The sequence below is a fragment of the Populus alba genome, chromosome 14 (genome assembly GCF_005239225.2).
Source record: "Populus alba chromosome 14, ASM523922v2, whole genome shotgun sequence".
Lineage (NCBI taxonomy): Eukaryota > Viridiplantae > Streptophyta > Magnoliopsida > Malpighiales > Salicaceae > Populus > Populus alba.
In genome coordinates this window covers 2,788,874-2,860,385 of record NC_133297.1, presented here as the reverse complement: position 1 = coordinate 2,860,385, position 71,512 = coordinate 2,788,874, and the positions used below count along the sequence as shown (strand labels likewise).

Genomic DNA, 71,512 nt, shown 5'->3' with positions numbered 1-71,512 from the left:
GCCGAAGTCTTCGAAAGAATTTTAGGGTTGGTAATCTTTCTACGTATACAGCCGATTTCTACTTGAGCGTTGCATATATTGAACTGAAGTGCTTGTCCAAGCTTCGAACCTGTTATGTCCTGATATGAGAAGTATAATTTTTATGTTTTTTTTTTTTTAATTATTTTGAATGTGAATGGCTTGTGTTTTATTAGATTAAAAAGATATGTTTACAGAGGTTTTCCCAGCTTTTTTGCTAATAACTCCATATATGAGTTAATTTCATATGTTTTGAGTTAATTTCATTTTAATGAAAAACCAGGTTTGATTAATACAAAAATCTAATTAAAAACTTCAATTTTGTACAAAGACTATTGAGATTAAATAATTTATGTAAAACTATTTATATTATAACACTTTTTTATCAAATGTTTCTTGAATTGATTCCCCTTGAGCACATGCAGTGATTGGACAAAAGGTGTACATATTTCTGCAATCACACTTCGCGTGTAAGATCAACCAACAAAGTTGGTTTCCATATCTATAATAGAGAAAGGAAAGGGCAAATTCCATTGATGCAACATAAAGCTAAGATCACATCCCTAATCCAGTGATTGAGCCCAACGTTTCTGAGGACAGATCATTTATCAAGTTCACTTCAATACTATTAAAAACTAGGTAGCTGGTAACCTGAAAGGATGGATCTTGATAACCATGGCTTGGAAAAATCTTTTATGATGGATGCGTGTTTAATGTTGTAGTAATTTTTGGGATTGTGATTTAAAAAAAATAATTTAAAAAATATATAAATCATAACTTTTTCTTAACTAAGATTTTAAAAGAAAATTCTCAATAAGATTCATATGAAACTATTATATGTATTGATTAGATAAACAATAAAATCTAAATCGCAAAATATGGCATCATGGAAATAAACTTAGGCTTAGTCTAAGATTGTTTTTGAGATTAAAAACTAGTTCCATAGCAAACTTAAAGGATGGCTTGAAAAAAATATTTTATGATCAATTTCATAAATATTTAAATGCGTGTTTAGTATTATTGTACCTTTTATGATTGTAATTTGAAAAAATTAATTTAAAAAAATCTATAATTAAATTATAATTATTTAAACTAAGATCTCAAAAAGAATATCCAATGAAATTTACACATGTTGTTTAACTAAATGTTTTTAAATCTATAAGATAGACGTAGTCTAGGATTGTTTTTGTGCTGGCTTTAAGAGTCAATGACTTGAACATTGTATGACAAAATGCATTTTAGAGAGAGATCTTGGAGATGAATTAAAGAGATAATAAAATGATTCTACATTCTAAGCAGCGTTTGTCGTTGCCTCGTTGCCTTCCAATTATTGTGGCTGTGATAAGACATTGCGTGATTGATTTTCCATTTCTTATCTTCAGTAGTATGTGGCGTCGAACTGCTTTTGCGATTATAGCTTAATTCGAGAGCGAACTTGGCCCCTTCATGTAATCTTGTTGATTTTTAAGGTCATGATTGATGACCCAACGAGACAACTCGAAAATTCTTGTTTGTCTCATAATACAGGTGTAAGTGGTGATAAAATATTGCTTATCCGAAGTTCATTAATACTAATAATAATAAATAAAAAAAACCCTAATTAGTGCGTGCGTAATTCCAATCTACAGAAAGATAGGCTTAATTATACTTCGTTTACAAGACAGGGATTCTTCATTTAAAACTTCGGCCCCCACCCGGGGATCAGGGGAGAGTAGAAAAGGCGAAAGTGGTGATAAAATATTGCAAATAATTTCCGATGAAATGTTGTATCAACCCACCGGAAAACGAAAATTCACAAAAGAGATCCACTAATTGGCTATTGCTTTAGAAGCAGACTGTCTAATATAAAAATATAAAAAAAGCTGACTAAAAGGATGACCAATTTGCCAATTGGGTAGACAAGTTACGTGCTCTTCACCATCCATTAGATAAAAAGACGTGTTTTCTTTTCTATTTTATAAATAAAAAAATTTATTTAAATAAAAATTTTATTTTGTGTTTTCATGCCTATCTCTTAACATCGTTTTTCTCAACCTAATAATTTTTTTTATTCATCATCCCCATCTTTTTTTTTTTTTGTCATCAAATAAAAACCTAACATTGTATAATATATCCAACGAAACCTTGTATGCTCACCGTGATCTGGCATGGGCATGGAGGAATTAGGACCGCTATCTTCGATGATAAAATATCGATACCTCTTGACTTATAATATAAAATGCTGTGATACTGGCTCGCTTGAGATTCGAGAGTGGATACCGCACACCATAAATAAACGTCTTTTAAGGAAATTTCTGCACACTTTCTTTCGAGTTCATCATTGTTTATTGAAAGAGGTCCCATGCTGTACTTCATGGGAGAGTTATAATTTGTTCGAACAACACTATCCTCGAAAGGTAAGATTATGTTTTTCATGCTTGCCATTTGCCAGCAAAAAAGAAGCTCGCATATGTTGTAATACACCATACCGTCCCAAGTTTTTCTTTTCCTCTTCCCTTTTCATTTGTTTACTTATTTACTATTTCCATATCTCTTCTCTTCGCCACTTTGTTTTTCTTTTCCATTCGCTTGATTATTTATTTTCCTACATATCCAGCAAAGACACACCCGCCATTTTCTGTTCTTAATTTTACATAGCAATTATTTTTCTAGCACATTAATTAATTGCAGGTGTTTGTTCTCTTTAAGAGAAAAAATTAATAGTGACTTTCAAAATATTGATGGTAATTTGCGAACAAAAGGTGGATATCCATCTTTAAAGATTTTTTTTTTTTTTTTTTTTTGCCGAAGATAAAAATTTCGTTCAAGAGAAAGGCGTTTTCATCTAAATCTAAGCCAGTCAATATCTTGACTATGATGCTTTTGATATAATATCAGCATCATAATGTATCTCCAACACCAAGATGTAAGTTCCACCTCACCTATAATTAAAAATAAAATCAACATTGAAGAAATAGGTTAATTCCTTTTTTATTGTTTTCTATTTATTAATCACATAAATCCCTAAATAATATAGAATAAGCATCTTAAATCAGTCATATATAATAATACATGCAGTACATTACTAGCAATTTATTTTGCCTATAAAAACTCAATTTGTTTTTATAAATAAAATCCCAAAAATATTATAATACAAAAATAATAAAATTATATCTAATTTCATAAAAATATCAGATCAGATTTTATTATTTTATATAAATTTTCTTGTTATTGTTTTGTATTTGGTTTTCTTATTTGGAGAAAATTATCCATACAATTTATATTATTTTCTCTGATAATTTCATTGATTTGTAAGAAAAAATATTTATTAAAATAATTTCTACACATACTCACACTGTTTGTAAGTTCTATTTATAACAATTCATTCAAAAATCATATTATCGTACTAGAGATTAATGGGACTCTTAAGAAATATAGCTAGCTCTTCACATAATATACTGCACATACACATAAGGTATAAATATAATATTATAATAAATAACGATACTCCTTTTTTCTTCTTTTCTTCTTCTATTTTTCAAGGAATAGAACTGTCTTATAACAATATATGCTATAAAATATATATTTTTTCAATTTTTAACTATGATGGTAAATAACATAAGGATATGGAATGCAAAACTGTAGAGGCCGAGGGCTAAGTTGTTTTCCATTTGGGCCTTGCTTACAGTGACGGTAAAGGCATTTAACAATGGACTCTTCAACCCAATATTGCAATACTGTCTTGGATCTATAAAAACTTGAGAAGCCCTCTTCTTCGGCAATGAGTTTGGAACGGGGATCTATAAGGCGATGGTTCGATCGATTCATGATCTATTTCGATATTAAAATTTAGATTTAAGCAGTACTAAACCACTGCAGTGCTTTTGATTTCGTCATGTGATGATTGTACAGGATGCAGGAGTAGGTTTTGACGGGCTTCATCACTGATTCATAGCTTATATATCATTTGATTGCTGGAAGTAGTGGCGGTAATTATCAAATATCAATACAGCCACAGCAGAGGAAAGAAATAACCATCAGCAGCAGCACTGCACAGTTGACGTCTTCAGCAAGTAATTGCAGCAGTTAGAGTTAGTTCCAGAAGTTAGAAGTCAGTTATGACAGTTAGAATCAGTTATAACAGTTAGGAGATTCAGTTATATCAGTTAGAATATTCAATTCCTAATCTAGCCTATATAAGCAATGTAACAGTGAACAATTATAATTAATTCAAGAAGAAGAACACTGTCAAGTTCATCATTTTCTTCTTTCTGCAATTTTCTCTTCTTTCTGCTAAATTCAATATGGTATCAGAGCATATTTTTTGAAAGATTATCTCCGCAATCTTTATCTTTCTCATCTTCATCTATTCTCTTCATCAATTCTTTATCTTTCATAGAAATGGCAGAAACTATCACCCCTACATCAGACATGGATTCTTCCAACCCTTTCTTCTTGCATCATGGTGATAGCCCTGGAGCCACAATTGTTTCTAAACCACTCAATGGCGAGAATTACAACTCATGGAAAAGAGCAATGATGATGGCATTATCAGCCAAGAACAAGCTCAGTTTCGTTAATGGCACTTTGCCTAAACTATCCAATCTTTATGATGCTCAAGGTTTGGCATGGACTCGCTGCAATAATATGGTCCTTTCATGGCTGCTTAACTCTGTTTCAACAGAGATTGCAAACAGCATCATTTACATTGATGATGCATCTGAAATATGGAATGATCTTCAAGATCGATTTTCTCAACACAATGGGCCACGAATCTTTCAGCTCCAGAAATCAATCTCTTGCTTGTCACAAGAAAATAATTCGGTTAGTTCATACTTCACTGCTATGAAGGGATTATGGGATGAATTAGCAAATCATCAGCCAATCCCTACCTGCACTTGTGGAGCTTTGAAGACTATCCTGTCTTACCATCATCAGCAGCATGTCTACCAATTTCTAATGGGACTGAATGAGAGTTACTCACATGTTCGAGGCCAAATTCTGTTGATTGATCCTCTGCCCTCAATCAACAAAGTTTTCTCACTTGTAATCCAAGAGGAAAGGCAGCGTATGATTTCTTCAGCAAGCATTTCTTTTAATCAAAATACTACTGCCTTACTCACAAAAACAATGTCTTCAAATCGTTTTTCTGGAAATAGATCTTTCCATATTCGCAAGGATCGACCTATTTGTTCTCATTGTGGTGTTTCTGGTCACACTATGGAAAAATGCTATAGAATTCATGGTTTTCCACCTGGTTACAAGTTCAGTAAAGGAAAGAATGCATCTTCTAGTGTTCATCAAGTTTCTGGACCTCAGCTGCCTATTACTTATGAGCAGTGTCAGCAGCTTATTAACATGTTCAACCCAAGCATCTCTGAGCATGAATCATCTGTCAACCAAGCCTCCACATCCACAAGTAAAGAGTCAGTAATCCAAGGTGAAGGTATGACAAGTGCAGGTAATTTCTTTACAGATTCTATTATCAATTCAACACACTCTGTGTTTGCATCCTCCTTATCTTTACCTCAACATTCTTCACTCACATTTCCTGCCCAAACTCCTTGGATAATTGACACCGGTGCAACAAATCATATGATCTGTTCCACATCCTTCTTCACAAATATTACTTCTGTTGTTTCCAAATCCGTAAGACTTCCAAATGGTCAGTTTGCCTCAGTCACCCATATTGGTTCAATTAAAATCTCAGAACACTTTGTGCTAACTGATGTCCTTTGCATTCCTTCTTTCTCATTCAATCTCATATCTGTTAGCAAGTTGATCAAAACTCTTCAATGCTGTGTCATTTTCTTACCAAATTTCTGTTTTGTTCAGCACCTCACAAGCTGGAAAACGATTGGTGTGGGTAAAGAAGCTGAAGGCTTATACCATTTGCTGCAACATTCAGTTTCTGTTTTACCTCAGAATCCTTTTTCTACCAATTCTGCAAAATTCATGCCCAGTCACCCCATCACTGATTCAGTGTCTGCTAGTTTTTCTGTAAACTTTGTTAATACTGGATTATGGCATTACAGACTAGGAGATCCTGCAGAAGTTCCTTTGAAGTTACTTTCCCATGTAATTCCTCAAATTGTCAAAGAATCAAATAAAACTTGCAGCATCTGTCCATTAGCCAAACAACATCGTTTGCCTTTTCCTCATAGCACATCTACTTCCACACAGCCATTTGCTTTAATTCATTGTGACATTTGGGGTCCCTTTTCTACAAAATCTATCACTGGTTCATCATATTTTCTAACAATTGTTGATGATCATACACGGTTTACATGGATTCATCTTCTAGAAAATAAGTCTCAAACCAGAACTCACATTCAAGCTTTCTTTAATTTGGTTGAAACACAATTCAATACCAAAATCAAAGTCCTAAGATCAGATAATGAGGCTGAGTTCAACATGCATGATTTCTATGCCACAAAAGGGGTTATCCACCAACTTAGTTGTGTTGAAACACCTCAGCAGAATTCCATTGTTGAACGCAAACACCAGCACATCCTGAATGTAGCTCGATCCCTCCTTTTTCATTCACACTTACCTTTACAATTTTGAGGGGATTGCACACTCACTGCAGTGCATTTGATCAACCGACTTCCTTCTCCTTCACTACAAAATAAATCACCTTATGAAGTTCTGTTCAAGTCTTCTCCTTCATATTCTTATCTGCGGGTATTTGGCTGCCTTTGTTATGCTAATACCCTCCTTCGAAATAGACACAAATTTGACCCTAGAGCTAAGCCTTACATTCTTCTTGGTTATCCATATGGGATGAAAGGTTACAAGCTTTATGATTTAACTCTCAACACTGTACTTGTCTCCAGAGATGTGCTATTTCACGAAAACATATTTCCTTTTGCACTCAAACATCCCTTATCTGCAAATGATTCTGCTTTGCCTTTGCCAGTTCCCATGCATGAATCTACTATTTCTTTACTTGATCCCCTGCCTCTAAATTCTTCATCTCCTAGTCCAACTAACCAACATTCCACAACAGAACCTTGTATATCATCCACTTTGGATATAATTCCTTCAGAACCATCTATACCTCAGCCTAACAGAAAATCTTCTAGGGTAAAACAGACACCTGGATATTTGCATGACTATCATTGTCATCTTGCAACCTCCACTTCGGTTCCCACACCTTCGTCCACAGCTTCAGGTATTCCTTACTCACTTTCTTCAGTTCTTTCATATGATCATCTTTCCCCTTCTCAAAAACAATTTAGTCTTTCTGTCTCTGCACTTGTTGAACCAACATCTTATGTCCAAGCTGTCAAACATAAGGAATGGCGTGAGGCTATGAATACTGAGATTCAAGCACTTGAGCTTAATAAAACATGGACTGTTGTTGACCTTCCTGCTTCAACACATGTCATTGGATGCAAATGGGTATATAAAGTCAAGTTGAAATCTGATGGGACTTTGGAGAGGTATAAAGCCAGGTTAGTTGCCAAGGGGTATAACCAATGTGAGGGCTTGGACTACTATGAAACTTTCTCTCCTGTGGCTAAGCTCACCACTGTGCGCACTCTTTTAGCAGTAGCAGCAGTAAAACAATGGCATCTTCATCAATTGGATGTAAATAATGCCTTCCTTCATGGTCAATTAAATGAGGAAGTCTACATGTCCTTACCTCCTGGATTCGCCAGCAAGGGGGAGTCGAAAGTATGCAAACTTCACAAGTCAATTTATGGCTTAAAGCAAGCTTCTAGGCAATGGTTTGCTAAATTCTCCACTGCTCTACTTACATTTGGATTCATCCAGTCTAAAGCTGACTACACTCTATTTACCAGAACTCTGGATGGATCATTCATTGCATTATTGGTTTATGTTGATGACATAGTGGTGGCTAGTGATAATTCTGCAGAGGTTTCCAAGTTTATTCAGTTGCTTAATGACAAATTTCAGCTCAAAGATCTTGGCCAGCTAAAATACTTTCTTGGTTTGGAAATAGCCCGTAGTGAACTTGGTATCTCTGTTTGTCAAAGAAAGTATGCATTGGAAGTACTTGAAGACTCGGGTCTGTTGGCTTCCAAGCCAGTCCACATTCCCATGGACCCTAATGTCAAGTTTTCTAAAGATTCTGGCCAACTCTTAGAAGATCCTACTGCTTATAGACGTCTTGTTGGGCGCTTGCTTTACCTCACCATCAGCAGACCTGACATTTCATTTGCTGTTCAAATGTTAAGTCAGTTTATGGCTCAACCACGTGCTCCTCATTTAGCTGCAGCTCATCGAGTTTTACGTTACATTAAAGCTTCTCCTGCACAAGGTTTATTCTTTCCAGTCCTCTCCAGCCTGCAAATAAAAGCTTTTTGTGATTCAGATTGGGCAGGGTGTGTGGATTCTAGACGGTCAGTGACAGGGTACTGTGTTTTCCTTGATCATTCTTTAATTTCTTGGAAATCAAAGAAACAATCCACTGTGTCAAGGTCTTCTGCAGAGGCAGAGTACAGAGCCATGGCCTCTACCTGTTGTGAAGTTGTCTGGCTTCGATATCTTCTTCAGGATCTCCAGGTTCCTCCACAAACTGCTCTTCTCTACTGTGACAGTCAAGCTGCTCTCCATATTGCTGCTAATCCTGTGTATCACGAACGAACCAAGCATATAGACATTGATTGTCATGTGGTTCGCGAGAAGATTCAGTCAGGTGTTCTGCGTACTTTCCATGTTTCTTTCACAAATCAAATCGCAGATATTTTTACTAAGGCTCTTGGCATCTCTCTTTTCCTTCCTCTGGTGTCCAAGATGAGCCTTCATAACATCTATTCCCCTTGATTCTTCATGTCTCATCTCGAGGGGGAGTATCAAATATCAATACAGCCACAGCAGAGGAAAGAAATAACCATCAGCAGCAGCACTGCACAGTTGACGTCTTCAGCAAGTAATTGCAGCAGTTAGAGTTAGTTCCAGAAGTTAGAAGTCAGTTATGACAGTTAGAATCAGTTATAACAGTTAGGAGATTCAGTTATATCAGTTAGAATATTCAATTCCTAATCTAGCCTATATAAGCAATGTAACAGTGAACAATTATAATTAATTCAAGAAGAAGAACACTGTCAAGTTCATCATTTTCTTCTTTCTGCAATTTTCTCTTCTTTCTGCTAAATTCAATAGTAATCACTCGTGGCTTCCAAAGAGCATGTCGCCAGAGTGCTGCTCCAACAGTGGAATTGCCAGGATAGGTACACAATGCATATCCTAAGCGCCTTTCACTTGAATATGTTAAAACTTGGATTTATTCATGTTGTTGGAGTCAAACCATATTAGCTTTCTTACAACCAACTTAACTAGGAGCGTGTCTCCATGGAGTGGTAGAGCGGGTTTAATAATTATATCAATAAAATATCAATTGTGATTAGAAGTCTTCCCACTTCTAGAAGTTGACAATGTCTATTTGGTTACCCTCACCGGCTGTATATTTATTTTCCTTCGTGGAGAATTAAATTAATGTGTGATGAAATCAACGTCTAGAAGGTCATCTGGTGGTTTCTTTCAAAAGCTTCCATGCATGACAAGAGGTTTATAATTCAAAAAATAGAGGGACAACTGTCTTGTTGTAACATTTTGACCTTGTGGAATGTTGAAATGGTAATCAAAAGTTGCTAAAACAGCATAATATAATCAAGAATCGTTTCTCTGAATAATTTATTTGATAACCATATACATCAGAGACCACTGTCTCTAATCTGATCCATCTATTTCCTTGACATTCTTGTTATCATCGAGTTGTTAAGACTAATTAATTAATTGAGAAAATTGGGGGGGGGGGGGATGCAAGGATCCTCTGTTTGGTTAAACCATGTGTAGGTAAACATTTTCATTCCTTCGCATAGTTTTCCGAAAAACTTATGCTTCGTGCGGCAATGGGTGGTGAAAATTCGTCTCCAAGTTCAATGATGCTAAGAATTAAAGAAATTGACACTGAAAAGATAAGAGATATGGGATTTCGATTCTCTATGGTTCCAATATTTACCATGCTTTTACAATTGAAATGGATTGAAAGAAAAACAAAGAATTGATGTATAGCACTATGAACTAAGAAGATATCAACGAAAGAAAGATCAGAATTCAGCAGGAACTTTCCTTGTGAAAATCCTACTCTTTTAGGAACAATTTAGTTTATTGACAAAAAGGGAATATTGCACTCCTGGTGAAGAAATAAGTTTTGATTAACGCGTAAGATTTCCAAAGCCATTGGCAAGAGCATGAGCAGCTGGATTGAAAGCCAATCTCCCAAAAAAGCCTTGTTTGTAGGGCAAGAAAGTTTTCTTCTTCATGTTCTCCGATACAGCTTTATTCACCGTGTAATGTAACTCATGTGCTGACACTGGTACTTTCCTCTTTGAAGACACCGAACCTGAACTGTCTGTGGACCGGAAACTCGGATCTTTGCCATCTTCATGTTTTTTGAATAAACCTGAGTACTTTCTGAGATAATCCTTATCATGCGCATGTCCTTCAGATGCACTTCTAAATAAGAAAAAATCTCTCAGCCTCCACTTCTTTGAAGAACTCTTTGAAGAAGAAGAATTAGATGGTACTGAAGCTTTTGGATTGGGTGCTGATTGGTTGGTGAATTTCTGTAGCTGTTTATCTTGTTCCCATGGATATTCAGATACTCTATATGGAGACAGAGATCTTGATGCTCTACGGCTTGAACTGGATGTTAACCCTGAACCTCTCTCCCTCTCCCTCCCTCTTTCATTTTTATCCGTTCTCTTGCGAGTGTTTTCAACTGCAGTTGCAAATGGATCTGAATCTTTCTTTTTTCTCGGCGAAAAAGCTTCACGTATCATCTTTTTCCCTTTATGTATTGGAGATCTTGGTGAGGAGAGTGGGCTTCTCTGGGTTGAATCATCGACTTGCAATCTAGGAGGAAGCTTCAGGGGCCGGATTTTGCCTCCATCAAAAAGTTCATCTGCTGAGAGTGACTTGTTTTCTAATTCGGCAATGAAATCAAAAGCAAAATCATCTTCACCATTAGTGTTGAAGTTTGCCCGTGGTGATTTAGGTGTGCCAGGCCTGTCTTCCCAATGAAAAGGAACCCCAGTTCCTTCTTCATTGCTATCAATCAAGCTGTCGAAATAACTATAAAAATCGGCAGCTCGTGAAGGACTTGTTGGGGCGCTCAAGGTGCAATCCCCAAACCGTCTCGGTGTAGATGGAGCACTCAAGAATGGCAAAGGTCGAGCCTCGTTGAAGTCGAAATCCATGCCCGGAGCAGGTATTGCAACTTCTAGTTTTAACATGTTTTCTTTCTATACTTGCTTTCGAGTTTTCGAAGGATTTGTTTAAGAAAGATAGATCAGACAGGTTGGTGTTTGCTAAGGAAGTAATAAATATAAGGAAGAGGGGGAGAGGGAATAGGAAGGACGAGGGAAGGGAGGGAGGGTCGGAGAATGTTGACTTTATGAAGTCATAAAAAATAGGAGCCGCCTTTTGATACTTTTCCCATTTCGTGTCAGTTTCCTGCTCTCCATTATTGAATATGATTTTCGATTTCATTGTCATTTTCACACGGGGGATATAAAGGGGGGGGCTATTTTGTTATTAGTTATAAGATTTGCCCCTACGATTCAATTTATAACATGTTAACATGAAATTTGATAAAGGTTAAATTTCATTTTGAACATGATTTTTTTATATAAAAAATGTTAATAATTTTAAAAAACCCATACTATATTGTTTTGAAAAAAAATTAATTTCACTAATTAATTCATGATTTAACTCATGATCCAAACCTTCATCCAAATAAAATCCTTCTACAAGTTTTTTTAATTGTCTTTTTTTCCCAAAGAGAATGTATGGTCTTATGGCAAGTTAATTGTCCATTTATTATATATAAAAAATATAAATCATATAGTGAAACTTCATCTAAGTTATTGAATTAAATTGATTTTTTAACATGATAATAAAATTTTATTAATCAAACGATCACGAGTTTAAATCTTACCATCTCCATTCTATTTAAAAAAAATTAAGAACAAGATTATATGAGTTTTTATAATTTTCAGACTCAAAAGATTTTCATTTAAATGAGTATGTTAAAGAATTATATAAATTACATCTTGAAATTTTATCTATTAAATTAAATTATTAAATTTAGAAGATTATTTAATTTTCACGTGTAAATTACCCATGGAGTTGGAGGGTGACTTGTTGAAGTAGATGATCAGATTAGGTTACGGAACCATGAATGTCATCATCTCCGGCCAAATGGCTTGACCTCCACTCTTTGGTTCCAGATTAGTTAAGAAAACAGAGATCGCAGTCAACTGGTACAGAATGTCTCCTCTCACAATAAGAGCCGCGTTTCGTGGCAGGATAGAGCGAAAACAATAGCATGAAAAGGACACAAACCTCACAATGGTGAAGCTGTAATTTTGTGCGAAAAGATTTTGGGGTTTTATTATTAGCCTATTATTGTCTCTTCGTGTTCATCAGATTTAGTAAAAAAAAGAGTTTTCTCGTGAATAAAAACGTTGCTACGTTGTACGAAAATGGAAGTATGGAAAGGACAAAAGCTTACGATTGCAAAGTTATGATTTTTGTGTTTTTATTTTATGAATTTACTAATGTCTCTTTATGTCTATCTTGATCTCTCCTGTGCTATAACTCTTAGAAAGGCCAGCAGCTCAGAGGAAATAATGCCGTGGATGATAACGAGGGCAAAACTCCTCGAATCCAGCGGGAAGAGTTGATTCAAGTCTTGAGAGTTATGTATTAGATATTGATTAATTAAAATGTTTTTTTAAATTAAATTAAAATAATATTATTTTATTTTATTTTAAAAATAAAATTTAATTTTAATTGTATTTATTAGGTTGTAGATTGTTTTGTCAGCCAATTTAATTAAATTGAATCACCTCTTAATTAATTTTTTTTAATATTTGACCCTGGTTTAGAGGACAGGTTGGTGAGATCCCATATAGACTTGGATATCTATAATTGGATTTCATATTAAAAGTTGTTATTTAATGGCTCATAGTTTTTATTTATTTATTTCTTATCATTGATCATTTTGTTATATATTTTTGTGATTGAAGTGAAAATGTCATAATTTGTGAAAAATCAATGAATAAATGTTATAATTAATTTTAATAAATATTAATTAAAAATAAAAAAAAATTAAATTTTTTCAAAAACACCTTTAAAATGCAATAACAAATCGGACCTAAATCCGTTAATTGATTTAAAATCGATTTATGTATTAGATAAAGTAATTCAGGTTAATGTAAATTAATTAAATTATTTTTTAATTAAAAAACTTAAAATAATATTGTTTATTTTTTTAAAATAATAAAATTTAATTTTAACTGAATTTATTAGATTGTAGATTATTTCATCGAGTCAATTAGATTAAATTGAATCAATTTTTTATTAAATTTTTTAATATTTGGTCCCGGGTTAAGAGGACAGGTTGGTGAGGTCCTAAATAAATTTGGATATTTATAATTGGATTTCATATCAAAAATTGTTATTTAATAGTTGCCATTATTTATTTATTTATTTCATGTCATTGATCATTTTGTTATATATTTTTGTGTTTGAAGTGAAAATGTCATAATTTATGAAAAACGATGAATAAATGTTATAATGAATTACAATAAATATTAAATAATTTCCATCTTAACCAAGGGATCGATTGACCACTTTTTGTGCCATGATTACACTTTTATATATATTATTTTCTTGGAGAGACTATCGATATTACTCTTTGGGAATGGACATTGATATCAATTGAGTCACAGTCAATGAACAGTCCAATTATTATTTTTTCTTGAGAATAAAAATCTAATTAATTACTCGTGCATTGGCTGATTATATTTTATATAAGTAAGTTATTTAACGCATAAAATCAAAGCTAGACTAATTCATGACTTCTAGATTCATAGACTTTTGTGAAAACTAATACAGCTAAAATCTTCCAGATTTTGGCTGCATTTCATACGAATATTACTGATTTTTTGGACCGGAGATTATCAAATGCTTGATGACACTTGCCACAATCTTTCGCAGCCCTTTTATTTGAAGTATTGGTATTAAACTTGGTCCTGGCGAAGTTTAAATAAAAAGTTGGATGATTGTATCAAACAAGTTAATTTGTGAGTTGATTTAAGAAAAAATTAAAATGATAGACTATGTCATAAACCAGGCTAGAATGACTGTTTGAGAATATAATTACAGTTATTTTTTAAAATATTTTTTATTTAAAAATATATTAAAATAAATTTTTTATTATTTTTAAAATTAATGTATCAAAATAATATAAAAATATCAAAAAAAATATTAATTTAAAGTAAAAAAAATAAAAAAAATTAAATTATTTCAAAAACACTTTTAAAAATAAACATAATATAAATATCTACTAGGATTAAGGATTACAAAATCTTTTTCTTATAATGGTAGTCAGTGCTATTACAACAAAGATCACATTCCAAGTTCCAGAGAGGAAATATAAAATAAGTACACGAGGATGAGGAGGCAATCTGAGATCGTCTCAGACAAGGGGCTGCGTTCTTCTTCCAATCCCATTTATATTTATTTTAATCCTATATTTATGTCGTTCAATTGTAATGTCACCAGCCAGGCAGGGGCTGAGACACGGCGTTGGAGTTAAACTTTTCACCCTCCTCCTCAAGATTAGTTAATGATTCCTCCTGCTATTGAGAAAAAAACAAATTTCAAATCCATTTAGGATAAATTAATAATTACTCCACCATCAACTTGTATTTGAAATGATTCGGACTTGATTTCGATCGTATCTCAATTTTATTTTCTTTAGAAAAAAATTCTGAGCATCCTATACTTTTTCGATTTTGATAGCGTACTGTGACGCTACAACTTATTATCTACTAAAGACTCGTTCATTTCGAGAAAAAAAACTAAAAAATTATACTAATCTAGAAGGTAAGAAGACGACTGTCAAGAAAAATTTAGAATAAAAAATAATATTATTATTCGATGATTATATATTATACATTCAACTCACATGAGTTTATATATATAGCCATATAATAAAATAATATAAAAAAAATTTTTTTTTATAAAAATACTTGATCATCTCCTTTAATTGTACGATTGAAGTAATTTTCTTATTATCTTAAGTTATTCAGTTTCTTGATTTTATTTATTTATTAGAAAATAATTAATAATTATTATTTTAATTATTTTCTTAACATGTCTTCTCAAACCCCAATCTCATGATAATTTTATTTTTATAAGATTAATGTACACCACTTCTATTATCATTGTAGGCTTGTCAACTTATCTTCTTCTTTCATAATCGTTGTAATATTTCTCTAGTCAAACATCTCTTTTTAAAATTTGATTTTTTAAGTGGTCATTATATTTTGGCTTATTATTCTTTATACTGATACCTTGTTATTATCATGGATCCTTAGCTATTTTTCATGTTTTTTTTGGGAAGCATGCTCTTCTTTTTTTTAATGGGTGATTTTTTTGTAGTGATTTATTTCTAATGTAAAAACTTGTCAACTCGCTCTAAATCTATTTTGTTTTTCTTTGTTTTTCCTTTGATGCAAGATTTCAATTCTCTTGTCAAGCTTTGTCATTTTGCATCTTTATTTTTTTAAGATTCTTTTCATATTGTTTGATCATCCATATGATCTTGAATATTTCTCGGTATCACAAGTTGATTTATCATTGAAAAGGAATAGTAAATAAAATATTTGATAGACAATAAAAATGATTGAAAATATAAAGTATTTTAAAATGGTTAAACAAATAACAAAAAGCTGTATGAAAAAAAAAAAGATAATATCTAGAGCAAGATATAACCCACTTGCTCTTATACCAAGAAAAAATCTAGAATAAAAGAGGGTGTTATTATTTGATAATTTAATTACATATTATACATTCAACTCATACAGAATTTATATAGCCATACAATAAGACAAATAATAAAATAAAATAAAACAAATAATAGAAAATGCTCGGTTGAAAAAAATTACTTCCTTAACTTGTTTAATTTCTTGATTTTTTTATTAATTAAAAATATTTACCTTGAACAGAAGTGTTAACAAAATTTATTAATACATTCTGTTCATGAACACTCCTTGTTTGTGTTCCTCTCATTTAGAAAAAATTATCCCAAACAAAAGGGATTTTATAAAAAATCCAGAGGTGAATGCTCTAGCACGCCGTCTTCACTGCAAAGATGCCCGTTTGAATAGAATAAATTCACTTGGACAGCTGCCAGTTTTGTTAATGACTTTCATGGTTATTATTTAGAATTATGGTTCACAGTGTTTTTGTTTTGAAAATATATTATAATAATTTTTTTAATTTTTTTTTATATAGTATATCAAAACCACCATAAACATAAAAAAAATCAATTTAAAACTTGTTTATTAATGGGATAGAGATTATTTTTTAAAGTATTTTTTATTTAAAAATATATTTTTTTTTAATTTTTATTTTATTTTTAACATTAAATTTAAAAATATTCAAAAAAAATTATGAAATTTTAATTCTTTTTCATACTAAACATGTTTTTAAATACGATAATTAAGTATTTAACTTCAAATTATTAATTTGAAAATTATGAGACGGTTTGTTTATATGTTTTAAAAATATTTTTGAAAAAATTTAAATTTTTTTTTTATTTTTAAATTAATATATTTTTAATTATTTTTATATATTAATGTTAAAAATAATTTAAAAAAAATATTATTAATATATATTTTAATATAAAAATTTATTTAAAAAACAATTACAACCATAATATCTACTTAAAATACCGACCGCCCTCACGTTTTAACCTTTTCTTTTCAGTTTTTGTCCTGCAGTGAAGAGACGGGACAAGTTTTGTGATCGTCATGCTCGCACGTTTCAAAAGATTTCCTTGGACACAACTGCAAGGAACTAGATTTTATCTTCAAGGGCAATATCTTTAAATTTGTTAGGTGGTCGATGGGTGTTTTTCTACCGAGTAAAGTCGGTACCTGTGCTGTGAAACTTTGATCGAAGGATATCATATTCCTCGATGACAAAAAGCTACGGGTTTTTCAAAACTGTAGACTTTATACTACACAGGGTAGGTATTCACTTTTCTATGCAGATCGAATCCAAATCTACTATAATCTTATCCGACTCGAACCGTTGACAGCCCTGCATGAAAGTATTGCATAAAATAGAATAAAAATTCAAACCGGGAAGGATTCAGACCCTGTTAGATTATCAAATATCTTGTCTAAACTCCACCAACTCCAAAATTACTGCTTGCTTTAAATCCTCATTCGATGGGTTAACTCGTGACAAAAAATCCAAATAAAATCGAGTTTCAATAAAAATTAGATGAGAATTAAACCATTATAATTTTATTAAAAATTTAGGTTAGTTAGCGAATCAATCAACTCGGGGAAAACACAATTGGATAGGTTGCTCATGTTTAGCCCACCATGACTCCTCAGACTCTTAAGAAGAGACCAAAGGTTTAGCCGACCGAGGCCCAAGATAACTCGGTTTCCTTAAAGAAAGTAGCTTTGTTAGATATTGGGCCTTTCGTACCTATTGTAATATTATTATAAGAGACCAATGTGTATGGACATGAAAGACTCGATCCACCACTTCTCGCCGAGAGTTGCCCTCGTATATCCATTTGACCTTTTTAATGCAGCACTCTCTCCCACTGCTCTGCAACTCAGCCTGGTTTTCGATTTGAGTTGATTGGGAATTTACTTGAACTGGGTTTCATTTTGATTTGTAACGTTTAAGTAGTTATCCAGAAAACCCTTCGGTAACCTAGTGAATTAACTCATAATCTAATTAAGTCCATTTGGCATCGAGGTGTAACCTATTTTTGGAAAAAATTCAAAAAAAATTTTGTTTTGTTAAAATTGAGTGCGGTTTGTACTTTTTAGATCGTTTTGATGTGCTGATATCAAAAATGATTTTTAAAAAATAAAAAAATATTATTGGCATGCTTTTCGGCACCAAAAACTATTTGAAAAGCAACCGCTACCACACTCCCAAACACCCAAAATCCTGAATAAAACGTGATTAATTCTTAAAAAAAAAAAAACAAAAATAACATAATTTCAATTTAGAATATATTTTTTAATCCTAAACAACATCTATTTGGAATAAAAACTAAAAAAATTATTAACTCATGTTAACCTATCAATCCAAATAAGAAACCCACCTAATCCGCTACCTTGACTTTGTCCAGGGCATGTGCTAGACCACGTTACCGAGAACTGCTTCCTTCATCACCATGAAAACATGAAAAATAAATGCAGGCTTTCTCTTAATTTCTCATTTGTTATCCATCCAGCTTCAGAAGCTGGTATCTTATCATCTGGGAAATCCAAGTTGGGGACCAACCTACAATCGAAGTTTAGTAAAGAAGGGCAGGAAGCCAGGAACGTTGTCTCTTCAGTCTGTCTTCCTCACCTAATCTTGTACAGTGAAATTCAACACCAGCTTTAATAGCTTGCCATCTAGAGACTGTACCGTACCTACCAAGAGACAATCTTGGGCAATGCCAGACGTGGCATAGGCCAGTGCCCTTTTCTAATTGAAGATAATAAGATATAGGTGTAATTGTACAGTACCAAGTACGAGAACCACCACCAGATACAGGCTTTTATCTTTTAGAAGGAATCAACTTTGAAAAAGCACTTTCTTCTACTGGGTGGCAGATTTAACCCCATATCATAAAGGAAATAAGCTTGGACCACCCACTCGCATTAATTTTTTTTTTTTATTCTGCATGGGACAGAATTTAGATTCCTTCAAGCCCCGGACCCCATGAAAAACAGGTATAGGCCCCAGTTCTAATTAGATGATTTTTTTGGGGATCAAGTTCTAGTTAGATCATGGGTTGATACTGCTGTCTGTATCTTCTTCGGTCGGCTTATTATAAATGGATTAATTGTCCCGAGTTTCTTAGTTCGTCAGGGAAGTATGAACATTATATAGCAGACAATTTTCTAGGAAGATGGTTAAAGATAGTTCCATCAAATGTTTAAGATAAAAAATCATCAGCAAGCTCATGGTGATCAAGCACTTCAACTGTTGCACGAGCCATTGATTGGTCTGCTAACTGGTCCTGAAAGCTGCCACACGAGTGTTGTGAGAATGGCACCAACATGAACCAAACCATTGATTAAAATAGCTGCCTCTGCAGGAAATCTGGCCCGCTTTCATTAGGACCACAAGCATTAGGTGACGAATCAGCATCGATACTTTTCTTTGAATGTCTTCAAATGGAATTATATTAACTGTTATGCATGCAGGCAGAGAGATTGTCTGCGCTGACCACACCTAATTTTCTCTAATGGGATTGTCATCTGCTTGGACGCTCGCATTTGTTTTCATTTTCAGTGCAGCTGGGAATTAGTTACACAGGAAGCAATCTCAAATCTCAGACCTCAGACCATTCATTCCTATGTTATACACTAGGCAATATTTTTCAGACCAATTAGGCATCCATGATTTTCTTACAAATGCCGAAATACAGGTCTTTTAGGCCTCGTATAGTTAGACATTTACTGAAGTGAGAGATGCCAAGACGGCAAGAAAGATGTATCAAGAAATCTCCTTATATAAAACCTTCCATCATTTTATTATGTATAACCCTTCCACAGGCATTCTCTCGGCAGGATATCTTAATGGAAGAGAGAAATTTTCTTACAGATGCTTACAATGAAACCGAATTACACATTAAACTTTGATATTAATTATATATCCTATAGCTATGTACAAAATGAGTCTCCCACATAATCATATAAGCAAAAATTGTAACGACACAAAATTTTATTTTGTGTACAAAAGGTACCTAAAACTGAACTCATATGGCATAACTTGGACAAAATGTGAATGAGGCTCATTTTTACCTTTCTCCAGGCAATTAATAGCTTCTTTCCCTAGTTCACTGGGTAACTGAAGGCAGATCCAATCAAGCAATGACTCCAAGTCCTTGGCAAAGTCAAGTAAATACCAATCCAATAACTTAGGGATGGCAAACTTGCTAGTTGTAATTCCAATTGCAGCTTGTAAATAATCTTTTTTTGCCTCTTCCAGTTCGTTTTCAACCTGAGCTGCGGTGTACACTCTCACCTTCATTTCAACAAGTCCACAGATCAGTATTTGATGGAACCTACTGTCCACTCTGGACCAGGCATTGATTGAAAATCTATCGAGATGAGAGCAAGAAACCAATGTTCTCGAGGTCTAAAGAGATTCCACGAATGGTAAATAGTTTGGAAATAAGCATAAGCACAAATGCAAAACACTTGAAGAAATGTTCTAGAGCTTATTAGACTTCGAGAACATAACAATAAGAAGCTGCATTGCACTTTGGACTGTTAATAAACATCACATGATCGCTATGTAAAAACTATCGAACGTGCAAACTTATCTGCGTTACGTAAAAACTTACAGCAGGGGAGGACCAGCTTCCACAGCAAAGGGCAAATGATACCAATGGTTCAGATAGCTCCAATCCAAATTTGTTCCTCGCTGACATCTCATCATTTTTTGCACCCTTGGAAATTGTCTGATCAAAAATCAGGAATAAATGCCAAGCGAGAAAGTCTTTAATTTTCTGAAAAAGCTTTCATGGAAGTTGAAAGGACCACCACTTACATATTTTGAGTAATAAGGCAGCCTAAGGATGAAATGTTCGATCGTTATTGCATTTAGCAAGTGTCCCCCGATATTTATTGTTGCCTAAGTAATAAGAAATAGGGCTAGAAAATTATCACCATTCATGGTTAAAGCAAGAAAAATTAGTATATCACAAAGAGAAGTTCCTGGATAGTCCATACCTTTCTCATCAGTTCAACAACCGTCTCAGGACTCTCAGGAATTCCGTGTTCTAGAAAAGCCTGATGCAATGTGACATGGTAAAAATTCTTTACGTTAATACCAATAGAAAAGAAAATCATGTTAAAATTCAGATCTACCAAAATAATTTGGAACTTGACACAAAGAAACTATTGACATTTTATAAAAGAGGAGTCGCTTACGTTCATCATGCAGGAATTGTAAATGTTTATCCAGAATGCAAGCTTCTTCTGATGAGTGAGGTTCTGCAAGTTGACGGAGGCAAGTTTCCCGAATAGAAGTCTGACAATTCAGAAAATATATTGAACATAAATCATACTAATGTTGTTAATATAATGAAAATATCAATCAAATCTCTTAGAGAAGAAAAAACTTACTCAAGCCTATGAAGTAGAAACAAAGAATTTGATGTTCGGTTGGGATTAATCGTCCCAGATTCTATTGAAAACAAACGCTTATATGGACCAATATCTCTCTTCCCAAACTCTGAACATATACCATAAGGATCCTGACATTCTGCTTCTTCCTCGTTTTCTTGAGAGACTAATGTTGACAAGAAAGATAAATTATCTGCAGTACGCCTATTCTTCATTGAGCTCATCCGTAAGAAAATACTTGACAAGCATTTCAAGATGTCCTCGGACAGCTTGTTTGGGCTGTCATCTCCTGATACCCCTTCGCTTGCAGTAACATGACTTCTTGCTTCTGCATTTTCTTGGTCTGGTACTCTGCATTCTAGCTGGACATTGATGCTATATGATTAATTTAGCCGTTAATAAAATTGATTCTTCTTAACGAAAATGTTCCTGTTATTACATTATTCAGACCTGTGACTTGTGAGAATCTAATTTCTTCTCTGCTGGTCTATTGTCCTCAGACGATCTTTTCACCATATTTCTGCTTGTCTGAGCTTTATGGATTGAGGATCCTTTGCTGTTCTTCCTAGAATTAGCAGTAGAGAATGCATTCTCTTTCCCTGTTCCATCTGCTAAAAGGACAATGAGGGCGAATTAAGGCGTGAAGATGGAAAATGCTCCCATGTGCATATACAATGTATCATATGCTGACTGTATCAAACATCCAGCTTACCAGAAAGGGATGGCAAATGCCTTGTCGTGGATGTCGCTGACTCATCCACATTCCGAGCTAAGGATTTCGACTGATCTGGCTTGGGGTTCTTATTTGGGTACAAGTGATATAAATCGGAAACACTTTCCACGTTCCTCTTGGAGCTTGACATGTAGACAGCCTCTTGGTACAAGTCTTGCCTAAAATGGACAACCTGTTCCTCAAGCCGAACCACCTCCTCTTCCAAAACAGCCACTTCTGCAAGCAGCTCCAACGTCTACAGAAACTAAAATCCAGAATCAAATTCACTGTGGTGATAATATGTTATGGTTAGGCAAGTATTCAAGTTTATTAGTTTTTCTCAAGTTCATTAGTTGAGCATTGATATATCATTTGAAATTGGGTCACTTGCTCTTTTTCTTCCCTCACATCTTTCCATTAAGTTCTTCCAAGTTTCTTATCCAGCTCCAAATCTCCAATTTCTATGCCTAAATCTATGTTCATACTTCATAGCAATACTATTTGTCTGTAGTCATGTTTCAACTATTGAACTTAAAACACCAAAGGGATTTGAATGGAAACCATATGAAGGGATGATGAATTACTAACAGTACGAGGAAGATACGGAGGAAGGCGAGGGAGAGCTCCCAACGGTCTGCTGAAAGCCCTCTCCAAAGCTCTGTGGATATTCTCTTGATGCCTAAGTTGCTTCTTTAGTTTATCAACCTGAATAATTGGGATTGCCAACACAATAATTAATCTAAGAAAAGGTGATTTTCAAGCAATGGCTCCATTGAAGACAGGACAACATCAATGGAAAAGGAAAAACACAAAATTGTTTGATCTATTTTGAAGTATAACAAGAAAACATGATCATACATCTTCTTGCAATGTTATTTTCCTCTCTCTACTCGAGGCCTGTCTTTTATTTGCTGCTTTTTTGGCAACATTTGGTTTGCTCCCCTGCATTCCAACCTTCTCCTTCAAGAAAATAGATTTAAATAGAAATTCCAGAACAATCAGATTCTCAAGTGATAAAAAGGCAAATAAACTATGCAGAGAAGAGTGAAGAAAAAGCAAAGAACATTAAGCAAAAGCTGGCTGGAACATGCCTTGAAAATCATCTGAAAAAAATAGTGGATGACAGAATGTTCAAAGAAGTTTCAATCACCGAAAAGAGTTTTGTGAAGGTAGAAGATTTACAGGCCTAATCAGAAATTCATACTCTAAAAAGATTAAGCAAGGCAGTATCTCTAGGATAGATTTGACTGAAAATCCTTTTCAGATTTTCATTAAATATGCGTACTTCATAAGTATTTCCTGAAGCTTTCAACTTCTGGATCCTCCCCAATGAAACTGCAGCCATATTTTCTGGCAAAAGCTATATTTGGAAAGATAAAGATAGGCCATAATCTACAGTACAAACCGTTTTTCAAAACAAATAATAAAATAAGCAGTTAAAGAGAGATTAAGTGCCTACTTTTTCATGCTTCATTGGAGCTTTCATGGAGTGGAGCCTAGTCCTCACCCTAGTATTCATCTGTACTCTTCTTTAAATCTACAAGTCCTTCATTAAAGAACCCAATTCAACAACTTCATTAAAAGGAACATCGCAGAACAGAACACGAAGAAGAAGAAGAAGAAGAAGAAGAGAGAAAACAGCGACCCCATCTCCTTATTGAATGAGCATTTAAAAAACAGAGGACCATCACCAGATTCATATATACCTTTACACAAAGTTCATTCCTTGAAAATACAAGGAACTTCAATGCCTTAAAAGTCAAGTATCACTTAAATCGCTGCGTTCCTCGATCACTGTGAGTTGAATTCACCACTACCCAGAATCCAGGCCGAGTTAAAAACCAGTGAATTGAACTCTCTAACTGTTTATATACACAGAAGAGTTTTTAACACATAGATATATAGATAAAGAGGGGGTGGAAACAGAGACAGCCAAAGATGAAGTGTTCAAGCTGCTGTCTCTTTTTGTGTGGTAAGTTGCTAACATTATTTAAAAGGAGACAGAGAGATGGGGTGGCTGTGTACGTAAATGTTTATGTGACCGTCTAAGGTGAAACGAGGTGGTTTGCTTTGCCAAAGGACTCCTCGAGCCAGTTTCTTGATTAAAAATTGAGTTTGATTTTCTATGTTATTACTAAAATTTATACATGTTAAGGACAAATGATTTGCCCATGATCCTTTACAAGATTTTGATCCTCACTTCAACCTGAATTAATTTAAAATAATATTATTTTAATTTTTTAAAAAATTAAACTTATTTGTTTTGAAAAAAAATAAATCAAATCTCATTTAAATTTTAACTCAGAAGAACTGTCATTTTAATCAAAAAACTTCTATGCTTTAATATGAGACTAGATTGAAATGGATAGATCACCGGACGGATTAACTATTGGGGCTCAAATTAGATTCATGGATCACCGGATTAACTGTCGGGCCTACGGGTTTACTCCGACCGATACTACTTCCTATCTGTAATCGGTAAAAAAAGAAAAGAAAAAAAAAAGAGCTTTACAAAAAGGCTATGGGCAAACTCCTAGAGCAAAGCACACATGCACTGCAGGCTCTGTCTGCGTCATCATGAAATAGCGTGAAGCCTCTCTCTTCCAACATTCTTTAGTTACTGACCTTTTCTAGTTCTATACCTAAGATGTCCCTGGACCATCTTGTTTATATTACCAAAATGTCCAGATTTCTTGATCGTGTTACGATCTGTAATGATGAGTTGACTCTGGAAGGAAAGGGAGTTGTTGGGATTGGCTAATTTTGGCAGCGAGTCCTGTTGTTAACTAAATTAGGGTTCTTGTGGCAGTTTTATTCAAGGCAAAGGCTGCATCAAGCACGTGTTTGCCAGCTAAACATTTTTTTGTTCTTCGAAATTTTTATTTGAGTAAGTTTTCGAGACCAGGTATCGGTCATTTGATATGTTTATTCCTCTTTAATTTTATCTTCTAATCATAATTATTAAATCCAATTTCAAAGTTAATTTATTGTGAGTTTTGGGTTGCAAGTTTAAGTTTAATAGGTAAATTAAGTTAAAGCTTTTTAAAAAAATTAAAATAATATTATTTAAAAAAATTAAAAAGGGTGAATGTTGCAATGATTTAAAAAAAAAAAACCCTAAAAAGGAGGTCTGATGAACTCAATCCACCATCTCATTGAGGTAGAAGGGAATAATGCATGTGGTAATAATATGAAATCATTTTTGTCCGAATTCAGAAGAATAAATTTCGGGTCCCTTCTTCGAAGGGTACCACTACCGGCTGTCATGCTGAACGTTTCCTCTGATAGAAATGCTTCAACTCTTTCCTTGTTTCAATCGCAGAATTATATGTATAAGTTCTCGTGATTTCGTCATTTCGTTTTCCTTTTTTGGTCCCATATAATCGTTGCCTTGCACAGCTCCTTCTTGCCTTGATGTGCTGGTGTACGCTACCCATTTATTTTACATTATCTAGTAATAATTTTAGATTAAATTCCACCATTCAAGAATATAATAAGATTAATCAATAATAACGAGGATTTTTGTTGGTAAGCATGCTTCTCAAGTACCTTACAACCTCTCTAACTTTCTTTTACGTTTATCTTTTCTATATTAAAATACTATCCGAACACAATCTTAGGCTCCGTTTGTTTGCAGGAAAGTGGTTTCCTTTTGGAAAGTGAATTCCGAGGAAAGTGAATTTCTGGAAAATGAATTCCGGGAAAGTATTTTCCGATGTTTGGTAGTGTTATGGAAAATAAACTGAAAAACACTTTCCAGTGTTTGGTTGTGTTATGGAAAATGAACTGGAAAATAATTTAATAATGAATTAAATTTTTTTTCAAGTTTATCTAATATATATAAAATATTTAATCACTTACAATTGTCATAACCCAATTTTGACCTTTTTTATTTTTATTATTTAAAAAAATGATGAAAAATAAAAATAAAAATAAAATAAATGAAGGATGAATTAAAATTTGGGTTAAGGGCAACATGATTGGAAGTTTAAAGATTTAATTAAGCTCTTGACTAGTTTAATTAATTAAATCAAGGGTTTAATTGGAGAATTGATTTAATTAAAATTTAGATTATTTTAATTAATAAAATCAAGAATTTAATTGAAGAATTAATGAATTTGAGGACTTAATTAAACTTTGATTTAATCAAAAACCCAGGACTTAAATAAAATAAACCAAGAGAACCGGCTTCGTCTTCATCTTTAGGAGCAGCAGACCACACCTTTGCATTTTAATTCACTGCTACAGTAGCAGTGAATTATAATTCGCTGCTACAGTAACAGTGACTGAAGCAGTGAATTATAATTCGCTACCTCTGCATTTTAATTAACTGCTATAGTAGCAGTGAATTATAATTCGCTGCTACAGTAGCAGTGAATTATAATTCACTTGCACGCCAAAGGAAAGTGTTTTCCTTTCTTTAACCGAAGGAAAACACTTTCCTTTCTCAAAGCAGTGATGTTATGTTGACTGGAATTAAGTTTCCGTTGACTTACTGTTTCAGCTTATTACCAAACATGGGAAAGTAAGGAAAACGAATTCCAGGAATTCGTTTTCCTTGAAACAAACAGAGCATTAATAATAACTACCGGCAAAAAGAAAAGAGTTAAAGGAATGGAATCATATAATACGAAGGAATTACCCCACCGTAGCGTGCACTCTCTGGCGTTCTCGTCAAGCTTTCACCCTATCCACCACTCAAATCCATCTCCATCGGTGCTCATGTGTACATGGGCCTTTAAATTGAAAGTGAATTAGACAGGCGATAGAGAGAGAGAGAGATTTCTGCAGTGCTGCAATATAATAATATCAATATTGTGAAAGAAAATGATACACACACATGCATGGAATGGGTGGGTGTCAAGGGAGAGAGGCCATCCTTCACTCATGATCATGAGAGGTTGATTTTTAAGCAATTAAAAAAAGAAAAGAAATGGACACACTACCCATGATCAAGTGCCAAGTGACTGAATACATTTTTAATAAATAATTCATGCCCGGCTGATCTTTATCATTCTTTTGGCTAGGAAGGTGGTTTAGTCCTTGGATAATTAGACTTAGCTTTCTGGCTATGGAACGAGACAACTCAACTCGGCTAGACTTGGACAGCGATGCCCAGCTATTAGGTGGCACAGCTGAAATGCTACTCCTGGCTCGTGTAATGGCGAGTTGCAATTGAGTTGTGAGCGGCAGGTAGGATTCCGAGATAGTGACTTAATTGCTTCATTAATTTAATACTAAAAACACAGCAGTTTTCTTGCGCCGTAAGGTAATGAAAGACGCCGGATAAATTATTTGGATCGGTTCATGTTCAGCTCTCACGACGTTGATAATTGAATAATCACCTGTCATGCCTTAATTATCAGCTTTGGTAGTTGGCATTGTGTTCATATTATAATTGTTAAACAAAGCGAGGCTCGACAAGTTTACCTGGAAAATTTCATGACTGTTAATTTAACCTGGTCAGGTTTATAATTCACCTCAATAAAATATCTATCTAATAAAATCTTATTAATTTGGTCAGGTTTTTTGTTGATTCTATAAAACTTGATTTAAACCTATATAACTTAGTCCATATCAAGAAAAAAGGCTGTTGTTTGAAGAGGTATTCAGGGGGTGTAGTGTGTAGTAAATATTATTTTTTAAAGTATTTTTTGTTTGAAAATATATTAAAATAATATTTTTAAAAAAAAAATTTACTTTTGACATCAATACATTAAAATAATTTAAAAATACTAAAAACAATTCATTCAAAATAAGAAAAATAAATTTTATTTTTAATGAAAGATATGCTGACTGCAACCTTTAAAAAAATCTTAATATAAACAGTTAACCAGATAACTCTTTAGTTGATTTGATAACCCATTATCTCAATAATTCAAATCCTTTTCAAATCAAATATAACTAGACGCTAGCTACATGAGTGAAAGCTCTAGATTTATGCTGAAAGATCTGTCAAATCCACTTTTTTTTTCCTTTCTTTCTTTTTTTTTTATCATTATTGATAAAAACTTTGGTAAAGGATCACGATTACAACAAGGAGACACTTCGCTGTATGATATAACGTATACGATAATGTCGACAAGCAGCAAAACTAGCAAGTATGGATACGTAACACATCCGTCGGTGACAAATTTTAGGATTTTTAATTAATTTGAACGAAAAGTTGATCCAAACCCATCTAATAGGAAAAGTTTTTATTGCTACTTTTTTTAAAAAATAAATGATTATTTTTTAAAAACAATAGATATGTTGCTGGTGTTTTGCCACCGGTGGGATGATAATTTTTTTTTATCTAAAACAAATAACAGGCATAGAAAAATTTAAGTCCAAAGTCATTGTTTAAAGTAATAATTTAAATAATATGACAAAAAAAAACACAACAACAATAAATAAATTAAACAAAAAAAACAATGAGAAAATGATAAAAAAAAAACCACATTTAAGCTTATCTGAATTATTAAATAACACGATGCTAACCTAATTGAAGAAAACCAAAACAAAACGAGTCGAAATTTAAAAAAAAAAACAACTTTAAAAAAAAAAGAAAAAACAAAGCAATTTCAGATGAACTTTCTAAACCTTATTTAATCTAAAAAACATACAACTTGTTAGATTATAGAATTGAGTTCAATTACAAAGTTTAAATGTCATCCAATGATGAAACCATTGAAAAAACTATCAATAAAAAACTTGTAACAGAACATTAGCAGTAAAAAAAAATGGGCTTACAATCTAACAAGAAAAAACCAAATAAAAATAAAATTTGAAAAAAATCAAAATTATCCCAAAAAAATTGAGAAAATGATTAGGACTAAATTTGACATCAATGGATGAAATTGAGAAAAACATCAATAAAAAAAACCATGAAAACTAAAAAAAATAGTAATTAAAAAAATTAGAACTAAATCCAACATAAAAATCAAATGAAATTAAATATTCAGGGATGAAATTGTAAAAACCAATCCATCAAGAAAATAATTTAAAAATAGCAACTAAAAGAAACATAACCAAATTTGACACAAAAATTAAATGAGAAAAATGACTACGGTGAAACTATATATATATATAAAAAATCAATCAAGAAAATAATTCAAAAAATAAATAAATAGCAAATCAAAGAATAAGCATTAAATTTGAAAATAAAATTTTAAAATCAAATAATGAGGGATGGAATAAAAAATAAAATCCAATTAAAAACAACCAATGTAAATAAAAAAAAAAATTGCAAAAGAAAGAAAAGAGATTGAATTGGAAAAAAAAAAATTGAAGGGCTAATTTGATTTTCTACATGGCCTACACACAAATCCAAGAAAAAAAAGAAGGGAAAGAAAGAGAAAAGAAAAGGTCATTTACGGCCAAACCACACCAAACCACCATACACTCGTCATCTAAAAAGTAAAAAAATGTTCAAATAAATTCAATGATGTGGTGGAAGCTCCAGTACAACCACCAAAGTAAGGCGCACGCACCGTCAAAAGTCGGCAGTAACATTGATCTTTGGCTTTTTGTTAATAATATGGTGGAGACACTAATCTTGCACGATCAAGACCTCTTCTACATCTTTATAAATGAGAATGCGTAATCTATAGGAGATTCTGTTTTCATCGCTATTTATGAAATGGAAGAAAAAAAAGATTCTTGGATGCTCCAGGCCGGACATGGAGACAAAATTTCCTACAAATTCAATTATCACAGCGAGCTAATTTATCAGAAGATGAGATGTCAACGTCGAAAGCAAATTTATAACTTTCTTGAATTTGATATAAATCTATGTAGGTTACTTGAATGGGTTTACATCATGTTGTCTCGATATTTTTCTTGAATAACCTCACAATCTCAACAGTGTAATGTAACAACGAGTAAATTTCTGGACAAAATAAGCAAGAACTAATCTATAATATGAGCATTTGTGACCAGCTGAAAGGCTCTGTTGCAACAAAGAGATGGACAAGTCATGAGTTGCCATCCAGCAAATTAAGCTGTAATAAGTTCTGGGGTTGATTGTTTAATTAATTTGAAGAAAAAAAACTATGCACATGATCAACCAATTAATTAGCCGATGGAAGCAGGGAGTGTACGTAGCTGTGTGATGACAGTATTTTTACCGGAGAATATGATTCTTCACTCGTATTGACTTTGTGCACTGTTGCTATCTTGACAGCCATGCTATGCTGGTAGCTAGTACCAGGTTGTAGGAGACTGTTTGTCGATTTCAGCCCTCATGGCTTGACCTGAGGAGAAATGCAGCCACTCTTAGACGCGTGTGTCTGCCACCAGGACAGCCATTTTTTCATTACAGAACAAGACATTCGGTCCTACCTCAAGGACCAGCATTTTAATCATGCACGAGTTAATTTCTGGATTGTTAACTTATTAGACTTTCATAGCTAAGAGTGTACTGATGAGTAGAGACGGTGGTATGGGCACTTTTTGAAGAATCGATTGCTGAAGGACTGTGTGTGAAAGAGAGAAAAGAGTGTAGGTGGATCCATGGACCATGCTCGCCCCCGGAGGAGAAATCTTGGCAGGTCTATCATCTATGCAGGGAGACCAATGGAATCATGATGGGGCATAAGTAAATGATTCTCATCGAGAAACCAATTTCATATAAAGAGGTAAAAAGGGTGGTTCCCGTTTCCTCCGCTGACTGGTGTGCTCTCGGAGGAGAAGGGCTGTGGTGCTTTCCACAAGGGCATACCCCACGAGTCAATTGTTGATTTCTTTTGCATAAAGACACCTATCCATCCATGTCTTCTCCTAAAAAGTGCACGAATTATGTGGCTTTGAAGCTTTTCAGAGTGGGGGGCTTTTGATGATGAATTGAAGTTGATCGTCATGCCACCAAAATGATTGTACTGCCTCTCTCTTTAGGCTTATCTTTTGCAGCCACATAAGCTTCCTGATCTCGAGCTATTCACCGAATGTTATTTTTCAAGATCTAGCCTTTCTGGTTTTGTTTATTCATGGAGACTCTCTTTTGTTCCTTTTTCACCCCCCCCTGATTTGATGATATTAATTGTAATATACAGTGACAAACCATCCTGTATAATTTAACTAGGTAAGAACTAGTGGACTGCTAACAGGCATGCACTGTGGCTGACGCAGCGAAACGTATAAAAAGAACAACGTCTTTTTATTGTAATGTGTTCGAGTCCACGAACGATAATTGATACTCGAATCCACGAGTAACAAGTTTATTTCTGAAGAAGAATTATTATTGATTAAATCAAAAAGTGTCTTGTGGAGGGTGGTGGCAGCTTGTATTTATAAGTTTGCCATCATCCTTAATCCTTCTCAAATACAACTTACGTAATTAAATAGGAAAGCTAAAAGGGGTAACAGGAAAATCCCCTATCAAAGAGGACTCGTAGTCCACGTCCTAGACAATGCAGAAATAAAGGGGCATTAAAGCCAATCTAAGAATATAAATTAAATAGGGAAAACTAAGAATATAAATTTAATAAGAAGAGTGCTGCTGGTACTTCGTGCATGGTAGTAATTGCAGTAGTCTTGCAATTCAATTCAAGGCAACCTCTTCTTATGCATCCTCTGCATCCTGGAGCTGTGTTGTGGCATTGACAGGCTGTTCTGCATCAGTCTCCTCTGCTTGAAAAGAACTCGTCCTCGAGTGGGTTAGATTGGAGGGTGACTCGTCGGGTGGATGATATTCGAATATGTCAGCAACATTGAATGTAGGAGAGATTGCCATTTCTGCAGGGAGGTCTACCCGATATGCATTTTCATTAATTTTCCGTAGAATCTGATAGGGACCATACTTCTTGTCACTTAATTTGTTAAATGCTCCTACTGGAAACCGCCCTTTTCGTAGATAGACCATCACCAGGTCCCCGACTTTAAATAGTTTAGGTCGTCGTTTTCGGTCTGCTGCTGATTTGTATTTGGCATTAGATGCTTCTAAATTCTGACGTACCTCATCCTGAATGGCTTTGATCCGATCAGCCATATGCTCCGCTGCAATGTTCAGTCCTGGAAGTTTTGGTAGAGACACCAAATCTAAGGCATGGCTTGGAGGCTTGCAGTATACCACCTGGAATGGTGTTTTCCCTGTTGATCTGTTGAGCATACTGTTGTAGGCGAACTCAGCTTGAGCTAACGTCAAGTCCCATTGCTTAGGCTTCTCTCCAGAAAGACAGCGGATGAGGTTGCCAAGGGTGCGGTTTACCACCTCCGTTTGCCCATCGGTTTGGGGGTGGCTGGTGCTGCTGAAGTTTAGTGTGGTATTAAAACGTCGCCACAAGGTTCTCCAAAAGTGGCTCAGGAATTTTGTGTCACGGTCTGAGGTAATTGACTTGGGGACTCCGTGTAGACGCACCACTTCTTTGAAGAATAAATTGGCAATATGCACAGCGTCAGAAGTCTTTTTACAAGCAATAAAATGGGCCATTTTGGAATACCTGTCCACCACTACGAAGACTGAGTCTGCGCCACGCTGAGTTCGTGGGAGTCCTAAGATGAAATCCATAGAAAGGTCTTCCCAAGGTGCCGCTGGTATGGGCAAAGGTAGGTATAGCCCTGTGGTTTGTGTTTGTCCCTTGGCAGCTTGACAGGTTGGGCATCGTCTGACATGGCTCCCAATATCGCGCTTCAGTTGTGGCCAGTAGTAGCGTTCTTCTGCAAGAGCCACGGTCTTGTCTCGGCCTAGGTGTCCCCCTAAACCGCCTCCATGAAGTTCGTGTATGATCTGCTCCCTCAATGAACTCCTTGGAATGCATAACTGGTTGCCCCGAAACAGGTATCCTTCGTGGACATGCATTCCTTTAGGAGATAATCCCTGCTGATGCCTGCTCCAGGTGGTCTTAAAGTCTTCGTCATCTGCATATAACTCTTTAAGACATTCAAAGCCTATAACTTCAGCCCGCATGGTGATGAGTAGAGATACTTTGCGGCTGAGGGCATCAGCCACTTTGTTCAGCTGGCCGGATTTATGCTTTAGGTTGAACGTGAATCGTTGGATGAACGAAACCCATCGAGCATGCATTCTGTTTACATTATTTTGACTGTTGATGAACTTCAGTGCTTGATGATCGCTGAAGAGGATGAATTCCCTCTGTACTAAATAATGTTCCCATACTTTCAATGCTCGAAATACAGCGTACAGCTCAAGCTCATAGGTGGACCATTTCTGTCTAGCCTCACTAAGTTTTTCGCTGTAAAATGCAACGGGTCTTCCTTCTTGGGATAGGACAGCCCCTATGCCAATAATTGAAGCATCACAGTCCACCTCAAATAACTTCTCAAAATCTGGCAGTGCCAAGACCGGGGCAGAAGATAATTTCTCTTTAATTAATGCAAAGCTGTATTCTGCTTCAGTTCCCCAAAGAAATTTCCCTCTCTTCATGCATTCAGTAATGGGTGCGACGATTCGGCTAAAATCCCTGACGAACCGTCGGTAAAATGTGGCTAAGCCATGAAAGCTACGAACTTCGCTGACATTTTTCGGGGTAGGCCACTCCCGAATAGCTCGAATCTTTTCTTCATCGACTTTAATCCCGTCAGCACTCACAATAAATCCCAAAAATAATAAACTGCTGGTCATAAATTTGCATTTTGTCAGATTAACATATAATTTATTCTGCTGCAAAACTGTGAGTACTTTCCGTAAGTGCTCAAGGTGATCATATTCATTCCGGCTGTAAATCAATATGTCATCGAAATATACTACCACGAAGCTGCCAGTGAATGGTTTGAGTACCTGATTCATTAATCGCATGAAAGTGCTTGGGGCATTGGATAATCCAAATGGCATTACTAACCATTCGTATAAACCATCTTTCGTTTTGAAAGCGGTTTTCCATTCGTCTCCGGGCCTGATTCGAATCTGATGGTACCCACTCCTCAAGTCAATCTTTGAAAATATTTTCGAACCTGCTAGCATGTCTAGCATATCTTCTAGCCGAGGAATGGGAAATCGATATTTAATGGTGATTTTGTTGATGGCTCGGCTGTCGATGCACATGCGCCAGCTACCATCTTTTTTTGGAACTAATAAGGTTGGTACTGCACAAGGGCTCATACTCTCCTGAACCAGCCCATTTTTAATCAGTTCTTCCACTTGCTCCTGTAGGATAAGACCTTCTTTCGGACTCATCCGATAGTGTGGTCGATTTGGTAGGCTAGCTCCAGGAATTAAATCGATATGATGCTGAATATCGCGCATGGGAGGTAACCCCTCTGGCAAGTCTGCTGGTATTATGTCTTGGAATTCTGTTAGTAAAGGCTGTAGTGTTTTTGGGACGATGGGCGGGTCAGTTCCAATTCCCCCACCGATGACAATGGCAAAAACTTCACTGGCCCCATGAGTTTCACTCAAGAATGTCCCTCCATCAACTAGTAATACAGACCTTTCATGCACCTTGGGTGTTGCTGTCGAGAAGTCTTCCTTTAAAGGACCCAATACTATCTTCTGGCCTCCTCTCATGAACACATACACATTATCTCTCCCCTTGTAAGTAACATCCCTATCATACTGCCATGGCCTGTCTAGGATCATGTGACAGGCATCCATTTCGACAACATCACAAATAATATCATCCACATAATGCCGGCCAATGGAGAATTGAATGCGGCAAGTTTCTGTTATTCTGGTTTCAGCACCCCTCTTGATCCAGCCGATCTTATAAGGTGAGGGATGTTTCTCCGTCTGTAAGCCTAGCTTCTTTACCATGGTTCTGGAGATGATGTTTTCGCTACTGCCACTGTCAATAATAACATCACACACTTTTCTGTTCACAGTACACCGGGTCCTGAATATATTATGTCGTTGGGACGACTCCTTCAGTTTTGGTGCTAGTAACAGCCTCCTAACGACCAGAGAACGTGAGAGTAATTCTCCATCATCCCCCCCTGTAATTTCTTCCTCTTCGTAGGTGTACTCGGGCTCATCTCCTACTCCTCCTGTCGACAATTCTGTTTCTTCTCCAGGTTCAATCAGATGCACTGCCCCTCGCTTTGGACACTGGTTAGAGCGGTGTCCTGGTTGACCACACCTGTAGCATTTGTCTGAAGCTGGTCTGGAATAGGGATTCCTTGGTGCTTCTGGAGGCACGACACCTGTGGTTGTCACTTGTGTCCTGCTACTGCTTGGTCCTCTCGCAAAGTTGGATAGGGGAGGTAAAGGATTCGATGGAAACCTTCCCTTAGGTGCTGTCGTCTGTATTGATTCAATGGGGCTCCTTGGCATGCCTGTTGATCTTGTCTTATCCAATTGTGCTTCTGCTTTTGTGGCCAAATTAATGGCTTCTGTTAAGGAGTAGATGGTGTGCATTGAAACTCGATCTTGAATATTCATACGTAGTCCTCCAACAAATCTGGCGACCTGTTGTGCGTCTGTTTCTAGTAAATTATTGCGAGAAGACAGCCTATGGAATTCTTCCACATATGCTTGAATTGTCTGGGCTCCTTGTCTGCAATCTTGGTACTGCTGAAAGAGTATCTGCTCATAATCTGGTGGCAAATACCTGTAGCGCAGCAATCGCCTCATTTTCGACCACGTCTGAACCATCCCTTTTCTCTGCCTCATTCGTGTGAGTTGTAACTGTTCCCACCAGGCGGAGGCTCCTCCCATTAATCTGTAGGCGACCAGCTTAACTTTCTTGTCTTCAGGGATTTCCATGTAGTCAAAGAACCTCTCCACCACTGCTAACCAGTCGAGAAATCCCTCAATCTGAAGCTGGCCATTAAAGCTAGGGAGGTCCATCTTCATTCGAAACTGTTGAGGCCCTCGTTCTCCCAGGTTATGATAACCCTGTCGATTGGGTCTCAGTATGCGTTTAGCATACTCTTCATCGTCACTTATTTCTTCTTCGTAGGCTGGCTGCCTACGTAGAATTGGATTGTGTTCACGTGCAAGGGCAATGCGTTCTCGGTGATTCTCGCGTACCCTCTCGTCCTCACGCTGCAGATTATTTCCAGTGGTTAATCTAGCAAGAGTTGCATGTATGGCTTGCAAGGCTTGCTGTGTTTCGTGCTGGAAAGCTCTAAATTCTGCCTGTGTGATTTCATTGTTTTCATGGTTTCCGCCGTCCATGGTTTCTCGTTCGTTCAGTGGGTTTGACATCTGAACAACGATTAACCTGCTCTGATACCAACTGACGCAGCGAAACGTATAAAAAGAACAACGTCTTTTTATTGTAATGTGTTCGAGTCCACGAACGATAATTGATACTCGAATCCACGAGTAACAAGTTTATTTCTGAAGAAGAATTATTATTGATTAAATCAAAAAGTGTCCTGTGGAGGGTGGTGGCAGCTTGTATTTATAAGTTTGCCATCATCCTTAATCCTTCTCAAATACAACTTACGTAATTAAATAGGAAAGCTAAAAGGGGTAGCAGGAAAATCCCCTATCAAAGAGGACTCGTAGTCCACGTCCTAGACAATGCAGAAATAAAGGGGCATTAAAGCCAATCTAAGAATATAAATTAAATAGGGAAAACTAAGAATATAAATTTAATAAGAAGAGTGCTGCTGGTACTTCGTGCATGGTAGTAATTGCAGTAGTCTTGCAATTCAATTCAAGGCAACCTCTTCTTATGCATCCTCTGCATCCTGGAGCTGTGTTGTGGCATTGACAGGCTGTTCTGCATCAGTGGCACAGGTCAGAATGGTTGAAACAGCAGTGATTAGGTTATACTATAATACTATAAATTAAAAAAACAGTGAAGCCATATTAAGGTTTTCCTGTTTTGTTTGCATTTTTTTTATTGGATTATTCAAACTTTCTTTTCATATAACCCATCATGGGTTACAATAGCTATCTATCGTTTTTTTATCACTCAACTTTTTTTTTAATCATTTTATATTAAACTAATTTAAAGTTTGATATAATATTTTTATTTTAATTAATTTTATATAGAGCTCTCCATACTCAAAATAAATTTCAATGTTGAGTTAATGCTTAACAATTAAAACTTTAAAGAATCAATTTTTAACTAAAGCAAATATCCAATATTTATTTTAAAAAATAATATATTTATCTCTGCTTTACAATATTAAAAGCAATAAACTTATTATAATTTATTATCCTGTATAATTCTTGAATTATTTTATTAATTTGCGGTTAATTTTTTCTTAAAGTATTAACGGCATCCACATCTTTCTTAACATTGAAAAAACAAAAGCTCTATCCTACATTATTGAACGGAAATCAAACTAGTTAATATACAAATATAGGAATGATGGAAAATGTGAATGGATGGATGGATGCTATCATATCTATCATATGATGGCTAGAAAACTCCAATGCATATAATCATAGAATCAAGCCATCAATGTCAAAGGCGACCATTGGCTTTAAGTGGCCTGTCCCCACTGCCTCCTGTCCTCGGAAGCTGGTTGCTCTGTGCATGGGTTTCTGGGGTCTCGACTTTACATGGGCGTGAGGCCAAAATCGAACATGGCAAAAATGGGGCTTCAAAGGAAACTGATAAAGGAGAAAAGGCAGCTGCCAAAAGTCTCTCTTTTCATCGCCAGAGGTGAGGATCGAAAGCCACTTTGGTCCTCGGGGCCTGGCCCTTGATGCTTGGAAGAACAGTCACTGCTTTATTTACTGCCTTGGCTTCGGTCCCCGACGCAAGATCATCCGAAGAGACGCCAGCAAATCTCCATTATTGAAGAGTAAAACTTAATCATAGTGGTTTTGATGTAAAAGTAATTCATGGTGCAATCAAAAACCACGCAACTATTTCATCGTATAAAATAAGATTTGCTAATTGGGTTGCCAGCTAGCCTTTCTCGGCAGTCATTTCAAGAGAGGGTTTGTCTTCTAATCATGGTAAATTCCATTATCATATCATGTGTCAAAAATAATGCTAAGATAATATCTTCGAAGCTTGTGCTTGATCTTAAAAGATGGTTGAATAGCGAATTTAATTATTATTAAAAGCAAGCAATTCCAGGAACTTGATCCGGTAGTTAAGGATTTTTTTTCTTTTTGTAATTTTCTTAGTTTAAACCTTGAAATCAATATCTAAAAGAATTGTTGATTTTTAAAAAATATACTGGAACGATATGAGAGCTGCTTTTTAAGATAAAAGAATATTGTTAAATTCATGTTGGTTCAAAAATTAATATAAAGGAAAAACGTTAAGGGGGTATTTGGTATTGTATTCTTTCTTTCATTTTTATTTTTGTTATTTTCTTTTTTTTTTTTACTAAAACTCATCAATTGCCAATTTTTTATTATTATCGAGATATCTTGCTTTATTCAATATGTATTTTTAGAACTTTTTGATATTTTATTTTATTTTATTCATTTTAAAATATTTTTATACTATATTTATGACTTGTGATCTGAATTGAATATAATTTTAAGGATGTGTATCGCTTAAATTATATCGTAAATAATTTTACGAGGTTGTACATATAAGAAAAGGCAAAAATAAGATTTAATTTTTTATAATATCTTGAAAGTAAATAAATATTTTTTAAAAAATAAGACTTGAGCATGTGCTAGGGTTTGGAGAAAGAGAAATAAGTGGGGATGACAACTTCACACTTGAATAAGTGTTTTTAATTATTTTACCTAAATAGATAATACATACTTAATGAATATCATTAAACTCGATGGAAAACTTGATTTAAAAATTAATTCACATAAATTAATGTAGTTGGGTTTGCTAAAATCAAGGGTTTTGAGTATTTATATAGAATCTATTCCAAACAAACTATATGGATACCCTAGCCTAATAAATGTTTTTATGGATATTTAAAACAGATTTAGACCTAAAAAAGACTTAATCATGCCAAACTAAAATAATAGCTAATAAAAGAATATCTGATTATGGAATTAGAGTCAAATTTTTATACTAGTTTCTACATGCTATTTTCCTCTAAAGGATGATTCCATTGCTCATTGAATCGTTAGATCTCTCAAAATTAGGTTAAAAAGTTATTATCTGGGCTACTTTTGCTATTCTTCCTACCTATTTTTGAATTTATTGTTTATTGTTTTTATATTGTATTAATTTTCTTTGTTAGTTAGGATTCTGATTTTTGTTTTCTTGTCTAGGTTAGTTTTTCTAGCCTATAAAAGACATTGTAAACCTTTTTAGGAGGCATAATTTGTCAAATTATTATTTCAGAAATAAAATAAAATTTTAGGGTTCTTTTTATTTTAACCATAATTCAGTCTTTTTCTTTTTTATGTATTTATTGATGTCTTGTTGTAATGCAATGGTATTAACATTAGACACATATATGCATGAACACATATATATAATTTTATCATTTAATATATGTACACACACAAATATTAATTTTTATTTTATTTTATGTTGAATAATAAATAATACTTAGGTAGTGACATATGAATAGATATCCAAAATTCAATGATTATGTTATAAATATATAAATTCTTTATTCAATAAAAATATAAAATATAATAAAAACTTAATTCATGAGTATCATGACATCCCTGAAATTAAAGTTAACAAGCATTAACTATATGGTTAAGAGTGTGGTTGCGGTTGTTTTTTTAAAATGTTTTTTATTTGGAAAAGTATTAAAAATATTATTTTATTTTTAAAATTTATTTTTAATATCAGTATATCAAAATAATCAAAAAAAACTAAAAAAATATTAATTTAAAATTTTAAAAAATATTTTTTAAATATAAAAATAAATAAACAGGATAAAAAGTGACTCTATAAGCATACAGTTGCAATCCAAAGCGGGCACATAGTAATTTGTTTGTTTGAAATTCAAGCCCAAGACCAGAGTGCGAAGAGATTGAGCTGTAACCTAAAGTCCCATGATCATCTCATTTCGTGTTCTTGTGATTCAAGCTTTGTCAACACTGTTGGTAACTTCTTTATGGACTCGATTTTGCAGAACAGACATATCGACATGGGCTCATATGAAACACCAAATACTCGAGAAAGCTTGGACCTTGGAGCCCTGACGAGGTTCATAGACACCCCGATGTCTCTCGGAACTTCCTAAAAAATCTCCCCACAGCAACTTCAAATTTCTCCACTCTAAAACCTAAGGACTGCTCTTGCGTGTGTACGCAAGGAATAGTAAACAGTTCTCTGCCAAAACCCTGACCCTAACAAAAATAGCAAGAACGAGCTGCTTCCCGTGTCTGGAAAGATACAGAGATCTTCTGCTTCATCATCTTAGGACTCAACGATGCCTCGGAAAGATAGCACGCATCGCAGGACTGTAAATGCCCCGACTCTACACACACTACGTGTAGTGCCTCTTCAAAATTACATCAGACTTCGTGACCCACATTGGATTTTGAATACCTGACTCTCAGGATCGCACCTTTACTTCACCCTGACCAGTGAGACACAATGGCTTAACCAGAAGGTTGCAAGGTCTAGGTCTTCTTTCCCGAGAGCAAGGAGAAACATTAAAGAGCTCAATCAGCCCTCACAAAGAGGCCATATCAAATCATTGAGCACCTCGTTTGAGTACACTTGCTATCATATTTGAAGGCGGCAATGCTATCCAAACATTGATGGCACAAAACGTCTAATTTCCATTATAAGCTAATAATATACAACAGTGTTGTAAGATGATAAAAATAGGCAACATAACAGTACCCATAATATATGTTTCTGCTTGCAGTTCAGCTCAGCTAGTGGTACATGGCACTTCAGTTTTGACAAATATACACTAACTGAATCTCAGAGAGAAAAATGCACACACAAGTTGAGAGTTTTTCTGGCAATATCATCTCCATAGCTTTCTTCCCGGCCAGCAACCTGATCTGAATTGCCCGTTCACTAACCTCATAGGAGAGTTCCACCAACATTGTTGATCCCTCCGAATACCATTACATCCAGGCTTCTGTTCTGCTGCTTGAAAAATTGCATCCTTGTCTTGCATCTTGCATCTTGCAACCAGTTTTTGCATGCAGACACTTTGGCAAGGCTGCATCAATCTTGTCAGCCTGCCAAAGAATAATGGGAGCTGGAGAGGTGTATGTCAAAAAATACTTCAAGAGATAATAAGAAAACAGTATTTAAGACAATATCTTGAGGGTTCTATATTTATTATGTGGCTACCTGAAAAGAAAAAAGCAACTTCTACGAATCGTTGTGTGCTCTTAAGGCCTCAAGGATGCTATCTACCCACCTGCATGAGAACTTTATTAAAAATGAAGAGTAAAGGGGCCAACAAACAGGACAAATTGCTCTTTGAAATGTCCTCCATCGATTTTTAAAAAATAGGAAAAGATGAAAGGAGAAATGCTATGTGGTCATATAACCGAGGCAAGAAAGAATTTCAAATTAATTACTCTTGTGAAAATAAAAGTAAAAGCAATTGAAGACAATCAAAAATCAAGTAAAATGGTTTCCACATAGGTAATGTTTCGACCAGATCAATGACTGGATGAGAACAATAATTTCAAATATCTCCGATATATGAAAGACAAAGACTCTCAGTATAGAACCAGTCAGCACTTCACAAGGTGTATAGGAGTTTTCAAAAAATTTAAGTTTATTTTTTTGCTTGAATTTTTTGTTTTTTTGGTGTTTTTGTATCATTTTGATATGCTGGTATCAAAAATAAATTTTAAAAAATAATAATAAAACAAAAACATTATCTTAATGCATTTCTAAACAAAAAACAACATTTACCACTATCCCAAACACCCCCTTAGAGCTTTCTTACTTCCACACCAAAACAGAGGCATGTTTTTCTCATGGTGGAACTTCAATTCGCTTAAAGTCTATTTCAAGCACTAAACAACAATGCTTCATAAAATCTTGATACAAGCCAGCATTAATGCTTTTCTCATGCAACAGAGACAGTGATGATTAATCAAATACTGTAGAGACTGGATATTGGCACGAGGTAAAAAAAACTCAGAAAAGTGGTCTAGAGAATGAGGGTTACCCTTCAAGACCAGGTTGTCTTGGAAAGTACACTTTTTTAAAACCTAATCTTTTTGCTGCTGATCCAGTTGTCTCCCCAATACAGGCCACTGAATTGTTCCATTCCTCTGACTCTGGAATAAGATTGGCCCAGGCTCTGTCAAAATGAAAGAACATGAATTAAGATTATAAAATAAACTAGGCCAAGAATAAGCTTGGTTAATCTAGATAGATAAAAATGGAGAGAGGATACAAAGGGATCCCTGTGAATTTTCTTGTCATATTAAAAGGAACCAAGTAAGGATTGCTACTCTAGTGACCAACCATTTGGTAGCCTATATACGAAATTGATTGATATGATAGAAAGACAGCAAATTGATTTCAAGAATGTCCTCATCAACAGATAGTTCTAGGTATCAGTTATATGAAAATTGCAACCAACTCCTTACCGAACTGAAGAAGGTGAAGCAACTGCAACAACGGGGGCTGAAATTGCCTGCTTCAGAACCATTTCATCAACATGACCAACAGGCACCTGGACAAACAAATACAGATGAAGATGACAACGTCAGTTGTAACTAACTTTTTTATGACCAAAAATCCTATCCAGTTACTGCTCCTACAGACAACACTACGACAGAAACTATGGTGTATAACTTGTACCACAGTCAGAGCCAATCGCAAGATGAGCTACAGTCTGAGATAGAACATGAACAAGATGGAGATTGGGGATAGTGTTCAGAGACTGTTAAAATATTCTTCCTTTGTTGCAAAGATTGGATTACTCCAACATGCAAACTAGTAGAATCAAATTCCTGGGTTTGTACGTCAGTTTAGTACTAACTGACACTAGACTATAGAGGGCAAGAAATGCCTGGAATCAAGGAACATCTATAGCTGCTCTAGAAACCAACTAATTTTGCATAGTCAAAATTTTCCCTGGGCATAATTTTATCTACTTTAAAGGAATTTTGGGTAAAAAAAATAATAATGGGTGGGTAAATGGGTACAAAATTCAGGTTACCCGAATTACCCGAAATATAATTTGGAAGATCGAAAAATTATTTCAGGTCAGGGAATATGAAAAAAAAATTGAATAATTCAAAACATTCTCTAAAATAGCCATTTTTTACCAGAATGCAAACCCCTAATTCAGAGCTGACCAGCATCTTAGTCCAAACCTTATAGTCAGGTTTCTGAGAAGTATTTTCTTAATAAATGCTAGTAGTAATAATGAATATCATAGTTCAAGGAGTAAATACTTACAGTTGTGTATGTATTTAGTCTGACAACCTCAAATCCACGATTATACAGACCTTGTTCTGAAGTGTATGACAAAGAAATGCCAAAAATTATTCTTTTGCAGCTTTTCCAATATAGAGATCAGACTTCAATAGTGATAACTGTTGAATTGTAATATATGCATTGAGATAATACATTTTTGATCAAACTCCAAACATGATAACAGGTGAGACAGTGTACTAAAACATTTTCTTGTTAGCATCAAAACTAGGCCATCTAAAAGTGTATCCTCTGCACAGCATAACCTGAAACAAAATCCATAAAGTGCCAAGGAGTGGTATCTTTTACTACCACACATCTTTTTCATTACTAAGTGTTAGAATTTGCAAGTCAGGATTATGTTTGTAAACTGCTCCATCTTAGCCTCCTATTGTGCACCTTAGTTCACTAAACAAAGTCAATGCAGCTACACATATCACACTATTCTTTATGTGAAACATAACAAAGTAACCTATATATTTAATCATATACCCACTTAACATAGAGATTATGTGTATAGTTCAGTGAACTAACCAAGTCAAGAAATAAACAATTGATCAAAGATGTCAAAACAGCACCGTATAAGTTATTGAGGGGTAAAATGGCCAAAAGAAAAGAATACAACCAGAGACACTATGCTTACCGATCTCATTGCTTGCTTTTGCAGAAGCTGGGTACAATACAGTGCATCTTTTGTTTCCATTCTTTGGAAGCTCTGATGCCAAAACCTTACCAGTTGCTGAAGAGTTAAAGGACTCGTGAGAAAAATCACATGTGACAGTCCCAATAATCTAATAGCAGCTAATGAAGCAGAAAATTTATGTGCAATGGCCTAAATAATTTGCCTTTGGATCAGCACAACAAATCACATGGATTCACTTAATGGTGAAATTTTTCATTGATCAAGTGACACAAAGGAAAAACACAATACAGGAGTGAAGGCAACAAAATATCTGTGGAACTGCCAATGTCAGTACATCCATGAGTACCTTTTGATGGTGTAAAGGCAACATCAAGTGATCTCTCTGATGATTGCATTACTTCCTCGAAAATGCTTGCTGTGCCAGCTCCTACAACCCCTACCTTAACTTTTGGGGTTCCAGCTACCCTGAGGACCAACATTTAAGGGCAATGTTATTCATTTATTTTAATTTGTTACTTATAAAAGAAGAAGTACGAACAATCAAAAGACTAGTATTGTGCTTGATCAACTTAAATATCTTGAAATGATAGCGTATATCAAACAAAACCAAGTATGGTTTCCCAGCAGGAAGGCAGCATAACATGCTGCATGTGCCACCTTGTTTTGTTTTTGGAGAAGACCAAAGGGAAGCAGGAGTAGAAGGGTGGAATTTGGCAGAAGCGGAATAGTGAGCACTTTGTAAGAGGAGCCCAAAAGTAACTACAAGAGCATTTAGGATTCCCAAAAAAACTACAAGAGAATATATACATCCTCAGGTGAAAAGTGACTGAGCATTTAGGATTCAAGTTGCATTATGTATAAAAAACATTAATACCAACTTCAATAAATCATTGAGGAAAATTCTAAGTGCCAGTGAAAACATGTATAGAGTGCTTGCCAGAAACAACAAACACTTACTTCCATGCCTCCAGAAAGACAGAGCCTGCTTCAGGGGAAGTTATAATGATCCAGTCAAACGCACTATCTTCTGCCATTAATGCAACAAAATAAAAGGAAAGAATAAAGTAATCTGTACAGTTGTTGTTTGCATGGTTCATTGGGCATGAAAACTCAATTCAAAGAAACACTCTTACTTAAATATGGATGCCACGGAGAAAATCAAGGTGCAAAAATACTCACAAGCACGCACAAGAAACTTTCATTACTAAAAATACATGAAAGAAATTTTAGAGTGCAAAACAATCTCCTTTGTATAAGCAAATAGCGAGGAACACAGGACATAAAAGATACACACAAGCATAATCCTCTGACAGTAATTGAGTTTAAACACACAGATAAAGCAATATAGGTCAAGATAAATCAGGACTCTTCAGACCCCCTGGGAGTCAGAGAACAGTCCAACCACAATATGGCTGCATTTTACCTTCTAAAGACCAAATAGAGAAAGTTTGCCAAGCAACAGCCTAGCATCTAACAGTAATAGTAGTTCCACAATACCATAAAGTGAACCACAAAGTTTCGAGAAAGTACTGCATAACACAGAAGATAGTTTATCTGAATCAGGTCCCTGTGTATGCTGAATCAGTGGAAGCTCCAAACAACTTATCCCATATTTCGCCTGCATTCAGAATGAAATATAAATCTCACTTATCCCTATATTCTGTTAAACTATATATACAAGAAAAAATCACTTGCATATTTTGGTGCATCATTCAAAATTGCTGTTTCCACTAGGCAAATTCAAATATTGCTCCCACATTGCTAAAGGTTAGAACATTAATCACATCCCCAGTAAAGAAGATTGGACATGAAGCGAAGCGCCAGGATTTATTTTCAGCAAAACAACCCTAATACTCTATAAAAAATAAAATAAATAAAATAAAAATTATACATATCTGATTTAATCATTAAAAGCATAATACCACACAGAAAGTTCCTTGTACAGAATTTTACATGTAGGTTCTTCATTTCTAAAATGCTGCAACAAACACAGCTACTGGCAGCATTTTGTGCCTGTGCACAAACAGTAAGAGAAACCATACGGAATGCTTGCTGTCTTTGAACTAAATTTATAACTATATATATATAGTTAATATATATTTCCCAGCATTGAAAATCCCAAAAAGAGATTAACTTTATTATTATCAGCTAAAATCAAATCTCCACCGTTCGTTCATCGTAATAGAGCATACAGAAACGGTCCTCCACAACATTATACAGTAGAAAATGATTGGTAACAAACAAAATGTTTAAAAAAGCAGCCTTCTTTTCTGCATTTAAGGAAAAAAAATTGATGTCCACAGCAATGCACATAACAAAATTGGAATAATTTCACATTAGTTGCAAAACGCTAAAAGAAACAAGAGAAAATCGAAGTAGAGAGAGCACCAGAGCTTTAATGAGCTTGCCGTTTTTGCCTCGTTCTCTAGTGACTACGACTTTGGGCGCTGAATTCGAAGTAGAAGATGCAGAAGCTGAGGTTCTAAGAGACGGAGGGAAAAATCGTCGGTGAAGTTGCAGGCACAAAGAAGAAGAAGAAGAAAGTGAAGGAGCGAGAGAGAAGGGAGAGACTGGTGGTGCCATCGGCGACGTGTTGGATTGGGAAGCGAGGCCTCAATTGCCAGCTGTTACCAGATTAATTGCTTTTATTTATATATATATATTTATTTATTAATAATATTATTTATGTATTATTGCCTCAGCCATGACATCTAACCCAGGAGCTAAAAGCCTAAAACAAATCATAATTTAACGCGGCGCCGACCATAAACGTAAGAACGTGAAAATAATTTCTTACGGTTAGGTGCACCTGTCGAAGCCATTAGAAGCCACGTGGATTTGTTTGGTTAGAAGAAATTCAATGAGTGAATGACACCCTAGCATTTCCTGCCGGGCGATCATTGTTACCAATCACTCATGGCATGTGCCTGCCCTTTTGGAGCAAAGATTAACTGTCCTCTCTAATCTCCATGGGACATTTGGGACTAGAGAAAACTGTTTATTAAAATAGTTTTTATTTTTTATATTGAATTTTTTAAACAATTATGTTTAAAATCTTGGTTTAAAAAAATTAAAATATTATTTATTATTTATTAATATATTCTTTTTATTTTATATATAAAATTTATCTCATGGCATTTTTAATTAGACATATATTTTTTAAGTTTAAAATTTTAAAATTACAATTAAAAATATTTTTAAAAACTTACTTTATCTCGACCATAAAAACCACCATAGCACCATATACATAGTAAAAATAAAAGGAATTTGTTACGATGTTAAACTTTAAATTCATAAACTTGGTATTAATTTGATTGAATAAAAGTTAATTCAATATTGATAATGAATTAGCTACAAAACAATCGAATTTGATTTTTTTAATTAAAATAATACTATATTAATTATTTAAAAAAAAATTGGAATAATATAATTTAAATTGATTAAGTTAATTCGTTTAACCTATAATTTAAGCATTATATACATGAGTTTAATAGCTTTAGTTATACGTACTCAAATTTCCTATAATATTTTTTATTAAATTATATGATATTTATAATATAAAAATATCTTTAAATTATGAAATAAAAATCTTATCATTATTATTATTATTATTATAAATATATAATGTATCAATTAATAAATTATTAAGCATATAATGCCATATCATTTAATAATAAAAAATTACTAAAAAAATGAATCTCTAGAATTTTCAAAATAAAATACATAAAAAGTCTAACGTGATTTAATGGCATAAATTGAGAAGGGGTTTTAGATTTTTTTTTAATTAAAAAATGTTTGCATCCCAATTACCCTACCAAACCCTAAAGCACTGTGCGCCCCATGAGACCAACACTTTCCAGATCTGACCCATGGGCCCGAATGGACTATCGGGAGGAAGCTTTCATCATTGCCCGTGGGGTCCACTATCATTGATCAACACCGTTGATGATATTGATTTCTAAAGTACGGCCACATGGGAATGGCGGTCTGGTTATCTAAAATGTTTTTTTAATAACGTCGGATTTGGGCATCATGTGTTGTATGGGGGGGACCGGTTCCCAGGGCCATGCTTCGGTAGTGTTTAGGGTTACAAGTATCGGTGAGGTTTCGTTAAGTTTTTTTCAATGAAACTTATAAAATAAATAAAAAATGTATTTTTAGGTTTTAGTGTTTGTTTTGAAGTATTTAAAGGTTTCTTTTTTGTTTTAAAATGTATTTAAAATAATATTTTTTTAATTTATTTTTTATATTTATACATTAAAACAATCTAAAAACATATAAAAATAATTTAAAGCTAAAAAAAATATGGTCCCATTTTTTTAAAAAAAATATAGTCCACTCATAATCTCAAACACATTATTTTATTATTATTATTATTATTAATATAGGTGTTTGAACCAATTTATTTATACTTTGACTAATTTTACAAATTTTAAAATTAACGACCATTTAGTTTGTATTTTTAAGGGATTATAACTAAAAAAAAAAAAAAACTAAAATTCAACTAACAAAACTAATTTTGATAATATGTTTGGTATTGTGGTAGTTATTGTGGTTATGGTTTGAAAAAAATTGTTTTATAAAAAGTACTTTTAGTTGAGGTTGGTTTGAAAAAATAGGTGTTTGGTTAAAACTGTGGTTGAAATTGGGGTTGAACAAAAAGTAGTTTAATGTGTTTGGTTAAGAATGCTTTTGAAATTGAGGTTATAAAATAATTTTAAAAAAATATATATTAATATTTATGATTTTTAATTTAAATATTATAGATTTAACTATTGCTATTACATCGTGAAATAAATCATACTTTATATATAAAAAAATTTATTGTTTCATTAAACTACCTACAATTCTATTACATACAAAATTCATCCGACAAGAAGTATAGTTTCCATGATTTTTTAAGCATGCAATAAAATTAGGTAAAATATTATCATGAATAAAATTGAGATTACAGTACAATTAAATTTAATTCACCTTAAATTAATTTTTTTTTAATAAAAATTATGATTTTTCAAAAAACAAAATGTTAACTGATTTTTCAAAAATAAAAATGATTAAAAAAAAATTGTTCACTTTAGTGAAAGTGAACTATGTGACTATGGAGGGATGCTGCATTGTTCACTGAACAGTGCAGCCATAAGAAGCAGGTAGGAGTTTAGGACCTACTTTCGTTTTCCATGCATTTCAAACATGTAATTTAGTGGGACTCATAAATAATAACTTATATTTTTCTGTGTTACCAAACATTATTGTATATATGTTTTAAGTAAAACATAGACATAACAATATAGACAAACACTCTCACTCTCTTAACCACGCCTCAATTCTTAAAACGCACTTATTAGTAGATTATGGGGTGTTTGGGATTGTGGTAGCGGTTGCTTTTCAAATAGACTTTTGTGCCGAAAAGCATGCCAATAATGTTTTTTTATTTTTTAAAAATCATTTTTGATATCAGCATATCAAAACGATCCAGAAAGTACAAACCGCACTCAATTTTAACAAAAAAAAAATTAAAATTTTGCAAAAAACAGTTTGAACCGCAGTGCCAAACGGCCTCGTACTACGTTACCTCTAATTTTAGATCGAAGAAAGCATGGAATGGTGGACTTCAAGCCTCTCGAAGCCATTCAGATTTTGCAAGATCCAATATTGTAAAGTTAAAGAGGGGCCTTTGGTTGCAGGTTTTTTTTTTTTTTTAATATGAATATCTGGATCAGCTTGCATGTATTTCAATTAATTCTATGGTTCCTGAAATTAACGACTATGTAAATCTCCAATGACCCTGAGATTTTTGAAACTCAAACTGGTGACCTCTAAAAAACAAATTTAGACCTGATTAATTGAGTTACACCCTTCAAAATTAACTTATTTATGTTTGTTTACATGTCGGACTCGTAACCTAACTTAAATTGAGTTACATTTCAAATTACCTTACAAATGACCTAACAAGTTCATCATCACAACTGTATGGATTATTTTTTCTTGTCCAGTGATATAATTTTATTTGTAATTTAATTTTTATTCAAAGTGTTTATCTAATGATACTCAACTCAATAAATTATAGTTTTGATGCCGTTTAGAACTGCATTTTATAAAAATTAAAAAAATTGCTTTAAATTAAATGTTTTTATGTTTTCGAATCGTTTTAATATAATGGTATATAAATTATCTTTTAAGAATAAAAAATATTATTTTAATGCAATTCTAAGCGAAAAACACTTTGAAATATAACCGCTGCCACACTCTCGAACATCCTTGTTTTTTAAAGTATTTTTTGTCCGAGAATATTAATCTAGAAGTCCACCTTTTCTATTTAGCCCATGCTTTTTTAGATATTTTTCGATTATTTTAACACATGAAAAATAAAATAAAAAATTATTTAAATATATTTTTAAAAAACAACATATACTGTATTACCAACACTTTTAAACCGAGCTGGATCCCGGGACAACAATGCTCTATAGAGCATGGGACAGTTCTCATTTTAAACATCATAATAACAAAAGCGTCACAGAAGATGGCTAAATGATTCACTAATTCATTTGGAAATGTATCTATCATGGATGCTCTGTTTTTGCTGCTCTCGTTTTTCCTTTTGTAATCGACAATAACAGGGTGAATGGCTGAGCTGCTGGGAGCCTGGAACGCGTGACAGACGATACCATACATTGAATAAAACCTCCGGCTCATAAAGCAAGGGAAGAAAAAAAAAAAAAAAAACGACGTTACTTCCTGTTTCAATCAAGCACCTATTCTGTCAAACCCATCAACTCCACCGTCAAATTAGACTGACAAGTATGAAGGCCAGTTGCCGGGTTTTTAGTTAACGTTCTGCACAAGACTGCCGCAGCTTGAAAATGCGAAAGCAAGCCTTCACAATTATGAACAATTGCCAGGCATGGGCACCTTCGAAGAGACAGCATTTCACAGTGGACATCCATTCCTTTTCAAGACTCTGTTTTTTGTGAAAACTCCTAGCAACCTAAAAACAGAGTGGTGATGTCGCCTAGAATATACATCCAAAATGCTTTTAAAACGTGCAGTCACAGATGTCAATGGCGCTCGCAGACACTTGAATTGAACTGGTATCATACGAAGAAAATATCAAGCACCCCTGCTAAAACATATCCTATGGAATAAGTTTATGTTTGGAATTGTTTTTGCAGATTGATTTAAATTATTTTTTTTTAATTTTTTATTTAAAAAAGGTCGTAAATATATTTGTTAAGAAATAAATTAAAGAATTTTTACAAGGCATAGTTATTTCAACTCGTAAATTATTCATGACAAACAATTTTGAGATTATGATTTAAAATTAGAAGTCGTAATTCAAACGGACTCGAACAACGACAAACAGGGACTCTCTCAGTGGAGTAGGATTCTTCAACATACGTGGAAAAGAGCTGGCAGATGCGCGCTAGAGCACAACTTTTATTCAAGACAGCACCCTGCAAACTAATCTATTCCAATAGATAAAAGTTTCTTTCCACCTAGTGTAATTCTAAGCAAATGTTCGATTAAATCCCTGCAAAACTACCTCATGTCATCAAAATTCAGTTCCACTCCACAAATTGGAGGGATTTATAAGAAATCTACAGAACCAATAGAACTGCAGAGAAATTTTCCCCTTCTAGCATGATAAATGCTGATTACCAGAGCTACCCCGTGTTGTTTCGTGGTGCAATTCACTCAGCTTACTTGCTGCTGGTGGCTGCCATATATAGGGTAAGCCCCATATGCCGCAGCTGCCGCAGCATACATGCTTGGATCATGAGGCGGTGGCAGAGCATATCCATAACCATCATAAACCTGTCCTCCATAGTATGCCCCATTCCATGGGCTACCCAAATCTGCTCTAAACTGCCAAATCCCAACAATAACAGCTCAATGGTAAAGCTTGAAATGTACCAAATACAAATGGAAAAGAGAAAGGGAAGCTTGAAACATAATATGAACTCATGTTAAACAGATGATTTCTAATAGTTGTTGCTTTGGACATTGAGTGTAGATGGACTTCGGAGAGAGTTAAAATTGGACTAGAATTTTCAATACCCTTAAAAAAAAGGACTACAATTTCAATAGCACTCAATCACTTTCTAACAAAATAAGCAGTCAAAGCTTCATTCAGAGGTAAATATAAAGCTATCCCACAAAACTTACATATAAAAACATTTCTGAACAAGCTAACTACCACTGGAACTCTGTGGTGGTACTGATTCTTATTTTTTAGGCAAAAAGAGTTCACATTTATTCCAATCGCATCCTGGCAAGGTAATGAAAGAGAGATAGGATGTAAGGTGGCTCTGGAGAGAAAGGGAGGGAGAATGTATACCTGCTTATTTGCTGGATTGCGGCCCCAAGAAAGACGCACTGTTTGCTTGCCAATTACTGTTCCATTCAACTTCTGCAATGCTTCTTCAGCACTATCCCTGCCAATTGAAGTTAGATGGAGAATCATGTAGTAACTCTATAATGAGGGAATAACTAACCAATACTTTATTATTCACACATTGTTAAGGCAAAGCCGAGTTACAGACACAGGTGTTACCTGTTGGCAAATTGTACAAACCCACATCCTTTACCGACCGGAATTTTAACAGACACTATCTCACCATACTGTGAGAAAGGCTGCTTGAGATCTTCATCAGTGACGTTGGGGTCAAGCCCTCCAACAAATATCTACAAAGAAACATGGCCTATTCAAAAGAAAAACATTGGTCTCCAAAAGATTAAAACTGCACAAAGAAGCTGGAAAACCCACTGTTGTATTGTTGGAATCACCATCTGATTGGAAGCCTTGGGCAGAGGCACCATTTGATGCATATCCACCTAAGAAATAAGAGAAGAGTTGAGCAGAGCTCCAGGTGAGAAGGTGGACCTTTCTAACATCATAAAGAGAAGTCAGTTTGATGACAAAATCCGAAGGGCGAAAATACAAACAGGAGAAAAACACTGGCAGGTTATCAAAACCCTTGCAAGGAAAAGAAATGAAGTAAACAACTTTTGCAAGTGGAATAGAACTTGGTACATGGACAAGCAACAACTCTTTTTTTATCTTTTTTTTTTTCATTTTAAGAAAAAAACCTGATAACATGCATGAAGTAGGAAAATAAATACTCTGATCATGTTCAGAATCATAGAATTACCAATGCCCTAAAGAATTATGAAGGAAATAGAATTTCTAAACAGATCCATCTTTATCATTGCCCTAAAGAATTATGAAGAAATTGAAAATACAATTGTTACATGAAAAAACCAAAAACCAAGGCTCACTATCAAACAATTAAGTTGTAAGATAAAGATTTAAAGAACGAACAATAATCTAATACCTTGTTGCTGATATCCAGAGGACTTCCTGGGAGTAGCAGCACCAATACGCATAGGCCTGCTCGAACAATATACACCATTCATTTCAGTCATTGCCCGTGTTCTTTCACTATCATCTCCAAACCTCACAAAACCATAACCTTTTGAACGGCCAGTGTTGGCGTCAAATACAACTTTTGCAGCTTTAACGGATGGATATTTGCTAACAAAAGTCTCCTGCAACAAACTATCAGTAACATCTGCAGCTAAATCTCCTACAAAGATAGAAAGATCAGGAGCATTATCTGATCGCTTATCACCCGTGCTAAATGTTGCCCAATTGAGACGAAAAGGCTGTTCTGTGTTAGGCATCAAAATGCCACCATAGTTCTGTAGAACTTTCTCAGCTGTGGCATGTGTAAGAAATTCCACAAATCCATAGCCCTCGGACAAACCTGTCTGCTTATTGCGAATAACCTTGATAGAAGCAATCTGTCAATGTACAACAGTGGTAGTCAGATGCAAAAGGCCACACCCACCAAACTCTAAAAACAATTTATTTCATTAAAATTGTACAGAACAATTACTCCTTTCCCACCACAAAAGCAATGCATCATTATAAGGAACTAGCTCCTTGAATATCCAAATTGATGCCTCACGTAATTTATCCAAAAAAACCCTCTTCCAACCTTACATATTCTATCATTATCAACATTCCATGCGCAGTAAACTACGTTTCAATGATTCTTATTTATTAGTGTCAGTGTCCCATAACCCTTTTAAGTTACAAGACACACCACTTCCATGTTCCCTTCATTGTCTTCAAACTAGAATATTTAGCATAAAGCTATAAGCTCATGCAATTTTTGCTTCAGTTCATCACAAAATAATCTAACATGCACAAAAAAATGGATTTGAATGTGTGCGGATAAATGAATAAATAATATATATGATATTATATATATACATACCTCGCCAGTGGAAACAAAGCAGGAATGTAAATAATTTTCATCCATCCAGTGATGGAGATCACCAATCCATATAGTTTTATTCTCCCCAGAACCTTCTCTTTGTTGCTTCTGTGTGTGTTGTTGTACATGCGGGAGATGGTGGTGATGCGGCTGGTACTGGTGGTACGCGGCAGCCAGGTAGTGTTGTGGAGGCGGCGGTCCATAATGCTGAGGCGGTATGATTTGATGCTGCATTACCATAGCCGCCGCCGGGTACTGCATAGGCATCCACTGTTGTTGCTGCGGTGGAGGCGGCGGCTGTTGCCGTTGATTCTGCTCTTGCTGTGTCTGTGAATCAGAACCGCTGGATTGCATCTTATTGTTATTAAATAAAAAAAATGGTGTAAGAATATAAATAATATTTATTTTTCTCTCTTTATAAATTAAATTGTGAATAAATCTGAGAGCTTAGAGAGGGAGAGGGAGAGGGAGAGGGAGAGAAGGGTATGGAGAGGGAGACGGTTAGGGTCTAAGAGGAAGATTTAGGAGAGTGAGTGTTTTTTTATGGAGGTGTAAGCGCTGTTGTGTTTAAGTCCGTTGGATCGAGGAAGCGAGGTTTGATCACAGCCGCTAGTTCTGCTCTCGTGGATCCGCCGCCAGCTGCGTTTGCCTGGCTTTTTTCGGGTGCTGTGGGATATTTTCGGTTGATTTTAGATTTGTTTTGGATTTACTTTGAATAGCAAATTTAAACTAAACTTATCCGTTAGTTTTTTTTTAATTATTATTATTATTCTGTTAATAAATAGTAAGGTTCTTGATTCTGCAGTGCAGAGTTTTTGTGTGATAAGAAGGAAACACAGAGGAGGGTTTTCCATGATTGGAAAGGATGTGATTGCGATCTATTTTTTTAACGTCTGGGGTTCGTGTTTGTTTTCTGAAATCAGCGTAGGGCTAAAAAATACTGTAAAGATAGTAAAATCAGTATAGGGCTAAAAACTACTTTATGAAAATTGTGTGGTATATACTATAGTTGTTAAATTCAGATTGAAAACTAATTCAAATAATTTTAAGTTATCAAGTAAGCTTGTTAATAAAATTGAATAATTTATTTTAAAAAAATAACATTATTTTATTTATTTTTAAAAAAATATTAAAGTTATTCCATTTGGTTTGATCGGTTAATTTCAAAATTATTTTTTATTAGTTTAATATATCTTTTTATTTATCTTAAAATAGTTAGGTTTTGAGAGTTGTGTTATTTTTTTACATGATTTAATAAACATGTTGTATATTAGCTGAGATGTTGATGGTGTATCAATTAAAAATTTATTATAATTAATTATGAGAAATAATTCAACTAATTAGATTTTAAATTTATTTTTTAATAATTATAAATTTAAATTTTTTTAAAACTACTGAAAATTTATATAATCATTAATTTTAAAATTTATAAAATTAATTAAGATATAAATAAACTGACTGAAGCATACACATTAATAAAAATAAATCTTACCATTATTATTTTTAAAAAAAAAAATTCCACAGTTCGATGTGCCTGCGCAAGTGACATTTTTCTATTCTCCTCCAAATACTTGAATCTCTCTTCTGCTGAAGAGAGTTATCCATTGCTCAGACAACGTGCCAGGTTAATTGCACTACGAGACGAGTTGCTGCGGAGTTCATTGTTGCAGCTTTTTTTTTTTTTTTTTTTGAATATATAATTTGTTTAGATTTAAGAGATAAATCCACGAGTGAGTAAATGATCTACCAAAATCTCACTGAGCCAGTAATAGACTTAGCCCTAATAGACTAACTTAGTTATTTATTAATATGATATTATGAGTTTCTTATTAAACTATGTGAAAAATAATAAATTATAATTAATTCAATTAAATGAATCAACTCGTGATGTAATTAATCCGGTTAAAGCTTAAATAAAACTTTATTTGATTTTTTAAATTTAAAAAAAAAATCTTAAAATCTGGATTCATCTAAATAGCCCGATCTTCGACTTGAATTTTGAATTTAAATCAGACCAGATTTTACAACAACCAACAATCTTAAAATGGAAAACTCTGGGCCGGGTAGAAAATAGTATACGTGGCGATGGACTCGACAATGGATTGAGTCCAAGCCAGTTAACGTGCGGAAACAGTGTCATGAGCGGACACGTCGCCCTCAACATAAAGTTAACGAAACTCATCGAACGACAAGGACATGACCTTTGCATCCAGAGTCGCAGCAAAATGAAAAATCAGAACTCTAAAAGCATATACCCATAAACTTGACCATACGCGTTGAAATGCACCAGGCCTGTCAAGTGGGCTAAATCATCCACCCCTCACTGGCTCAGTTTCTCGAACCCATCATGCTCGAATGGATTCATCGAACCACGGAAAGGCCGAGGCATTGGTGCTCAAATGGGATTGTTTTTCTTCTATTTTTTATGAAATATGAATTTAGCCAGCATGTGTAAAAACACGTGTTAGCCAACATAACAAATCTAAATTATGTTTTTTGTGTCAAATTAAATTAAAATGCCCTTGTTGTAAGAACACGTGTTTTATTTACAAGACGAGAGGATTTTGGAGTGTCGAAGGGGCAACTAGTCCCAACTCCCACCATTTTTTTGATTAATTTTGTTTATTCAAACACTCTTTTGGCAAGAAAGCACTTTTAGAGATACTGCATCGTTTCAAAACTTCTATAATGTCTTTTGATTCTAGCTGCTGGAAACATAAGGTTTATTAATGTCATCAAGGAATACTTTAGGTATCGAAGACTTCGAAGTCAAGGAATAATTGCCTCCAGATTTATCTTTTCAATCTCAGAGGACAAATTGCGGCCGCTGGTGGCTAAAGCCACAAATGTCTGTTCTGTAGAACCTTTCTTTCTTGGTGATGTGACTATATATATATATCACCGTTTGACTATATAATAAATTTAAAAAATATATTTTTAGTTAGGATTAAAAAAACCAAGTTTTAAAAAAATATGTTTTTTTATTAAAGCTATTTTGAGATAGATTTTTATATGTAAAATAAATAAAAAATTAATTTTTTATAAATGAAAAACATATTATTTTATTAGCTCATATAAAAACTACGGTTTGAAAAATAATTATTTATGGGATCCAATGAAAAAAAAAATTATTTGGTAAACAAATATTTTTTTTCTTTGTAATTGGATGAAAAAACAGAAGTTGCTACAACCTTTGAGAATTAAAATAGCGTTTTGTTACTTTATCAAAATAAAAAAGATAGAGATAATAAGGATAAAAAAGACATATTTGTTGTTATTGTTTTTTAAAATTTATTTTAAAATTGTTTTAGAGATAAATTTATTATAAATATTTTTCTCCTATACTAGATATGTTTTTGTTTACAGCAGTAACACTCACACTCAATGTAGAAGAAGACATATATGATGAGTTCTTGGACAACATCTTGCTTTTCGTTTTTATTGACAAAAGCAAGCATCCTTATCATTTTGAGGTTGTTATTGTTTTAAAAAAATGTTACGAGTTTACTTAGGAGGGCAATGTTCTTAAGTGGGCATAAGAAGCTGGAGGGGAGGCTAGATTTATCGAGTATAACAGCTCTGACAAGCTTGGCACTAATTCTTCCGAGTACAAGGCACTTGCATTGGGAATTCATGAGAAGCTGAGAACTGATCTTCCCTGACCATCAAGCTTTTTAAGTTGTCTGAATGTACTGCGTGCGTGTCTATATATATGTTAATTCGGTCCACCACACATGTACATATACATATGCATATATTTCCATGGTTATCACACAGGATCGGTGGCATCTGATAACCCTGCTGGACCTGCATGGACCGGTTTTCTTTTCAACTTCTGGGTGTACAGAGAAGGAAATTTCACAACTTTATTGATATACACCATGTGGTGGAGAGATATACAAATACATATATATATGGAGGATAGTAATTATCATAAGCGCGCAACAGGCTTCAAGGACAGCTTGCGTGAATAAAAGCCATATGATCAGAACTACAATATATATTTTACATGCCATAGGAGATTCTTTCAAGATAATTAAGAACATATCTGCTTCCTAATGTCCAGGAGTAGAATGACCAGCCCCGGGACTGTGGCCTGGAGTCGTTGGCTTGAAATCATCACTCTCTGCATCAGCATGGTCCGGACCAGGTGTGACGGGTTCTGAACGTGCTTCAGACACTAAAAGGTCGCGGTGCAAGCTGGAACTGCTGGTGTTGATCTCCCCTGTCTTCAACAGCCTTCCCACACTAGAAGTGATTCCATAACACAACACCAACACAATAATCAAAGTACTAGTGAAAACGAGCTTACCTTTGGCCATGACAAACAGAGAGAATAATTCTAATTAATTGATGGAAAACTCAAAGAAGATTAATTAAGCTTCAAATGAGAGCTATAGAGAGAGAAAGAAAGAGGTGTTGCAGCTGGATGCCTGTAAGCTATTACCACGGTTGCTATATATAGACTTCAGGGATGGATGCTGCAATGGTGCGAATTACCAGAATAAATAAAATCTTCAAAATGCAATGTGGAAAATTGTCAAGATGATTTCAAAGTTTTTCATGATTATGTTCCCCAAGATTCTCTTCTTTGGAAGGAACAGTTTGAGTATCTCTATATGTTGCTTGAGGTACTTTTTCTTTACTATTTTTGCATGTCCCATGCAGCCAATATAATACAGTTCATTGCTCATTGAAAATGTTATTGCTAGAACGAAAAATAGAACTAAGATGGTGATTAAAGCTTTCACGCATCCACTTGCTGAGAGAGACTTTTCTGGTATGAATCCATTTTAAATTTGACTTTGCGATTGATCCCTGAATCGGCCTTGGTAAGTTCCTAGACTGACTGTTTATGCATCAGGCTTCACGTGCTAATAAGTTGGTATTTACTGCAAGGAGCCAAGGATCATTCAATTTGAAAGTGATGTAGCTTCAATAGGCATAATACAAGATTCCTGCATGTTAATTAAATGATGGCTAGCAGCTGATTCTCTCGAGCCATCTATTAATTATTTTCTTGCGTAGTTAATTTCAGTGATTTATCAACTATATGCGCAAGTCGTCTAGCATACAATATTCTACCATATTCATTAATGCGCATTGATTAGTACTTTAGCATATATATAATCCCAACATAGCATTTTATGCGTTAGTCAAACCATTGAATCTATTGGTAATGGTTTTAAACTAAGTATTGATTACATATATATAATATACATGTAAGACAACATATGATCATGAAATCCATATGTAAAGCTATAATCATTTGATATTATGGTAGCTTTTACAGTTGTGTTTTAAAAAAATAATTTTTTTAAAAAAGTTATAAATTATACCTTTTTTCTAATCAATATTTTAAATAAATTTGTTTTAGTGAATTTCATGTAAAACTAACTATAGCATGGACTAATTATCTAAACACTCGGTGTATTAAAAAAAATCTGCTTTTTGTAGTTGTTACAGACTTACAGGCTGCCCAAGTTTTCAAGGATGACTACATATTTCAATAAATTAATCATGCATACCTGCCATGAGTGCTGCCTCATATTAGATGGCTGCGATACAAGGAATCAGTATCTGTGAATATACGAGGAAAAATCACTTGTATTATGTGTGTGTGTGTATTTGACTTTTACCATATAGTTGCTTGATCGATCGCTGAAAAAATACGGATACAGAGATCTGCAGGTTATTATGATTAGAATCGATACTAGATTTTGTGGGGCTCTTACTGACTGAAAAATCATCTTCCCATGTGGAAGATACTTCTAATGCTAGTAACGCGCATTAGAGCACTTACATTGGCCATGATTTCCTGGCACGTCTCCTGTGTAAATTCTTGAGCATATTGTATTCTTAAGCCTGAATACATGGGGCATATTATATATGTAAGTCTCATTATCCATTAAGGTTATGATTGTTGTATAACTATATATTATATGTTGTGCTTAAGTAATTTTGTATATTGCGTGCGAAAAACATTGTGTGAGAGAGAGAGAGAGAAAAAGAATCGAACCGAGCATTTATTATGTGCTGTGAAGATTGTGCTTAAAATTAGAGCTGAGAGTTCTTCGAATTATATTGATTCTGTTCGAATTGTTTTTTGTATTCATGTGTATGATCCTAACATAAACTGTAATGCCCCAATCTAATATAAAAAAGGATTAAAGGAGATCTTAATTTGACATATGAAAACTCGAGGAGAGCTTGAAACTTTATTCTCGGGGACCATGAGATGTCGAGGACCAATTATGAGATCATGCTGGGATATTATTCATTCGAGTTGTTTTATAAACAATTAATACTGCCTATATATAACATCTAAGAACTTCACTGGGAGATGAAAGATAATCCAGAAATTAATTAAAATTATGATTTTTTTTCACTCTGGGTTGATCTGATCTCCTAATTAAAATTGACCCTTAGGAAAAGGAAACACCCACAAGTTAATTAAGAGGGTCATATATAATCCTAGGTACAAGTCCACTTAAGTTCCTATTAAAAGAAAGCTATAGGTTACTAAATGGGGGAGATCAATGACATGATGTTGATCCCCTACTTAATGTGGTGATCCCCTACTTATTTATATAAAAAGCACCATACAAAATGGTGTTGGAAGAGAATATCCCGAGGGATTAATTAGCATCAATTCTAAGTCGTATGATTAATGAAGTTTGATTAGTACTAAAATGAAGATTTGGTGATCAATAATTGAAGATCTTGATGCATTACTAAAAGTGCCATTGATCGTGACTAAGTGCGCCCTGATTTTTCAAAGCCTTTGCCGCTAAAGGAAAGGTTTACAAGCTTTCGAACCCCACAGAAATCCTCACGGGTCCATGATTGTTCATGTGAATACTGCACAATCCTCGAAAGGGAAAAGGGAAGTCCATTGAAAGAAATACTTTTTAATGCCACAGATGTTCCGTGTCTCCTTCTTCCTTCTTCTACCTGTAGAATTCTAGTTGAAATTCTTAGTTATGATGGCTGGTTGGCTCCTCGAGTTGGGGAAGTTCATTTAACCATCAGTTCATTTGGACCTCGAAATGAGCAGTGTTCATCACTGACTATTGACAGGGAGATTGTGCGATGGGGAATTCAACACAGAACTTCTGTTGAAAAAGAAAAGCAATTGTTTTAGCCGTCAAATCCTACCAGTTGAAAGAAAAAAAGTATCACCTTGGTCGATTAAGGTATCTAAGGAATCTCCAAGGGGGCCGCCGAGAGGTTTTTTATTTGTGATTCAAAACCTAGTTTAAATCAAATTTTAATTTGAATTAATCTCAATATGTACTTGATCAAAATCAAGTGATGTTACGGATTAAATTATGATTTATTTGATTTGTTCAGATCCTATTTAAATTTAGTCAAGTTAATATTAAAAGGAATTTAAAAGGACATAGATAAGTTGTTTTAATTAAAAAAAAAATGATTTAAATTAACTTATTAATTTAAAACTCTTTATGGAGTGAGCAACTTCTATATTTACTATAGCTTTCATTACTGCCTCTCCAGTAGATATCATCATTGAAGATATTCAAGGTTCATGAACATGTTTATAAAAATATCATCATTTTTATGCTATTTTTTTCCGGGGTAGCTGATGAGCATGATTTCAATATAATCTTACGGGGAGATGAACATTAAATTGAATGGAATCTCCATGTTTCAGCAAAACAAGGAGGGAAAAAACAAAGGGAAGTACATGATTTAGTTAGCCAAACACGCACTAGAGAATCCATTCAAAAAGAGGTGGCGAGAAAATCATTGCATTCAAAGGATCCTGAACATGTTTAACCCAAAAATATAAACAAAAAAAAAAACCAGGGGAGCACGTTGAACCAGAGAGCCACTAGAGGAAAACTGAGCCAGGCCTGGCCAGCCGCTGAAGTTGGAGCAATCATGGTAGCCCGAGCTGGCAACAAAACTTATCTTGGTTCTGGTCTAGATCCTCCACTTGTTCACGTTTCTTGCTGGACCTCAGTATTCTTCCGACTTTTCCTCTACTCGGAGTTGACTGTCTGCTGCAGACAAATAATTCGACCTTTTCTTTCTCTCACATGGACGAGTTGTGAGTCGAGTATCTTTATTATTTTGGTAGCTGTTGTGGTTATATTTAAAAAAATATATATTTTATAAAAATTATTTTGAATTAAAATTGATTTAAAAAAATATATGTTTAATTTAAACTGTGATTAAAATTGAGATTAAACAAAAAATAATTTAATGTATTTAGTTAAATAATACTTTTTAAATTGAGGTTATAAAATAATTAAAAAAATATATATTAATATTGATGGTTTTTCATTGAAATATTATCGATTTAACTACTGTTATTACATCATGAAATAAACAATACTTTATATAAAGTATATTTTATTGTTGCATTAAACTATGTGCAATTTCATCACATCAGGTAAAATATCATCAGGAACAAAATTGAGATTGCAATCAAATTCTGCAAATACTACGTTACTATACGATCTCCTTCAAATGTAATTATGTGGTGCCATTGAATTATGTTAAACATTAGTTTTTTAAATAAAACATAATATCTGTGAAATTTTTTTGGATTTTTTTTATTTTACTGCGTCACACCTAGTTAATGCATTTAGGTTTAAGACGAACCTGGATCAATACATTTAGGTTTGGATTTTTTTATTATTATTTTACTACGTCACACCCAATTAATGCATTTAGGTTTAAGGCGAACCTGGATCAATGCATTTAGGTTTGGGCTGGACCCGGTCTAACCCATATGAACTAGGCTAAACCCAGCGAGCCTGCTTAGTCACTGGCCTGAGCCAGTGACCCCGCTGGGCAAAGCAACACGCATGTACTAAATTCACACGTGTTGATACACTGTTCAAGTTAATTAAAATTCACTTGAACAGTGCAATGTTGATAATGAAGCAAAGCGGGAGGGAATGAAGATGAAAGTGGAGCACTTTTCTAGCTATTCCTTTGATCTGCTCCTTCTCCTCTTAGTGTCTACTTGGTGCTGGAGTTGGATGACAAAAACAATGGTGCAGATGTGTTGATTGGACAAAGCTAGCTACTATTTTTCTGTTTTTTCCCAGCCCCTCATTTTTCTCCTCCTTTTCTTCTTCTTCTTCTTCTTCTGCACTTCCATGTCTTCACTGTTCAAGTTGCATACCTTTGGTACTGTGTTGTAACATGGTTTGCAAAAAAAACAGTTTTGAGCTGCTTCTTCTCGCCCTGTGTTTGCAACGCAATAAACAATGAACCCATAAACAGTAAATCCCGTTTTCATTTTTATCAAACAGCTTAAATTTATGGTTTATTTGAAATGTTGCTGCAACTATATGAACAATTCAAGTTATTTTTTATATATTATATATAAAAAAATCATCTCTTTGATCCAATAAAAAACAAATTATTCATGGTAGATTAGAGAATTTATGAGTATTTTTACTTTTTATAAATAGATTTTAATAGCCAAGCGATGACTTTCTCCTCTAACATTTCTTTCTCGTATCAAATTAAATGTAAATTATGTGTATTCAAGAAAAAGATCAGGTTCGACAAAAAAAAAATGTTGATCTAAGAATAAATAATGCACAATATGGAAGGAAAAAAACAGCTGCAATCGTTAACTGTTTTATAAACGAGAAAAATTGAAACATTTAGAAAAAAATATTATAAAAGGTTTTGTTAGAAAAACTAAAAGAAATGAAAAAAAAATCAAATAAATGATGATTTTTAAAATATACAGAGAGAATAAGATAGGTAGGACAGTTAAATATGATTTTTTAAAAAATAGATGAGGTATAAAAAAACAAATTTAGTTTAATTTCCGTAGTAAATTGTTAGATTGGACTACTAATAAGAGCCTGTTTGGAAATATAGCTGTGATTATTTTTTAAGATGATTTTATGTTGAAATGCATCAAAATGATATATTTTTTTAAAATTATTTTTGAGATTAATTATCGCATCAAGACGATCCAAAACATATAAAAATAATAATTTTTAGCAAATTCAAAATTTAATTTTTTTGAAAACAGGAGTATAACTACATTTGCAAACTCTCTCTAAGTATAATATATATCATCACAACATGATATCCATGGCAACAGCATAAGAATCAACACTTGAACATGCGTGAAGAAATCCAAATAAACCATTTTTTTACATGACATGGTACGTGGCAAAAGTTTTATATTTCTATGCAACTTAAAATTGAGTTATTTTTTTTTATTAGCTTTACCCTAAATTATACCATTAGCAATTCATGTACACAGAACTCGTGGATAATCATGAGTTACAATGTATTCTTTCAGCAACAATTATGAATTTCATCTATCATATCACGACATGTAAACTTGATAATCAAGAGATTTGAACCGAGTTTTTTAAATTAAAAATTAAATCAGTTAAATATTATTAACAAAATAAATTAAACCAGAATTGCCTAATAATTCAATATATAATTTGTTAATTTAACTCATATCAATTTCAATAAATTTTTTATTTTGTTTAAAGCGCATTAATTGATTTTTTTAATTAAAAAGATGTTTTATTTTTTGAATATATTCATGAATTGACCCAATAAAAATACAATTTAAGTTTTCAACTAGATGAACTCGGAATCATTTCAATAATCATGCATAAAATAAAAAGGGCTGACATGTGGGCTAGCAAGGCGCGGCCCTGGTCATGGAATTTGTTTTAAGGCCCAACAGCAAAATGTGGTCTGAGGTTTGACATACAAAACATGTTCCACCGAATGTGTACTAAAGAGCGGTTGTTTCAAATTAATTTTTTTTTATATACATATTTAATTTTTTTATATATTAATTTTAAAAATAATTTTTAAAAAATAAAAAATATATTATTTTAATATATTTTAATATAAAAAAATACTTTTAAAACAACCATGATTATATTTTTAAGCAGGTAATCATGACTCGCTTTACATATAATATTGTTTGTTGAAAAAAAAAATTATGAACATGACAATTAATACCTCATTAAATATCCTAAAGGACATCGTACATAAAATAATGTGGTTGTTTTCGTTGATCTTGATTAAGGATTCATGATTTTATTAAAGAAAAAGAAGGAACACCCATGACAAATCTTAGAGGCTAAGATTTCAAACATCTCATGATAGACAGAAATCTCTCCTTGTACTACAATTTGAGGTTGACTTGTCACAAAGCAAAAGAGCATTTTGCGATAAAAATTATTTTTTAAAGTTATTTTTATTTAAAAATATATTAATATCTTTTTATATTAAAATTATTAAAAAATCAAATAAATCATTATTTTTAAAAATACTGTTGGACCAAATAACAAATAAAATTTATACTCCACGGACCTGCTTACATCCACAATATGAAAACCTCACGTGGCTTGCGTAGGATTTCTACAAAGCCAGTCATCTACTTTCTCTTGTGCATTGTTTTGAAGTCTAAGGTAATCTCGAGAGTTAACCGGCTCAAACTGGTATGAAGTTAAAAAAAATTCAACTGACTTTATAAAAAATTCATGTTGTTCACGTGATTTGATTCATCCGAGTCTGAGCCGATCAAAATCCAAACATTATACTGAATCTTTTTATTTTGAATATTTTTTATTAAAATAATATTTTTTTTATTTAAATTCACCTTTATTAACCTTTTTTATTATAGAATACTCTAAAAGATGTGGAGAAAAAGCTGTAGCTTTCTCTATGTCTTTTAGTTTTCCCTATTATTATTATATTATAATTATTATAACATATACTAAAAATCATGAACTATCTTTTTTTTTTTTGCTTTTTTCTTTGTGTTTTTTTCTTTTAGTGAATTTTTTTGTTTAATTTAGTTTGCTCATGTTAATTTTTTTTATTTAGTTGTCAAACTTTCATTACAGAAATTCTGGGTTTGACGAGTTAGTGATTTGACGAATTAACCTGAAATTTTTTTTCTTTTTAAATAATTTTTTTTGTTTAGTTTAGTTTGTTGATATTAAATTTCTTTTTATTTAGTTATCAAATTTTTATAACACGTATCTTGGGATTTACAGGTTAACTTGGTTTAACGGGTTAACCCAGTTAATTCTGGGTAAACCCATCAATTTTTTTTCTATTTAGTTATCAAACTTTCATGACGCAAATTGTAGGGAACGACTGATATGGACTTAAATTAATAATGATTTTGATATTAGAGGTTTCTATTTCATCATAGTTTTTTTTTTTCATTTCATGCCTTTCATTGTGGATTGCACGGTGCAGTCCACGGAAAAAAAGTTGATGTTTTTTTTTTAATTATTTTTTTATTTAGTTATTGGTATTAATTTTTTTTTCTATTTAGTTATCAGACTTTCATGACATGGATCTTAGGTTTGACGAGTTAAGTCAGTTAATTTAGATTTTCTTTTTCTTCTTCTTCATTTGCTTTTTTTCTTCTTATAAGTTTTTTTTCTTCTTTTTAATTAATATATTTTTATTTAATTTAGTTCATTAATATTAATTTTTTTTTTCTATTTAGTTATAAGCTGATGCCTTTAGTTTTTTTTTTTTTTATGTCTTTGACTATGGATTGCACTGTGTAGTTCATAGTGAAAAGGCTGACGCATTTTGTTTGTTTTTGTTTTGTTTTTTAATTTTTAATTAATTTTTTTCATTCAATTTAGTTTGTTAATGTTGAGTTTTTTTTTTCTATTTAGTTATTAAACTTTAATGACACGGATCTCGAGTTTGACGAGTTAACCTGGTTTGACGGGTTAACCCAGTTAATTCTAGGCAACCCATCAATTTTTTTTTTTATTTAGTTATCAAACTTTCATGATAGGAATCCAGGGTTTGACGAGTTAACTTGATTTGAAGGATTGACCCAGTTAGTTCGGATTTTTTTCTTTTTCTTTGTTAGTTTTTTTTTGTTGGTTTTTTTTAATTAATCTATTTAATTATCATATTTTTATGATATAACCTTGCAATTAGACCCATATCCAAGGCTATTGTGCCTGGTATTGCAGTCAGACCCACTTAAACTTGGGTCATGCAAGTTTAATGTTATTATTAATATTATAAATATTACTCTTAAATCAGATGTTGCAGCCAAAATCAAGACTCTTAGTTATAGCTTTGCAAAAATACCTAGTATTTTTAGATTTTATTTTTTTTATACAAAAAAATTAATTCATAGTATCATGCGATCATATAACTAGTCTTTATCCGTAACTGGGGAGGGGGGGGGACGCAAAAATTGATCTAATTAACGTGAAAATCATTTGCTTTTTGACCGTATAATTAATGTCTGTGGAGTTTAGTTTTATAGTCCAAGTATAATTATATAATAATTATAACGGATTTTGTTAGCGAACCCATAACAAAGATATAGAAAAACTTCCCTTTAACTTCGCGAGTTCGATTCTAGGATATCGGCCCAGGCATGCGGCCCTGTCTCGGGCCCATTCCCTCGACTGTATTCTATCGCTCACTGTGGTCTTTTTATTGATTTTTATATTCAGTGCTCGGTTAATAGTAAATTAATTTTTATAAATTTTTAATTATTTAATAAAATAAAAAAAATATTAATATTATTTTCTTGCTGTAACTAGTCAAGATCATAAATGCTTTCATACCAGGTTTGAAAAATTATGGTTGAGTCAATATCATACGAATTTTTCTTTATTAAAAATGTGTCGAAGAATGTTAAGTTGAATATTCTGATAGTGTATCATGATTTTTTAACAAAAAGATTTTATTACACAAATAATCTAAATTTGATGATGAGTTTTTAATAGCACAAGGAGGTCAATGTCTAAGTTTTTTTAAAATATAGTTTTTTTAATTATTAATATTATTTTATTTTCAATCTAGAAATTTTATTTTTTTCTATTTTTATTATTCTATTCAATATTAATAACTTTTATAGTTTTTTTTTTATTTTTACGTGAAGGGAATAATTTTTCCCAACTGAAACCAGTCACGGCCCGGTGCAGTCAATGGGCTTATAAATACAGACCCAACTACCAAGAAAAGAAAAGAAAAGAAAAGAAAAGGGTAGAGAGTGATAATCAGACACGTTCTGTCACCGGAACTGATCGGTTTCATTTTAGGTGCCTTCAAAATCATGGACCAGAAAATCTATTTATATCTCGCTTTCGAATCAAAAGCCACGTTCCCTCCGTCCACTCGACTAAAAACATTTCGGCTGTTCACACGGAGAAAATCCAACGGTCATTGTTCACCTCAAATAGAACGTGGGTTTGGCTCAAAACATTACAAAATTAACTAACAAAGTGACCGAGAGAAAGCGAGAGAATCCAAATAAATAAATAAAAATAAAATACAAAGGTTTTTTGGGATTCGATTTGCAATTGCTGTGCGGTACAGTGAGATTTGTGTTTTTTTTCGAATAATAAATCTAAAAATATTTTAATTCATCATGATATTATATGTATTTTACTTAAAACTTTATTCGATAAAAAATTATCAATTATCTTTCAACTTGTAATTACAAACCAAACATTTAAACACTGTACAAGATATTTTTACAGAAATATTTCTTAGTAAAAAATAATTTTTTTTTGAATTTTTAATGTATCATATTAAAAAAAAATGAGAACACAATTAAAAAAACAATTTTAAAAAACAATCTCAAGCCACGTTATCAAAGGAAACCTTAATCGAACCAAGACAACCGAATCTCGGTGACATTTTCTCGAAATAGACAGAAAAAAAAACACAGAAAAGTCAAAATCGTGTTTAGTTTGGTGTTGTTGATAATTTCGTATTTAAAAAAAAAAAAAAAAAAAGAAGATGAGAATATGCCATTGATATGTACCAGTCAGACATTCTCAGATGCCAAGTCGGTTTAAGGCATTATCAGCTCTCTTCATATTTTTATTTTGCTTCACCTGCACGCTTCTCTCATCTCTCTCCCTCCCTCTCTCAGGTATTTGTAATCTCTCCTCCTTCTCTTTATTCAAGAATTTATGTTTGTAACTGAATTTAATCGAAGATTTTTTTCTCGTTCTGTTCATAGTCCTCCTATATTCATTTTGAGGTAAAACCCTAAGTTTTCTGTTTGGTTGCAGAGTAAAATTAGAGATTGAGGTTCATTGTACAATTAGAACTTGTTTTGTTCTTTCTCAGTATCCAAACAGTTTTTTATTTTTTATTTTTTGTGTTTTTCTGGTGTTTCTCGAGGTTGTGTTGCGTCGTAGGATTGTTTCCTTAATCTTTAATGTTTTTTTTTTGTTTAATTTTTAATCAGGATCGTGAAGCTGGTTTTGTGTCATCAAGTTGTTACTTTGAATTAAATTTGAGAAGAGTGAATTACTGGGAGATTGTGTGATGGGCTCGGATAAGCAGACCACTGGTTTATTAGAAACCCTTAGAATGGAGAGGGTGAGGACTATTTTGACGCATACATATCCTTACCCGCACGAGCATTCGCGGCATGCAATCATTGCTGTTGTTGTGGGTTGTTTGTTTTTCATTTCTTCGGACAACATGCACACTCTCATAGAAAAATTGGACAATAATATTAAGTGGTGGTCTATGTATGCTTGCCTCCTTGGTTTCTTCTATTTCTTCTCATCGCCATTTTTGGGGAAGACAATCAAACCTAGCTATTCAAATTTCAGTCGGTGGTAAGTGCTCTTGATCACGGAACCTTTGTTCTTTGTTTTGTAGAAATGTGCTTATCTAGTAGCTAAACAACCACAACAATTGAAATGTTGATAGTCTGTGAACATTTACTTTACAGGTATATAGCCTGGATTTTAGTTGCAACTCTGTATCATCTTCCTAGTTTTCAGTCGATGGGAGTAGATATGAGGATGAATTTATCATTGTTTTTGACAATATCTGTATCTTCAATTTTGTTTCTCCTTGTCTTCCACATTATTTTTATTGGCCTGTGGTATATTGGTCTCGTTTCTCGTGTTGCCGGAAGGAGGCCAGCGATCTTGACTATTCTCCAAAACTGCGCAGTAAGTGTATTTGGTACTTTGTCCATATCATGCATGCCTTTTTTCCTTTTAATATAAGCTCTGACCTGTGTTTTCATGTGATTAATTTTTCAAACAGGTTCTCAGTGTGGCCTGCTGTGTGTTTTATAGCCACTGTGGTAACCTTGCCAATTTGAGAGATAGACCGTCTCAAAGAAAGTATTCTAGTTGGTTTTCTTTTTGGAAGAAAGAAGAGAGAAGCACATGGCTTTCAAAATTCCTCCGAATGAATGAGTTAAAAGACCAAGTCTGCTCTTCTTGGTTTGCTCCAGTTGGGTCTGCTAGTGATTATCCACTTCTGTCCAAGTGGGTTATTTATGGGGAAGTAAGACTATATTCAATTCCATCCTTTATACATCTTGAATGCATCATCCCCCCCCCCCCAGCATTTATCCTTCTAATTAACACTGTTATCTTGTGTTTTGCAGTTAGGTTGCAATGGAAGTGGATGCGCTGGTTCATCTGATGAAATTTCTCCCTTATATTCACTGTGGGCAACATTCATAGGTCTTTACATTGCCAATTATGTAGTTGAAAGGTCAACAGGGTAAGTGATGATCTTCAGATTAACTTTATGATGCATTAATTATCATTTATTGGCATCGAGGCAAGTTTTGTTTTTCTTGATTGGATGGTCCTTTTTTATGGCGGTAAATCATATATAGGTTTTTACATTGCCAATTATGTAGGGGGTTAACAGAGTGAGTCATCTTTAGATTAACTTTTGGATGCATGTTATCTTCTATTGGTGTCAAGGAGGATTTTAATTTCTTGACTGTATGCCCCCTTTTGGTGTTGGCAGATCATAACAATATGACATGTTCTCTTCATCCATGTTCTGATTTATTTGTTTGGTTTATGGCCCTATTATTGGAACTTCCTGAGTTGGTAGCTTCAGTAGCCCTTTCTTTTTTTTCCTCTCTTCAATAAGGTGTGGACAAGTCATCCTGATGAGTTTCTAACCATGCTGCTAATTGTACTTTTGACTTAGGTGCTAACTGCTTCATCAAGGTTCATTGTATTGTCTTTATGGTATTTTACATGCTCTTGAATAGTCATTTGAGAACCTTCCTGTCATAATATTTCATAATGTTGGCCATTTGATAGTTGATTCTGCTCTTTTGTTATTCACAACGCTATCCTGCTTTATTTTTATTCTGACGAGCTTGCAGAGGAAGCATAAACCAACAATGATTTCATGATTCCATTACGTCTCACTCATTTTAGTAGCCACCATTCAGTTACACATTTCTATTTTTGAGAATTATTGTCCCATCACATGAATGAGTTGCATTTACTGTTTTTGGTAGTGCCACTATGATGTCTAGTTTCTCTTCCAAACTCATGGTTTTCTGCCTAACAGGTGGGCTCTTACTCACCCCTTGTCAGTGGAAGAGTATGAGAAGTCAAAGAAGAAACAAATGAAGCCTGATTTTTTGGACATGGTCCCTTGGTACTCTGGGTATGTGTTTCCATCTACATTTTTTTTCTTGCTTGATGGGTTGGGTAGTGGAGATGAGTTGAAAGAGACTTTTGAAATTCTTGCTCTCGCTTTGTACTGGCTACATG

General features: G+C 33.8%; 5 protein-coding genes across 18 annotated transcripts in view; 1 reads left to right on the top strand and 4 right to left on the bottom strand.

Moving 5' to 3' along the window:
• Nucleotides 1–9,943: 9,943 nt before the first annotated feature.
• On the bottom strand, nt 9,944–11,364 carry LOC118034200 (uncharacterized). The gene has a single exon (XM_035039430.2). The coding sequence runs from the start codon at nt 11,262–11,264 to the stop codon at nt 10,185–10,187; it is 1,080 nt and encodes a 359-aa protein (XP_034895321.1). The 5' UTR covers nt 11,265–11,364; the 3' UTR covers nt 9,944–10,184.
• Nucleotides 11,365–19,582: 8,218 nt separating this feature from the next.
• LOC118034170 (uncharacterized) lies at nt 19,583–24,041 on the bottom strand. 8 transcript variants are annotated; one of them, XM_035039390.2, is made up of 13 exons: nt 23,625–24,040; nt 23,378–23,464; nt 23,204–23,278; nt 22,777–22,878; nt 22,507–22,623; nt 21,919–22,174; nt 21,657–21,817; nt 21,207–21,568; nt 21,012–21,111; nt 20,811–20,870; nt 20,629–20,712; nt 20,423–20,539; nt 19,583–20,100 (listed from the first exon to the last, which is right to left on the bottom strand). In XM_035039390.2, exons 2-13 carry the CDS (start codon nt 23,435–23,437, stop codon nt 19,798–19,800), a joined length of 1,797 nt encoding a protein of 598 aa, XP_034895281.1. In that variant the 5' UTR covers nt 23,438–23,464; nt 23,625–24,040; the 3' UTR covers nt 19,583–19,797. The 8 variants fall into 8 exon arrangements, with proteins under 8 accessions (XP_034895281.1, XP_034895284.1, XP_034895282.1 ...); XM_035039393.2 differs by having other exon boundaries at nt 21,657–21,814; XM_035039391.2 differs by having other exon boundaries at nt 23,378–23,455.
• Nucleotides 24,042–40,406: 16,365 nt separating this feature from the next.
• On the bottom strand, nt 40,407–46,332 carry LOC118034207 (uroporphyrinogen-III synthase, chloroplastic). Of its 5 annotated transcripts, none has more exons than XM_035039437.2 (10): nt 46,081–46,332; nt 45,190–45,310; nt 44,650–44,719; nt 44,039–44,157; nt 43,693–43,788; nt 43,035–43,090; nt 42,218–42,303; nt 41,791–41,925; nt 40,956–41,025; nt 40,407–40,860 (listed from the first exon to the last, which is right to left on the bottom strand). In XM_035039437.2, exons 1-9 carry the CDS (start codon nt 46,273–46,275, stop codon nt 40,977–40,979), a joined length of 927 nt encoding a protein of 308 aa, XP_034895328.1. In that variant the 5' UTR covers nt 46,276–46,332; the 3' UTR covers nt 40,407–40,860; nt 40,956–40,976. The 5 variants fall into 5 exon arrangements, with proteins under 5 accessions (XP_034895328.1, XP_034895329.1, XP_034895330.1 ...); XM_035039438.2 differs by having other exon boundaries at nt 40,407–40,840; XM_035039439.2 differs by having other exon boundaries at nt 44,650–44,716.
• A 4,752-nt stretch (nt 46,333–51,084) lies between these two features.
• Nucleotides 51,085–54,668, bottom strand: LOC118034208 (polyadenylate-binding protein RBP47). Its single transcript, XM_035039442.2, has 6 exons — nt 53,973–54,668; nt 53,025–53,493; nt 52,457–52,524; nt 52,244–52,374; nt 52,028–52,124; nt 51,085–51,555 (listed from the first exon to the last, which is right to left on the bottom strand). The coding sequence occupies exons 1-6, from the start codon at nt 54,324–54,326 to the stop codon at nt 51,385–51,387; spliced, it is 1,290 nt and encodes a 429-aa protein (XP_034895333.1). The 5' UTR covers nt 54,327–54,668; the 3' UTR covers nt 51,085–51,384.
• Nucleotides 54,669–68,666: 13,998 nt separating this feature from the next.
• LOC118034209 (uncharacterized) overlaps nt 68,667–71,512 on the top strand; it is a 9,102-nt gene continuing 6,256 nt past the window's right edge. For all 3 annotated transcript variants that reach the window (XR_012167844.1, XR_012167843.1, XM_035039443.2), the window contains exons 1-6: nt 68,667–68,883; nt 69,205–69,583; nt 69,700–69,925; nt 70,023–70,268; nt 70,372–70,490; nt 71,307–71,405. Coding sequence is in view for 1 of the 3 variants with exons in the window: in XM_035039443.2 (XP_034895334.1) it covers nt 69,285–69,583; nt 69,700–69,925; nt 70,023–70,268; nt 70,372–70,490; nt 71,307–71,405 (989 nt within the window). In the remaining 2 variants the exon portion in view is untranslated. The remainder of the gene's footprint in view (nt 68,884–69,204; nt 69,584–69,699; nt 69,926–70,022; nt 70,269–70,371; nt 70,491–71,306; nt 71,406–71,512) is intronic.

Excerpts from the sequence above, each read along its gene's own strand:
- LOC118034200 (XM_035039430.2), bottom strand. The coding sequence starts at position 11,264 with ATGTTAAAACTAGAAGTTGCAATACCTGCTCCGGGCATGGATTTCGAC.
- LOC118034170 (XM_035039390.2), bottom strand. The coding sequence starts at position 23,437 with ATGAATACTAGGGTGAGGACTAGGCTCCACTCCATGAAAGCTCCAATG. Across the intron at positions 21,569-21,656 it reads TAGATTCTCACAAGTCACAG|CTAGAATGCAGAGTACCAGA; the intron begins GTCTGAATAATG and ends ATCAATGTCCAG. Across the intron at positions 20,871-21,011 it reads ACAATTCCTGCATGATGAAC|GCTTTTCTAGAACACGGAAT; the intron begins GTAAGCGACTCC and ends ACATTGCATCAG.
- LOC118034207 (XM_035039437.2), bottom strand. The coding sequence starts at position 46,275 with ATGGCACCACCAGTCTCTCCCTTCTCTCTCGCTCCTTCACTTTCTTCT. Across the intron at positions 45,311-46,080 it reads GCAAGCTCATTAAAGCTCTG|GCGAAATATGGGATAAGTTG; the intron begins GTGCTCTCTCTA and ends TTCTGAATGCAG. Across the intron at positions 42,304-43,034 it reads GACTAAATACATACACAACT|GTGCCTGTTGGTCATGTTGA; the intron begins GTAAGTATTTAC and ends TTGTTTGTCCAG.
- LOC118034208 (XM_035039442.2), bottom strand. The coding sequence starts at position 54,326 with ATGCAATCCAGCGGTTCTGATTCACAGACACAGCAAGAGCAGAATCAA. Across the intron at positions 52,525-53,024 it reads CTCTGGATATCAGCAACAAG|GTGGATATGCATCAAATGGT; the intron begins GTATTAGATTAT and ends CTTATTTCTTAG. Across the intron at positions 51,556-52,027 it reads GCAATCCAGCAAATAAGCAG|TTTAGAGCAGATTTGGGTAG; the intron begins GTATACATTCTC and ends GGGATTTGGCAG.